Source organism: Mixophyes fleayi, chromosome 9 (genome assembly GCF_038048845.1).
Source record: "Mixophyes fleayi isolate aMixFle1 chromosome 9, aMixFle1.hap1, whole genome shotgun sequence".
Lineage (NCBI taxonomy): Eukaryota > Metazoa > Chordata > Amphibia > Anura > Limnodynastidae > Mixophyes > Mixophyes fleayi.
The window spans coordinates 125,184,094-125,256,182 of NC_134410.1; the positions used below are offsets into that span (position 1 = coordinate 125,184,094).

Below are 72,089 nucleotides of genomic sequence, written 5' to 3' on the forward strand. Positions count from 1 at the left end.
ATTATGAATTAATATTGGATAATTTAATTAATACATGATAGATCCAGGTAAATAACAAAAAATTTAAATGAAGGTCTGTCCCCTCTTCCAGGCAGTGTGTCTGAGAGGTGGGGGGGCTCTCACACCTCTGGTCTTACACCTGCTGTCATTTATGTCCCCGATACAGGAGCCATTTTGTTGAAGCCAGCTACATTGCAATTGGTAGCCACAAAGATGGCGCCCGAAAGCTGCGGCCGTGTAAGGAGGACAATAGCGGGCGGTGAGTGCGGCCTCTAGTGAGCGGCTGAGGGATGAGGTCACGGAGCTGAGGATGACGTGGCAGGTGACGTCATTCCCGGATGTTCTCCGGATGGAGGAGAAGCGGAGGGAGGCTCGGGTCATGGAGGAGGAGGAGGAACGGGAGGTGGTGCGGGTCCGGGTGCGGGTGAGTGGGGGTCCTGTGCCCTGATACCTGCAGAGCATCTCCCCCTCCTGGTGACGTCATCTCACAGTGTTTACAGCCCCCCCCCCTCATATACACCTCCCCCTTATATACACCTGTCTGTTATCTATTCACTTATTGTATGAGCTACCCATTCATTATAGCCCCTTACTCCCATTATATACCCTTACCTCCCAATTCTATAACCCCTTACCTCTATTATATACCCTCACCTCCTCCCAATTCTATAACCCCTTACCTCTATTATATACCCTCCCCTCCTCCCAATTCATTATAACCCCTTACCTCTATTATATACCCTCCCCTCCTCCCAATTCATTATACCCCCCTTACCCCTATTATATACCCTCACCTTCTCCCAATTCATTATACCCCCTTACCCCTATTATATACCCTCACCTTCTCCCAATTCATTATACCCCCTTACCCCTATTATATACCCTCACCTCCTCCCAATTCTATACCCCCTTACCCCTATTATATAGCCTTACCTCCTCCCAATTCTATAGCCTCTTACCCCTATTATATACCCTTGCCTATTTCCAATTCTATATACTCTTACCCCTATTATATACCTTCACATTATCTAAATTCTTTAGCCCCTTACCCCTATTGTATACCTTTACCCCTATTATATATTCTCACATCTTCCAAATACCCCTATTATATACCCTCAGCTCTTCCCATTTCAATAGCCCCCATCTCTATTCTGTACCATCTTTCTGTGTTTGTTTCCCCTTCCACCTATATCCTTCTCCCCGTCATACCATTGGACACCTATATCCTCTTCTCCATATTATAGGACGCTGTCATATCCTTTTGCCCCTTCAGACCCCCTATTCTATCACCACACCCATTATTGCTCCCTGTCCTAGCACAATACAGATAACTTACAAAAGGGTGAAATGCGTGTCTCACGCAGCGCTCCTGAGATATTTGCGCCTATGTTTGTATGGCTAGACTGTTTTTGTGAAGAAGTCCATGGATCCGCTTTATACGGCCAAGCACATTCCCAGAGCATACTTCACCCAATGTCATAAAAACATTCAAACGCAAAATGTGAAGAATGTAATAAGGCTAAAAGACATCTTCAGCCTCCCATAGTTCCCTCTTCTCTATAATATTCTGTCATTCCTGCCTCATGTACCCATGCCCACCCTTCAATTTTCTCTTGCCCACCTCACCCTCTTCTGCTCTTCTTTATTCCTTAGAAATGTGAGGGCATCTTACAGCCAGAATCTCGTTCTTTTGCTGTGGACCCCCAGATCACTTCGTTGGATGTCCTTCAACATATATTGATCCGGGCCTTTGACCTCAATGGGTGAGACACTTCCCTCCCCCCCCCCTCCCCTCCCCCTCCCCTGTACTGTTCTTTCGACACTGGGCCTGATTCACTAAGGAGAGCAAAGCAGCAAAAATAAGGAGTAAATTTGCCCTTTGTCAAAACCATGTTGCATCTGAGGGGGGTGGTAAATTTAAAATGGGGGGGGGGGGGGAGCGCAGATTTATAATTGGGCTTGTCCTAGATCAACTTTTAAGTTTCAGTGCAAAAATAAAGCTATCAAGTATTTGCGCGCTACATAAAAAGCTGCCGTGCAAAATAATAAACTAATTTGCACCCCTTGCATTGTAACATGGTCTGTCCAGGAGAAAATTTACATAGATGTCCGTCCGAACACACGGAGGCCGCAATCGGTCATCTGATGTTCGTTTTTCGTGACAGTGGCCAAAGTTGACTTTCCCTGTCCCATTTACATATGTAACGTCATACCAGACTAGACTGAATTGTAGCACTAAATATAGGGTGGTGAGAAGCTCCAAAATGATTGAATTTTGAATAACCACACTTATTTGGATGTAAAACCTCCAGCTGGCTAGAAAAGGCGTAATTTTCCGTCCTATAAGACCGGCCACCCTTTGATCTCTTATATTGTATACCACTCAATGATTGGTTATTTTAAAGGTTGTTTTCAACTTTCTGCCCCACATTCATCATCATCATCATTTATTTATATAGCGCCAGCAGATTCCGTAGCGCTTTACAATTAGGAACAAACAGTAATAAAACCATACTGGGTAATACATACAGGCAGAGAGGTAAGAGGGCCCTGCTCACAAGCTTACAATCTATGTATGCCTCAAATTACATCGTCTTATAGCAGTCCCCTGCTGTCTTCCTTAATTTTCTGGTTACTGTGGGAAAAACGATTCACCTTTGTCGGTCTCTAAACGTTAAACAAGGAGACTGGTAGTAATTTATATAGAGTAATTACCAATTAAGGTGTAAGTAGCAGAGATCTTTGTTAAAGTGTTTTTTATTTTTTTCCAACTAGAAAATGATTACAAAATATTGGCGTACGATAAGGCTATAAAGAGCTAATCACACCAGCTGTACACCAAATAAGTAGGTTCAAATAACCTTCCGTCCTAAGCTTTTGACTTAAAACACTAACGTAGGTGAAAAACAGTTACTTAATCAACAAAAGTACACAAAACACGTGCTGTGTGTTTTCGTTATCGTTGTAATCTGCTTTCTGATTAGTGTTTGGTTTCCTCCGACCCAGTGATCTGTCATTGTGTGCTCCCCCTGTTGTTACATAGAATACCTCCTGAAAGCCATAATTTGTCTACAGGAAAAACTTTGGCATTAGTTACCTGGGCCGTGATAAGCAGGGACACGAGGTCTACCTGTCCCTGATGTCTGATTGGGACCTGGGAATGGCGTTCGCAAGCGCCTCCAAACCGTACTTGCAGCTGAAGCTGGATATCAAACCGTCTGAAGACAGTAAGCCTCTAGGCCGGGGGAACGGATGTTGCGGAGAGAGAGAAGTGGAGAAGTGTAGCTGGAATTTGCCGGGAAGGGGAGGGGGGTTGTCTGCTAAGGGGTACTGCGTGAGTAACTGGGCTCTGTGTTCCTTCTTTGGGATGACGGGGGATGTGTGTGAACCAGAGTGCGCGTATGTGGCAGACATTTTTGTTGCGGTATTGACGTGGTGGTGTTTTGTACCCCTCCCCTCTACCAGTTCATTCATAAATTGCCTGTCTGATGTGCCCTTATCCACACCGTAGGCCCCCTGCTGGAAGATTGGGATATAATCAGCCCAAAGGATGTCATTGGGACAGACTTATTTCTTGTGGATAAACGGACACTGACCGCAGCTCTACCCTTCACTCAGTCCCTCCTGTCTCAGGTGAGAGATTCCGAGTAATGCTGGAATGAGCTCTATATAGGGGTATCTAATTTAAAGCTTGCCACGAGATCCATACCACATTTACATACAGTCTTCCAGTATAGTTTTGCCTCTACTTTACAGTCATGCTGGTCATTTCTGGCTATATTTTGAAGTTATGGTTTTAAGATCTGGATGTTGTTTGCGCCGCAGGTGGGTCGTACAATTTCCAGGATGCAGCAAGCCCTGAGCTGGACTTACGGAGAGGACATCAAGCCTTTTAAACCCCCGTTGAGTGACGTGGAGTTCCACACCTTCCTGAACCACGAGGGACAGCTGAGCCGTCCCGAGGAGCTCCGTCTGCGCATATACCATGGCGGTGTGGAGCCTTCGCTGAGAAAGGTAAAGACGAGGGCTTTTAAATATATTAATTGTTGTTTTGGAAGAAAGGAATCTCCATACGCATCACAATCTAAACAAATTATGGTAACATTATAAATGTTAGTACTCTTACTATTAGTTATCTCTTAAGTTTTCATTCCTATGCAAAATTAGCACGTAATCATACAAAAGTGTGCAATATTCAGTTATGGCCAGTAGACCTTTTGGAGTCAATAACTTTTCTAGAACTTATAATTTCTGTTTAGATATCAGTATCCGTTCCACTATAGTTCTGAGGGGGTAATGACCCTCGATGTTGGGTGTCACTGTTACCTGAATGTTTATAGATGACAGTGTTTTGATGTAATTCGCCTGACCAGGAGTTACATTTTTTCTTGTTACCAAAAATGTAGTTGGTGAAACCACTTATCTGGTCCTGGTGAGTCCAGAATGAATGGAATGAAGTGACTGGTCGCTGTTCTCCTGTTCTGGGTGAAGGGTGGTAGATAGGCAACATTAGTCCCCATTTTTTGATACTAGATCGGTCTGACAGTCTGGTGACTTGGTGTCTCAGTTACCTTTCCTTTATCACCCTACTCCAATCTCTTCTCTCATCCGCACTTCACACCCTATTCTCTCTCCCTTCTGTTCTTCTTTTCTTCTCTCTTTTCTTCTATCTTTTCTCTTCTTTTCTTCTCTCTTTTCTCTTCTTTTCTTCTCTCTTTTCTTCTCTCTTTTCTCTTCTTTTCTTCTCTCTTTTCTTCTCTCTTTTCTCTTCTTTTCTTCTCTCTTTTCTCCTCTCTTTTCTCTTCTTTTCTCCTCTCTTTTGTCCTCTCTTTTCTTTTCTTCTCTCTTTTCTCCTCTCTTTTCTTTTCTTCTCTCTTTTCTCCTCTCTTTTCTTTTCTTCTCTCTCTTTTCTTTTCTTTTCTTCTCTCTCTTCTCTTTTCTTTTCTTTTCTTCTCTCTCTTCTCCTCCTCTTTTCTTTTCTTTTCTTCTCTCTCTTCTCCTCTTTTCTTTTCTTTTCTTCTCTCTCTTCTCCTCTTTTCTTTTCTTTTCTTCTCTCTCTTCTCCTCTTTTCTTTTCTTTTCTTCTCTCTCTTCTCTTCTTTTCTTTTCTTTTCTTCTCTCTCTTCTCTTCTTTTCTTTTCTTTTCTTCTCTCTCTTCTCTTCTTTTCTTTTCTTTTCTTCTCTCTCTTCTCTTCTTTTCTTTTCTTTTCTTCTCTCTCTTCTCTTCTTTTCTTTTCTTTTCTTCTCTCTCTTCTCTTCTTTTCTTCTCTCTCTTTTCTTCTCTCTCTTTTCTTCTCTCTCTTTTCTTCTCTCTCTTTTCTTCTCTCTCTTCTCTTCTTCTCTCCACTCACTGCTCTTCTCGCTCTAGCAGTTCTTTTCTCTGTCTAACGCCAGCTCCTGATAGGGTAGCAGTTGTTGGTTCACTCCGGTCACATGGTATGGTGCGTGACTCTCAAAACACATGCAGGACATTTACATTCATTATCTTTCAACTCCCAGTGTTAGGTATAATGACCTTCTCTTATTGTCCCTGCTACATATGATGCAGTGAATAACAGAGGCCACCACTGTTTACTATTTACTATGAATATGTGCAATTATGCCTTTTATATTGTATTTACATACACCATCTCTATATCACATCGGCCAAAGGGGTCCTTCATACCGGTATTAATTTTATTTTATAGGGCACTGCAATAATAACCTGTTACAAGTCTCACATGTCCGTCAGCCACCTCTGGTTGTGTGCCGGCCTTGTCCAGCGTTGCCCATTTGTCATGGCTGTCCTTTGACTAGTTAGAGTGACTACGGATAGGTTCTTTGAATGAATGGGTTTTTGTTTCCATAGTGGCGCGAGTTAAGCATTGCAGTGGACTGGTGCACTCACGTGTATTTGAGACGTTTACTCACACTGTTGCTTGTGATATTTTTTGACACATTGAATGTTCGTAAAGCGGCAAATAGAGGGAGACGGACAGGCTTTGCCTCCTCTACTTCCCACATCTAGCAGAATCTGCTAATATCGTGTTTTCCCCAGGCTGCTTCAGCTAAAAACTGTCAGGCATTTTTGTGTAGATGCCACTAAGCATAGAGCAGGATACCTGATTTATGACCCTAGTAAAATTGGAAATCGTTAAAATATATTCTTCTCTTTTGTAATCTCATGGACCCCAAATCCAGTCCAGAGGGAATCCACTCTTACTTGCGTTCTTGTGCTCTCCCACGGACATCGCAGACTGGGTAGTGGAGATGACAAGATCACTCCCTACGAGTATTGACCTTTACAAAGTACCCTTAACATCCTTACCTAATCTATCTAGAGAAATCCAAACTTATGGCAAGTTGTCGGGTTATAAAATGAATTCAGTATTTTCCATAAGGAAACGCAACCGTCTAACGAGAGTTGGCCAATTGGGCGTCCATTAGATCCAAACCTCAGAATGTGCCGGGACTAAGGATATGCCGGGACTCTTCTAGTCTATCTAGAAGAGGTATCGGAGATTTGTGTGCTTCGATGGCGTCCAGGCTGCTTTGGAGAGGGTGCTCTATACGTGATTTATATTTGGTGGCAATGCCATAAAATCTCTGTAGGAAAGACTTTAGATCTTTTATTACACGTGTTACATCTGTGGAAGTACCTAACCATCCAAAACATTTGTTTTATGGGTCCATCTAATTGAACGTATTAATTGGTTTCTTCTCCTGTGTTTTCCCTGCCTTCTATTAGATTTTAATTCCTTTTCCCCTATATCTTCCCTGTATATTTTTTTGTTTTCTACGTACAGGTCGTCTGGAGATATCTGCTGAACGTGTACCCGGATGGTCTAAGCGGACAAGAGCGTATGGACTACATGAAGTGTAAAACCCGGGAGTATTACCAGCTGAAGAGCGAGTGGAGGGAACGATGCAGCCAAGAAGACCTAGAGTTCATCCAGGGCAATGTCATGAAAGATGTCCTGCGTACGGACCGCACCCACCCCTATTACGCAGGCTCCGAAGATAACCCCCACCTGCAGGCTCTGCACGACTTGCTAACCACGTATGCGGTTACCCACCCACAGGTGTCTTACTGTCAGGGTATGAGCGACATTGCCTCTCCCATCCTAGCCGTGATGGACAACGAGGCCCACGCTTTCATCTGTTTCTGCGGAATTATGAAGAGGTTAGAGGGCAACTTCCGCATGGACGGGGAGTGCATGTCCGTGAAGTTCTCACACCTCAAGCTGCTCCTGCGTTATTCCGACCCAGAGTTCAACTCCTATCTAATGTCCCGTGGCGCAGACGATCTCTTCTTCTGCTACCGTTGGCTGCTTCTGGAGCTCAAGAGGGAGTTCGCTTTTGAAGATGCCCTGAGGATGCTGGAGGTGATGTGGAGCTCGCTGCCTCCCGATCCTCCCGAGAAAGAGGTGGAGTTGATTGGACCACCGTGTGCTCCTGGAGAATGTAGAAAAAACACACGGAGGCGGCACATGATGCGTCCAGACCGCGGCCTCAGCCCGGAGGGGGAGGAGGATGGGTGTGAAGGGCAGGAGAGAGATCAACCAGGGATGGAGATGGGAACTCCAGAGCCCGTGGCACAGCGTGGACCAGCCGCCTTAAGGGGTCCATTGTTGAAGCAGGCCAGCTTCGGGGAATTTAAGTGTTACGGAGCAAACAAAGAGGGGTCGAGTTTTGAGTCTGAGGATCAGCCAGTGAGTCCTGTTCTCCAGGTTCTGCAAACCACCGAGGAGGATGATGACGAACAACGGTTCTGGGAAGAGGAGCCACTCATCAAACCTCCTGACTCTTTGGGGGTCTCCAAATCCATATCTGCTCCTTCACTTAGCTTTTGCACTCCCATTTCAGATAGTCCCTCATCTCCAGCTGCAGCAGACCACGTTGAGCCATCCTCCGAGGCTAAGGTTGAAGAGGAGGTCCAACTTGAAGCTGAACAGACTGTAGCCAGTTCCCCAGCCCCTATCAGCCTACCCCCACCTCAAGAGTTTGGACGTGGGAACCCGTTCATGCTGTTTTTATGCCTTTCCATCTTGTTGGAGCACCGTGAGCAGATTATGAAACAAAACATGGGTTATGACGAGTTGGCAATGCACTTTAACCGCCTGGTCAGAAGGCACAACCTAAACCGCGTACTTCATCGCGCCAAAGCTCTGTTTGCCGACTACCTACAGTCTAAGGTGTGGGATTCAGAGGAGGGCGATGAGGCAGCTGCAGAGTCGCCTTCCACCTCTTGACCCTCGCCCGGTCGTCCTCTTCAATTCCGCAGCTGGTCAGACACCCAGGAAAATTGCCGTTAGGTGATGCTTTGCAGTTTGGGAACTTTTTTTGTTTGAAGATCAACATGGAAAAATAAATTCCATAGGCATTGTTATATGACCAAGTGAAATCAGAACAATGAAGTTTAGGGGATGAAATACTCTTGTAGAAGTTGGCTCTAGGGTTCCGACAAGGAGGCCTGCTGGAAGAAAGAGTCACGGTGCACCAGAGCTTCACAGTTAAATGATAAAACACAAACATATATTCCCCAGCTGATAAGATCTGCAGACCTTTTCTATTTATCTTTCTGCCGCCTTATGGTTGAAAAACCAATTAAAGTTGGCTAAAAGTGTAGCCAAAACGTACTTTGTCCTCTCTGTAGCATAGCAATAAAAGTGCGTTCACAAAGCTTCCCAGCGTCAAACTCAAAAGATTGGTCCCCTAGAACCCCACTATTCTACTGCGCTTAAACACTGTAGGCGATATTGAAATTGTTGCCACGTGGAGCAAACATTTTGCCAGAAAGTGCGCACGGGTCCATTTGCCCCTAAGTCCATTAATTGGGCTTTACGAACACGCCTTAAATGTTTAAATGAAAACCTATCTATGGGAGGGGGTGAGATATCGCACCATTATCTTTCCAAATTTGCTGGATACATCTCGGCTGAAATTTCCAGCTCACATGTAGATAGGTTAGAACATCTTTATTATGCTATTTATTTTTCCTCCAGAAGGCAGCAGAAACATTAATAACAATTCAATTTATATTATCATTTGATGGATAAATACAAGAAAACGTGTGGACTTCCCTTTGGACTTTCCCTACGACCAGTAAGGTGTAATATATATAACATAATGTTGCATATTAATAATGGACATTGGTGCTTGTAGCTGTTGACGGCTAGCTTTGCATAGCGATCTTTCAAGACCAGATAAACAGGTACAAGATTGGGGAACGACTGTAGGGTATAGTTTTGCTGTGTAAGATTTGGTAAGGTCTAGGCCCGCAGTGGACCATCTTCGTAACACTAGGTATTGAGAAATTCTGAAAAAACGCGGCTTGCTTCCGTCTCCGCTAGGTATTGTCTGTTTGCGCTGCTGCGTTGTTCACGGATGGAAAGATGGGATTCTATATGTCGTATATATCTGCAGAACAAACTCCTAGTGGAGGCTACATTACATCCAAAGTACGATAAAAATGATATGCTGGTTAGTAGGAGAAAGGAGGTCAGCCGCAGTCCTTGGACATCTGCAAAAAACGTCACTAATGTTGTTCTTTATAGAACACAAAGCCGATAACACTAATATCAAATCGTAGAAGGTTTTGGTCAACGTATTGTGAGCTTTGGAACACTTCAAAAGATGGACACTAGAGGGAGTCAGTGTACAGGTTTCGAGTTTGGGTTGTAGAGCTTAGTCCTGCAACGGAGATCTTGCAATTCTATGTATAGAAGACCACGTAACCTAACATACAGCTTTGTATGATTATACATTCCTTGTATGACATTTCTGCTGATAACATTCACACATACATGTATAAGTTCCCATAACTTCAGATGTTTTGTATTGCATGCACCTTGGCAGTGCAGCAGATTTGCTGAAAGCTGTTGCCCTTTGCTGTGTCTCATGTACAATGGATCTCCTCATAGGTGGATGTATTAGATTCCACCTCTGCTCCTGTGAGGAAATCCAGGCCTAGCCAGCGCTGAGGACAGGTTTGAGACCCAGTGTGCTAAACAGATTTAAACAATACAATTTTTGGTATATTTTATAGAGGAGGGTAAGCTGTTTATATTGTCTTAACTACCCACAAAGTCATTCATATGTTGTTCACAGCACCCTACCATATTTCTCTGATTTCCCTCCCACATCCCTAGTCACTGACATTAAAAAATAAAAATAATCTATTATGCTTTTACATATACCACATATCTTCTTTTGTTTCAGGCTGCTAAATGCAGCTTTTGCATACAGCTGTTATGTGTATATAGTTGTACACATGTAAATAGATTTTTATTTTTTAGCTTGAGACCTCTCAAATTAAGTTTACAAACAGGTGTCATCTTGTTTTTGGTTTAATTCTAGTACCGTTTCTCTAAATTGCTCCTCATGAGTAACAAGTGTGCTAATGAATGACCTCTTATGTTGTATCCTCTGTAAATCAAAACCTACCTAATTGTTGGCAAAGAATTGCAAGATCTTTGAATTGCATGTCAGAGAGAGCATTGGAAGCTGAAGCTTTTAATCGTTCACTTGACAGCAGCTTAGTCATGTTCTCAAGTCTTTTGGCCGGTGGCTTATGGTGCATGTTTTTTAAGCTGCAAAGGTATTAAAATAAGATTAGGTCACTATTAGAGATGACAGATGCACAATACTCCATCGTCTCTTCCTCCAGTCTGTGTCTTTATGGCTACACCAGGTTAGTTGGGGATCTGCCCTGCAGTGGTCTGGTCCGGCCACCTTCGTTAGATGCAGCAGAGTTGGGAGTAACCTCATTGATGGAATGCACTGAACGTGTTCCGCAAAACTCTGCGGCTTAACGCTGGTGATCCCAGATGTCCGTCCGCATTTCAACACGTGCTCCTAGTCGCCCCTCTCGGGAGACGCCTCAGCGAGCTAAAAGGTGAGCTGAGAAGCTGTTTTTTATTACATTGCTAGGATAGCTCCTAAAAATGCTCTTCTCCGAAAAAATGCAACATGAAAGCGCCATATTTCCCCAATAAAAGTAGAACAGGAGTCCCGATCACCGCCAGCTATGAGGTGGTGCAGAATTTAAGTCTTGCAGCCCTAAATCGAAGTGCATTTTTTTTTTGGGGGGGGGGGGGGGGGGGCTTCACTTTTGCGCTTTATAAACGAGGCCCCTATGATTTTCTAGGTTAGTGTCGTGCGTCGAACATTTCCTGTTGAGAGCGAGGCCTAGGGGGCATTTGTGTGTTACATCATCTGAGTTAGGGATCGGTATTTTTGCTTCAAAAGTGTGATCCACTCAAACAGGCCCGGCCAACCTGTGGCTCTCCAGAAGTCTCGGCATATCCTGACGGCTATCGGCTGGCTATCTACTGGCAAAGCATGCTGGGGCTTGTAGTTTCACAACAGCCGGAGGGCCACAGGTTGGGCCAAGCACTGCAATAAAAGCTTAAAAAGTACCTGCGATCATTGGTTAATGCTCTTTTTACCCATGGCCGGGTCGGGCTGGATACTGTACTGAGTTCAGGCCTAGGAGGTGAAGTACGCTCGTAGATCAGGGGACCAGTGGTGTAGGCAGGAACCTTCCCCAGGGTGAAGATAACATAATTTGAAGCCCGACTTGTTGTATTTTATGCTTTCCCCTGGACGAAGCGGCATTACAGTATGTTTGTTGATGTTGTTTTTTTAAACCACGGCGCATAAGGTGCCAAGTAAAATGGGCATTTATGAAAAGTTCTCCTTAAACTGCCAGGTCAACCAATTAAATGGACACGAAGGTTAAAATACAAAGACATTCGCAAGCTCCCGTACCCCCGACTGTGTATCGTTCTTCCTGCAGCGTCCCTCGATACGGCGCGTAAGACAAATGTCCTCTTATCTTGTGTATTATTAGTTCTTAGAAGATTTTGATCTCATTATTAGTTGCAGTGAATGGTTTATAAAACAGTTTGCATTTTATTTTTAGTGGTTCCCTGGACACACGAATTAAATTCGCTGTGTTGGATTTTAGTCCGTGCCTGTAAATACGTGTCTGGGTTTAAGTGGCTGACCTGGCTGTGCAGCGCAGTTCTTTAGACCTCATTGCGAATATTAAATTGTGGCCTAGTACAAAGTTGACTGGTTTTATAAGTTGACTGGTCCGTATGGATGTATTCCTTAACGTAATCTAGGTCAGGCCTGGCCAATCCGTGGCTCTCCCGCTGTTGTGCAACTACAAGCCCCAGCATGCTTCGCCAGTAGATAATCAGCCGATAGCTGTCAGGGCATGCTGGGACGTGTAGTTCAACGACCCCTGGAGGGTTGGTTATAAGCATGGACTAGATTGTACTGATGGATACACGTGACTTCCCGTCAGCCTGGGGCGTTATCGTTCTAGAGTAGATCGGAGGAAGGGGATATATAACCGATAGATCGTGATGATTCACAAGTATTGTATACACTTTATAATATTGTTATAAACTATAACATGATTTTTAGCAACTGTAATATGCCAGTATATTGGACTTGAGTATAAAAGCACATAGAACAAATAGTTTGTGATATAGCCTATAGATCTCTGATGGTGCATAAGAGAGCTCTCGTGACCTTACGAGTTTGTTTTATGAAGAACAATTTGAGTTGTCTGGATACCTCTGCCGTCGTACTCTGGATGAGTATAGAATGAGGGGGAACTATTCATTACCGGGACACAAACATCCTCGAGTACTGTATAAGCCGTAAAACCCTCAGTGACGATCTGACCCCCCTTCCCCCACCACAAAACTTACACTACACGTTACGTTCAACGGGTCGCATACGTTCAAGTGACAACGCAATCCGGCATCTCCGTAGACCTTATGGTGTCCGACAGGTTGTGTATTACCTCCCCAGGTCACCGTTTATTTCATTCCAGCCTTTTATTTGCACAGGGGCTCTGTGCCTCTTATTTATTTTTGTTTTTCTGTATGTTTTTATTTTGTACTTTTTAAGTATATTGTAATGTTTATTATGTTTTATTGGTTGATGCCAAAGAATGCATTCTGGATACACAAGGTGTGGGATTCAGTGAGGCGTTTCGTTAGCTGATGTAAGCACGGTTTAGGTTCCTCTAACGTGCTACATTTTAAGTACATCCCTGTCTGATAACAGGGGTGAGAATATCTGACATACGGACGTTTCCTTAAAAACTGCCTTGTTGACTGACTCGGAGATGATGTTGTCCTGCCAAGCTTCAGCGGATCAAGGGTGCATCTGTTTAATGTATATACGGTTATAGGCAAAGGGTTGGGTCCCCCTGGTCTTACTGCATGTTTCCCTGAATTTCTGAGCGAAAAGTTTACACAACCTCTGCACAATTACTCTTTATTTTCTGACTACCCGATTGAAAACTGTAAAAGCTCCGAATGTGGCATTGACAAGAGTTTGGGCACCCTGCCAGTCAGTACCTCGTTACACCTCCGTTGGCAGATTCCGGAGCTTCTACTTATAACAAGTTTGAGTCTTTTTGTATTCTTCATTTAGGGATTTTCCCAGTCTTCCTTGCAGATATTCCATCGAACTCAGAAATAGGTCATCTTACACGTGCTGCATATATCCGGTTTCCCCACCGATGATCCAAGTCTGCGATGGCCCTTCCGAAACCTTAATCGTTTGTTCCTGTAACTACTTCAAGGTTAATTATAAGTTATGTTTTGGATTGTTGCTACAATAGCCGACCTCTTAACTTTAATTTATTCGCAGAACATTCGATTGTAGGATTTTTCTTTTCAGGGAAACGTGCCATGTAGCCAGGGGTACCCAACCTTTTGTATACAACTGGCTATGCTTTACTTTACCAGTCCGAGCCTGGCGGGACTTCCTGGGTCCACCAATTCCGCGAAAGCGCTTTGTACCAAAAGACATAAATTTGTTGTACATATTGATTTGATTATTACAGTAAATTATTGGATCAACAGCTGTATTCAGCAGGTAACATTAAAAGTATTATTTACATGATATATACAGCAATCAGAGCTTTGGTATCTGAGCACGTTTTCTCTTTTGAGCTTTTAAGTGACACTTGAGTTTTCTCACGGAGCGCAGAGTATTGCATTGTTTATATTGCGGTATTGTAAAGTGTTGGACCGAGTAGTCATTGTGAGGATAAGTAGTTGGTTAATAAACACTGGGTTTGTATTAGCTCTTAAAGGAATACTCCACTCAAAGCCGAGGAAAAAAATAGTTTTGAGAGTTTGAATTTTTATTTTCACACTGCAACAGTCCTGACGCATTTCACTTGAAAGAGAGTGAAATGCGCCTGGAATAAAATGTGGCCAAAGAAACGTCAACCAAAAGCTTTTTGGGCGTAGTTTTCCTTTAATTCTCTCAGGGAGCACTTTCAAAATCGGGAATATCGTACAAGAAGAAGGGTTTATCCGTTGAGCCCATTCAGCGACACATCAAGGCTGATTTTTAACCCTGGGGAACACTCTGCGCTGCAGGAAAATAAGTGTCTATTTAAATATGTCTCAATTGGGCAAACAAGTGTCAGGATCGACAAGATCAGTGTGTACGGTAGTGGTTATATTTACATTTCAGATTTGTTAAACTCACCCACCAAGTTTTGTGTGTAGGGACCGTTCCTGTTTCAACCAACTTTTACTTCCAACCTGTTTAAGAAAATGGAAGAGCCTGGATACTGCGGGACGCTGCACGCCTTACAGGGAAATGCACATGAAATATAAGCTCTGTTTTTGTGATCTTATAATGTAAATAAATCTTATCAAGGCCTAATATGATTTTCTTTTTCTACTTCTGTCATTCTTGTCGTGAAAACAAACTAATGTGTAATGCTACAGATGTCAATTGGTTTGCAGGGTGCCTGTTTCTTTAAATGGTGCTTTAACCCACAGCAAGAATAGACTGCCGATCTCCGGTTGCTATGGGTTACAGTATCTCGGTGCACTTTGAGCCATATTCTGTAATACACCCCTGTCTGTGTAATGCATTTGGCTGGTGGTTCGATGGGCTTTGCAAATCTTCATATAAGCTGTTCAGGGGCAAACGCAGGATTTGTAGAGGGGGGTTTCCACACCACGGCGCCAGTGGGCGTGACCAGCATGCATGAGGGTGTGGCTATAATTTTAGACAGTGCTTGGCTGCTCTCCAACTCTTCCTATCCCCATAATATACATGGGCAATGCTGTGTGCACTACTGTTAGGTGCATGCAGCTCTCCCTTTTCAGGCAGAGCCGTGTGAAGCGGGGGCAGGGTCCAGCCACCTCAATTATACAGTGCCTCAGGCTTGGAGGGGGGTTTCCAGGCACTGGGAACCCACCTTGGTTTGCCTATGCTGTTGTAAGACTTTTGTGTCATTCAAGTGCCTGAAGTGGGGTGCAGATATATTAGGGAGGAGACAAAACGTTCACACAAGCAAGACGAGATGCCATGTTCTTCACGTGTACTGTCCATTCAAGTTTTATAGTCTCTCTTACATGTTCTGCGCTATCTAGTGGCGCACATATGTGTAGTTTTTAATACAAAGATGTTGCTGTGACAGTCATCAGCAAATGATAAAACTATTGAAAACGGACTTTACAAAAGCCCAGGACGTGAAATTAGCTGAATCTGCGTTGGCCCCTACTGTTCATGGTCTATGTTCATCCCCCGTTGCCGCTCACGTCGTAGACAGCCGTGTCATTTGCGTTCCATCGCGATTCGCGCTCATTGGCGTAAGGTCCGTCTGAACACGCACGGATCTATTTTGCACAAGATACGGCACACAAATGGATGGAGATGAATCTGGCGCTTCGTGAGAACGCACGCCATAGAAATCCGCCCACAAGATGACTGCGTGCAAGTGACGGATTAACTCTACTATTTTACATGGACATTCCAGAGGAAAAACAAAACAATATAAGTTTATCAGGGTTCTTCAATGTAGTAAAATCAAACCATTCAGATGCTTCATTATAAAGTTAATTTAATGGAAAATACCTTTAGAGATGAGTGAATATAATGGCGTTTTTTTTTGTTTTGTTTGTTTTTTAAGGTTTAACTTTCTATTGGGGCGATTCAGTCTGGTGGAATAGTTTTATGGTTGCCTTGTGTGATCTTTGGCTGCGCATATTGTAGGATATTGCGGTGCTACTGCCCCAAATATACTTGCATCCGCTCACCCCCTTAATCTCGGCGTATTTTATCATGTGAGAAGTAGCTCAAAATAATGCACAATGATGGACGCATCGCTCTTAATTGAATCTCCCTCTAAAGGGGGTATTCAATTGTTAGCGTTAACACTAAAAAACGAGCGCTCAAAAAATATTACCGTTTATACGGTAATATTGCGTGCGAAAAGCGTTAATACGGTGGTTTACTCGTGGAATTTCAGCTCGCCGCAGCTGAAATTCCGCGAGTAATTTCCGTATTAACGCTAAGATTTTTTGAGCGCTCGTTTGAGAGCGTTAACGCTAACAATTGAATACCCCCCTAAGTGTCATGTAGATAATATGGGATCTAATTAATAAAAAAAAAAATACACATTTCCTTTTATATAATAAATTATTTAGTATCCTGTGCAGCCCCGTGCCTGGGTCTTCTCATCCCGATAGCCCCCCCCCCCCCCTGCCCCCCAAGCTTGGCCGCGCAGACAGGTCTAACCCAGACGTTACAGCCATATAATGTGTCCGCCACTTTCACACCCTGACAGACAAGTGGTTTTACAGGTGGGTAGAGTCAGTGTCAGCCTAACATAACACAGATTGGCAGCCAGACAGGCACATGGTGAATCCATCAGCCAGAGCTTAGGGGTCACGGGGCACAGGTCAGAGGTCATCTTTGCTAGTCTTGCATGGATCCTGTTTCCAGGGCTATATTCTGTTTCTCCCCTTCACATGTGTTAAAGCGATGATAACCGTTTCCTCGTACAGAGACTGACTGCAGCCAATGTACAGATCGAGAACCAAAGTGGTTAAACCGTGGGGCACAGACATAATGGGTGACATTAATGGGCACCAAGTAAATAAAATAATGTCTCCTAACTGGACTGGGTGACGCCTTCTGCTAGTGTAGAACCATACAAAATAGGAAATTCCATGGGGAAATAGAGAAATATCTTTGATTTATTGTTATGGCATTTCATGTAAAACAGATGATGCGCTGATCAGCCACAATATTAAAACCAATGACAAGTGAAGTGAATAACATTGATTATCTGGTTACAATGTCATTTTTCATGGGAAGGATATATTAGGCAGCAAGTGAACACTGTTCTTAAAGTTGATGTGTTGGTAACAGGAGAAATGGGCAAACGTAAGGATCTGAGCGACTTTGACAAGGGCCAAAGTGTGATGTCTAGACGACTGGGTCAGAGCATCTCCAAAATGGCTGGTTGTGTGGGGTGTTCCTGGTATGCAGTGGTTAGTACCTACCAAAGGTCCAAGGAAGGACAACCGGTGAACCGGCAACAGGTGCTTGGGTGCCCAAGGCTCGCTGATGCCGGTGAAGAGCGAAGGCTAGCCCGTCTGGTCCAATCCCACAGAAGAGCTACTGTAGCACAAATTGCTGAAAAACTTAATGCTGGTTATGATAGAAAGGTGTCAGACCACACAATGCACCGCAGCTTGCTGTGTATGGGGCTGCAGACTGGTTAGATGCCCATGCTGACCCCTGAACAAAAGTACTGGACCATGGAGCAATGGAAGAAGGTGGCCTGGTCTGACGAATCACATTTTACCTCATATATAAAGCCGGGTGCGTGTGCGTCATTTACCTTGGGGAAGACATGGCACCAGGATGCACTATGGGAAGAAGGAACGCTGGCGGAGGTAGTGTGATGCTCTGGTCAATGTTCTGCTGGGAAACCTTGGGTCCTGGCATTCATGTGGATGTTACTATGACACGTACCACCTACCTAAACATTACAGCAGACCAAGTACACCCCTTCATGGCAGCGGTATTCCCTGATGGCAGTGGCCTCTTTCAGCAGGATAATGCACCCTGCCACACTGCAAAACATTGTTCAGGAACGGTTTGAGGAACATGACAAAGAGTTCAAGGTGTTGACTTGGCCTCTAAATTTTCCAGATCTCAATCCAATCGTAGCCTCTGATTTTCTGGTAGGAGAAGGTGCCCGGCCAGAAGTATTTATCAAGTGGCGTTTTCTGTCAGATGTGAGGAGAACATGGTGGAGCCGGCTGATGACAGAAGGATCCGCTCTCCGCACCTCACAATCTCCTACACTATAAGGAAGTGAAGCTCACCGATACATTTGAAACCCAAAACAATCAAGTTCTACCTGTCCACAATTATTTCATTGATTGAGATACAAAAATAAAATTTTTCTGATGGCCGCGCAAAGTGACTTGATGGGCGGAGTTGCGCTCAGTGTCATTCTGCCCTCTAGTGGCAGAGGCTGAAGTCTGCACTGACATTTCCTAAGAGAAAGTGATCAATTTGAAAATCATCTTATTTGTCATCATTGGGCACATCACAGTGAGTAGAGATGCTCTGACTAGCTTCGTGACATTTCTAGAACTGTTGTCACCAGACACCTCTCTGACAACTCCCTCCTTGACCCTCTCCAATCCGGCTACCGCCCCCTCCCCTCCACCGAAACAGCCCTGGCTAAAGTTACTAATGATCTCCTATCAGCCAAATCCAAGGGTTACTACTCCATACTCATTCTCCTCGACCTCTCCGCTGCCTTCAACACCGTGGACCACCCCCTCCTGCTGCAAACTCTTCTTTCTCTTGGCCTCTCTGGCTCTGTCCATGCCTGGTTCACCTCATACCTTGCTAACCGCTCCTTCTCTGTATCCACATCTGGTTCTTCCTCCACCCCCTCCCCTCTCTCTGTTGGAGTCCCTCGGGGCTCTGTTCTTGGCTCTTTACTCTTTTCGCTCTATACCTCCTCCCTTGGGGCTCTCATCTCCTCGTTCGGTCTTCAGTATCACCTATATGCTGATGATATTCAACTCTACATTTCTTCTCCTGATCTTTCCTCCTCCCTCCTCTCTCGTGTAACTGACTGCCTCTCAGCCATCTCCTCCTGGATGTCCTCACGCTTTCTTAAAATTAACATCTCCAAAACTGAACTCATTGTCTTTCCCCCACCCAGACTCCCTTCCCACCATGACCTCTCTATCGTTGTTAACAACTCCACTATCTCCTGTCACCCAACTCCGCTGCCTGGGAGTCACTCTTGACTCCTCTCTCTCTTTTGCCCCCCACATTCAATCCCTTACCCAAGCCTGTCGCTTCCAACTCCGTAACATTGCCCGCATCCGTCCCTTCCTCTCTCAAGATGCCACCAAAACTATCATCCATGCTCTCATCATCTCCCGTCTCGACTACTGCAACCTCCTCCTTACTGGCCTCCCCGGCTCCCACCTCGCCCCCCTCCGCTCCATACTCAATGCGGCTGCGAGACTCATCTTCCTCTCATGCCGCTCCTCCTCTGCCTCCCCTCTCTGTCTTGCCTTACACTGGCTCCCCTTCCCCTACAGAATCCTTTTCAAATGCCTCACCACCACTTACAAGGCTCTCTCTCAGTCTACTGCCCCTTATAACTCTCCTCCTCTCTTATCACCTCTTCCCACTCTAGAATCCAAGACTTCTCCCGCGCTGCCCCCCTTCACTGGAACGACCTCCCTCGCTCCATCCGTCTCTCACCCAATCTGTGCTCCTTCAAACGGGCACTTAAAACTCACCTGTTCCTTAAGGCCTACCAACCATCTACTTAACCTCTCATCTCTTCTGTTTCTCCCCTGGCCCCTTTTTTCTCTCCCCTTTGCTTTACTGGCTCCCTTCTGTGCCCGATTTGTTTACCCTCCCTTAGGATGTAAGCTCGTATGAGCAGGGCCCCTCTTCCCTCCTGTCTCCTCACCTGTTCTTCCGCTCCGTCTCTACTGTATCTGCCTGCCCGGAGTCCCTGAAGCACTGGTACTTTTTGTCTATTGTTCTGTACTGTCTTACCCTGTATCGTCCACTGTTCGTACCGTGTACGGCGCTGCGGAAACCTTGTGGCGCCTTACAAATAAAAGATAATAATAATAACTTAAAAAAAAAGTTATTTTTTTATTAAAATTCATTTAAATAGTGTTTAAAAATAAAAATAGTTTTAAATAACAAATTTTAATGCAAATGTGGAAAGCGAGACACAAATTTTGAACCACAAATTCATTGTTATGTGGTGAATGTACCGTGAAAATGGCTGCAGCCGTCAAACTGGTAAAATTCAATTGAATTTCAAAGAGGTTAAACATTTTCCTGCCTCTCTAGTAGTTGAGCATAAACTGTTACACCATTTGGATTCCCCTCCAGCAACGTTCCCTGCGATCTTTCTTGTACCAACCCCCAATGTTCTCTCTGTTCCTTGGGAATTCAGTTGAGCCATCTACCCGCTGTTGCTGAGATTTTAAGCTTTTAACTTCAGGAGCGATTTCCCAGCTGTTCGGAAATATAACCCCCCCCCCCCCACCCAAGGCTCAGACCCAAAACATTTGCTCGACGGCTTCATGCTTTACTGGGAGCCACTAGTGATAGACGTAGAGGTAACGCTATGGACCAGCTGCTGAGAAGATAAGATACTGTTTGCCGATAGGATCTGAATTACAGATGGGAAACAAGTTGGACTGTTTTCTATTTATTGGTAAGAAATTGTGTTTAATTTGTTGGAGTTTTTTTCCCATTAGAAACTTTCAATCCTATCATTCTTAAAATCCATCTCAACCCCTTTGCCCTTCCTGGCAAAGGGGTTGAGATTGAAACCTCAATGACACGATTCATAGCGATTGGCTGCGCCAATCCCCCCTTTGCACTAGTCGCTTGACCTTCCCTCTGAGAAGTTTGATGACAACTATGATGTCACCAGAGACAAATATAGTATGTGTTTGTGCCTTCATTGAACACTTAGATTCAGCCATCCTTTGTAGGAATGATATAAAGCTTTAGGATAATTCGGTATATTGGGGGACTAGATTGAGTTCCAATCAACAAGTTCAGGAATCAGGAAAACGTCTGAGAGTTCTGTCGCCTAAAAGAAAATACCCTTACATGGCCAAATTTATCATTTATTGTCACCAGAAAAACAGATTTAATAGCATTTCATAAAAATAGTTTGCAAAGAGTTCCAAAACCACTAAGACTTGGGGACCACCCCAATTGGATGGATAATGTCTAACCCAGAACGGTCCAGACTTTAGGAATCAACAATCAAGATTTCTACAGCAAAGTCCAGATTCTATGTCTAAAAGATGTAGAGCGTATTGGTTTGGGGTCATGTCCTCAGCACATAATAGGTTTTGGCAGATTGTGGACTGAACAGTGAGGATCGGAGACAGAGCCAAATTATTTCCTCTGTCATTCTGGGAGGTATGCTATAACATCTAAATGGTGTTCAGCACCATTATTGACCTTTCTATGAGCGTACGGCCGACCAAAATAATTTTAAGAGCAATACCTGCATACTCTTTTTGTCGCCTCCGTGATAAGTTAAAATTAGGGTCTTTTGCGTGGTGTAAAACTTCACGCACACTATCTTTTCCCTTGTCAATCATGCCTCCGCCAAGGTTTTTTCTGAAGAGCTGACACTCTCTTAGGAGCCTTCCGTTCTCCCTTTATCTAAACTAATCTCTCACAACTTACTTTAATCAGAGTTATCATCAACCAAATGATCTCCCCTGACCCAGAGTTATCATCAACCAAATAATCTCCCCTGACCCAGAGTTATCATAAACCAAATGATCTCCTCTGTTTCAGCTAAGTAGCTTTTAAAGTCTGACATGTGAATTCGGAAGAACACAGGGACATAACTTATTAAGTGTGATTTAATATGGGAAATTAATCCACAATGCTTACAATGCAAAACAATTAACAAAATGACATACAAAAGTATTATACAATAGTTTCTTGTAAATAAATAGGAGTAAACATCAGAAAAATGGTACACTTATGAATGATCAGATTTCTACCTGCTGGGAGAACATATATTTGTTGGAACACTTCTCAATATGAAATTAAATCCCAAAAGTGAACAACTCTGTTAGATATACAGGACATATTAAACATTCTCACAACTCCTGTAAAGTCAGAGCCAGAAAGTTTGTGTACATGCAAATGAGTTTTACAAACGTCTTTTCGAAACACATTTCACTGGCCTAACTTCTTAACAGAATGTCTTACAAAGATGATATTACCATCACACAACGGGTCATAAATTTTCCTTTATTTTCATGCCAGACATGAGTCCTGTAAATATATTTGATAAAATAACATTTTCTGGTGTTCATATTTCCCTTCATTTAAATGTATCCCAGTTGCTCAGCCTCCTGTCACCCACTTGAGATGACCTGAGATATACAAAACCACAAAGAATGTGAGGAGTTTGTTGCTGGATATTTTTGATGCTATTGATATAAACCTAAAGATCGATTCCAAGAGGTTTTAGCTTTTACGACTTGTGCCATAAATTGGTATTGGGCACTCATCTGGATTTCTCTATCCATAAATACATCATGGGTAAGGCACAAGCATTTATAAAAAGAGATTAAAATAAAAATAAAAGAGATAATGTAATTTAGTTTCCCTTCTTCCCCCTCAAGTTTTAACCCTTGGTTGGACACGGAGTTCCTGTGAGCCACACATGGCTAATTCTGAGAATTAAATCACCAACACCAATTTGCGGTTTTATATGTCTTGTAAGTAGCTTTAATATGAGATTAGAGCTAGTAGATTGGGCACTATGCCTCTCGTATATTTTATAATCTACAATATACAGAATGGTTTGAAAAGACCCCAAGTCAGACAATAACTAAAGACAAATTCACCAGTGGGTGTAACTTGGAAGTACTGAGTCACCCAAGTCATATTAACTTACAGCCTCCCAAAGATATATGGCGATGCTTTATGTATTTTATTTAATTTTTTGGGTTTATTATGTTGAATATTTCTGGATACGTTTTGCCTACCTCTATAATGAAACAGAACTCGTTGCATCCAAAATATTTATATCTGTTCTTCCAAGCAGCTGATGGAAGCAGAAGGTCACAGTTGGCATTTGAAAATAATGTTTATCTGTGAAGAGTTTGTATGTTCTCCCCGTGTTTGCGTGGGTTTCCTCCGGGTGCTCCGGTTTCCTCCCACACTCCATAAACATACTAGTAGGTTAATTGGCTGTCATTAATATTGACTCTAATCACTCTATGCGTGTGTGTGTTAGTTAGGCAATTTAGACTGTAAGCTTCGATGGGGCAGGGACTGATGTGAGTGAGTTCTCTGTACAGTGGTGCTATGTAAATAGCTGTTGATATTGATGCAATCAGTTTGGTTATTATGTGTTGGATATTTATACAACTAACTTTGTTTAACAGTTTCGTTTGGTATTTTCTTGCAAATAGTTTTATGTATGTGATCATTGATCAAAATCTGGCAGAAGTTAGAGTTACATCAAACCAGGGGTATGCTTAACATCCAGACTGGTACGTGCTAGACTTTTTTAATTTACGATCTAGACAGTTTTCCCCCCACTAAACCGTATGGGGACCAATCATTTGTTTAGTTTAATTAGTTGTAAAACTGTATCAGTGCACATATGAAACTTCACAATCAGCCCTGAGAAATTGAAGAATCGTAATTAAGAAGGTGTAGTGTTGCCCGTGCTCGATCTGCATTAACGAGCCACCTTTTCAAATTGATGAACTAATTAACATTGACTGATGGAGAAATGAGGAACGTTCTCTTTTACCAAAAGGAAGGCAAATTGAATAACCTTCTAGCAAGTGGTTTGATGCCAATTACTCCTTTGCTGTTTCTTGTGTTAAGTTCTATGATTCTTCTTCTCCTAATGGCTCAATCTCATCATCATTTAGTTGTACCCGTCAGAAATCATTGAAAGGGAACATTATAAGTCCAAGATTGGTGTTGGACCAACTGATTTGTTTTTTCTTGGAAACTTTCTTTGCTAGGAGGGATTGTGATTAAAAAGGATGACCAATAAAAAACCAAACTAAACATTATTGAAAGTAAAGATAAACACCTTTGTTGAACTCTAGAAATTGTTTATTTATACAGGTAAAGGGGTGATGCGAGGGGGGTTTAGAGAAGAAAGAAATTCACATTCTGCAAACTTCATAATCCTCTTGTCTTAGACAAATCTTCATTCTTCGCTTTCTACTTTCTGTGAAGAAAACCATAAAATCAATATTTTAAAATATTGTTGGAGGACGTCCGGCACTTTGCATATATTTCTGTACTCTCATTTCTTGCTACAAACTCCACTTGTTTCAGTGAATGTCTACCATAGGTATATAGGACTTTATTGTGCATGTATAATAACCTTAATCTGCAACTCTATAACATTGTACTGTACCTTGCTGCTAATATCGCGACTCTTTACTCTCAGTTTGTTCACTTGGGACTCTGCAATATCAGCGCGTTCCTCGGCTTCTTCCAACTCGTGCTGGACTTTCCTAAAGCGAGTCAGGTGGGTGTTAGCCTGTTCCTCCTGGAAGAAGAAAATAAGTTGTGTCATTAACAGATGCAAATCAAGACGGATCTGCAAAGGTTAGAATTGTTTTGTATTGTTTCTCCCTTTCTGTGAGGTTTTATTTCCAACTTACAATATCCTCTGCCTGCCTTTTGTAGGCCTTCACCTTCAGCTGGAGTTTATCTACCAGATCCTGAAGTCTCAAGACATTTTTCTTATCCTCCTCGTTCTGCACAAAAAAAAAAGTCAAAGAAACCAAACAGATTATTAAAGACAATTCAGATACTTGTCTACAATCCTGTTTAGAAAACCTGAAGGACTCTTCACCTGGTAAGACAGTTCCTTCACTCTCCTTTCATATTTGCGGACACCTTTAACAGCTTCCACGCTACGTTTCTGTTCATTTTCAAGCTCGTTCTCTAATTCACGCACCTGTAAATCACATTTATGGATGAGTAGAAATTGATGTTTGCAAAGTGAATTTAAAAACCACTTATTGATTCCTTTGTTTACCCTCGATTCCAGCTTCTGGAGCTGCTTCTTGCCACCTTTCAAAGCCAACTGCTCAGCTTCATCTAGACGATGTTGCAAGTCTTTCACTGTCTGCTCAAGGTTCTTCTTCATCCTCTCCAAGTGGGAGCTGGTGTCCTGCTCCTTCTTCAGCTCCTCTGCCATTAAAGCGGCCTTTAAGAAGAAGTCAAAAGTTCAGAAATTAGAACTTGACTTCAAGTAGGTGGAAACGTTTCTAGAGAGGGATTCGGGTACGTACATCTGTGATGGCCTTCTTGGCTTTTTCTTCAGCGTTTCTGGCCTCTTGGATGGATTCTTCGACTTCATTCTGAAGCTGGCTGGCATCGCTCTCTAACTTCTTCTTTGTGTTGATGAGGTTTGTGTTCTGAGGAGCAAGGGGACGCTTTGTATAACTCTACGTCTGTACAGAACATATCCTGTCGAGACACGTTTCCTAAAACATGATCTTACCTGGGAGTGAAGAAGCTGAACACGTTCGCTGACGTCCAGAAGTTCCTGTTCGGCCACCTTGCGGGACCTCTCGGTCTGTTCCAGAGCTGACCGCATTTCCTCAATTTCCGCCTGTTGCAGGGCATTCCTGCGTTCCACCACCGCCAGCTGCTCTTTCAGATCTTCCTGGCTCCTGAGGGCATCGTCGAGTTGAAGCTGCGAATCCTTGAAGGCAGATAGAGGGCACCAATTAAGAAGATTTAAATAAAAGTCGTATCTTTGGTTTTCTATCACTTTTAGAAATCATTTCTTACTAATACGAAGTTAAATCTGCGTCAATCATTTTTAAATTCTTAAAAACATGTTGTTGATTCCATTGAACATCTAATTATTGTCTGCAGGGACCTTTGTCATTTTCCCCATATAGAATTTCTATATCCTATCAATGTAGCTATGGATAAATCGCTCATTGCTATTGGTGACATTCAATGGAATGGGTGCTATTTGATTCCGTCCTCTACTGGTTGTCTATATAAGTTATTTAGGGTGTTGGCTAAGTACCTTGAGCTGCGCTTGCACGTTTCTCAGTTGTTTCTGTGACTCAGCAGCTTGACGGTTGGCGTGGCTCAGCTGAATCTCCATCTCATTCAAGTCTCCTTCCATCTTTTTCTTCAGTCTCAGGGCATCGTTCCTGCTCCTGATCTCAGCATCTAATGTGGTCTGCATGGTGTCGATAATTCTCTGGCTGTTCCTCTTAAGCTGTTCAAGCTCTTCGTCCTTTTCTGCAATTTTTCTGTCCACCTCAGATTTCACCTGGTTCAGTTCAAGCTGGATTCGGAGGATCTTGGACTCTTCATGTTCCAGAGATGCCTATTTAGGAGGGGAAAAAAGTTAGCGCCTTGTTTGTGACAAAAAAAACCCCAAAATTTAAATTTGGTTTATTTTGCAAAGTGTTTTAGCACCTCGGCTTCCTCTAAGGCAGCTTGCAGGTCAGTCTTTTCCTGTTCCACTTGTTTCCTGGATTTCTCCAACTCATTGATTGACTTTGCCGATTCACCGATTTGTTCGGACAGGTCTGAAATCTCCTCTGCATTAAAATGGGACAATTTAATTATTTCCATATCATACCATTGGATATTTTCTTACACAATAAAGGATAGATCTGTAACTTTTCTTTTTCTGTACGTAAGATTTTAATGTATATAGTCCTAAATTAAAATGTGTACAGTCAAGAATATTAGGGGAAAAAAAATTATGCTCAGTGATTTCTCAAGCGCTTACGTTGCAAGTTCTTATTTTCCCGTTTCAGCGTTTCCAGGTGGTCCAAAGCCTCCTCATAAGCGTTCTTCATCTTGAAGATCTCGGTGCTCAGAGTTCGGGCTTCCTTTTGAGCTGCCTCCAGCTCAGACTGACCCTCTTCGTACTTTTGTTTCCAGTCTGCCAGAACCTGTTTATTTACAGTTGTATGATGTAGATTTTATCTGAATATCAAGAGTATGGAAAGCAAACAGAGTCCGAATATCTCATGTAATAACTGGTCGTACCTTATCGAAGTTCCTCTGTTTCTTATCAAGAGCGGCGGCTGCGCTATTCGCTCTCTCAACGTCAACCATCAGATCCTCAACTTCAGCCTGAAGCCTCTGTTTGGTCTTTTCTAGGGAGGCACATTTGGAATTCACGGCCTCCACTTGTTCCTCGGCATCCTGGAGACGCTGAGCAAGCTTCTTCCTACAGGTGAATAATTAGAGAGTTAGTAATTACATGCATCTGCCTTAGCGTCTATGTACCCTATATTGTGTGAGCATACTTGGCTTCTTCCAGCTCTTCTGTGCGCTGAATGGCATCGGTTTCATATTTGGTTCTCCACTGGGCAACTTCACCGTTTGCCTTGGACAAAGATCTCTGAAACTCTGCCTTTGCTTCCAGTTCCTCCTCATATTGCTCGCGGAGCAAATCACAGTCATGGCGAGCTGATTGCAAGGCGTGAGCAAGAGCGTTCTTGGCCTGTTAATTCAAAGTGTATTCATTTAGTAAGCTCTGGAATGCAATATTAAATACAGAAATATAAAAGTCACTAGAGAGCAGTTCACAAAAAATTAAGCTTGTTCCTAAGGTGGTTACCAAAATGGACTTAGACATGCTAATCCTTTATTTAATCATTATTTGTGAAGTCGACTTTTATGTCCTATACCTTGGTTTCCTCTTCAAGTTGCCTCTTCAGTTCCTCAGTCTGCTGGGTGAAGCCTTGTTTTCCTCGGGTCAGCTGAGAAATGAGAGATTCCTTTTCTTCTAATTGACGGGACAATTCACCTGAAATAATATACAATTTGTACAAAATATATTAAGGGACAGTTAAGTCTTTCAATTCTTATTGTCAAGCAAAAAAAATGGAGCACTTTGAAAAAAAAACATTATTAAATATTTTGGTATAAATGTATTTTTTTTATCTAAGTCTTCAATTAATTTATGTACCATTTTCAGCCTGAAAGCGGGCCCTTTGGGTTGAGAGGTCGTTGATTTGACGTTGTTGCACATCATCTTTAGACTTAATTTCACTGAGCTGATCCTCAAGAACACGGCTCCCTTTTTCAAGGTTGGCCTTCAAGGATAGATAACAAAATTATCAGGTTGGTTTCAGTTATTACAGAAGAAATGTATACTTGCTGCTCCTATGATGCTTCTCATACCTTTGATTTTGAGACAGTCTCCAAGTTGCTGGCCAGGTCATCGATTTCCATCTTGAACTCGCTCTTCTCTTTCTCCAGCTTCTGCTTAACTCTCTGGAGATTATCAATCTGTTCCCCGAGCTCAGCGACACTGTCGGCGTGCTTCTTGCGCAGGGCGGCAGAGACGGCTTCATTTTGAAGGGTGGCCTCTTCCAGGTCGCGTCTCAGTTTCTGGAACTCTGCCTCCCGTTTCTTGTTCAATTCAATCTGTGCTGAGGTGGCACCTCCGGCTTCTTCAAGCCTTTCACTGATCTCCTCAAGTTCCCTGGAGAGGTCTGCTCTCTGCTTTTCAATCTTGGCACGAGCGGCACGCTCAGCTTCTATCTCCTCCTCAAGTTCTTCAATACGGGCCTGATAAAGAACATTTAGTAATTATTAACACAATTTGATTTATTATCAGAAGCAATATTCTTGCCTCTTATCTCTATGACTATACCTGCAGTTCCTTGATCTTTTTCTGCAGTTGAGATCCCAGGGATTGCTCATCCTCAATCTTTCCTTGCAGTTGGCTTAATTCAAAGTCCTTCCTATAATTGCACATTAGGTAATTGTCAGTAAATTGATTTAAAAGACAACATTTTCTTGTAAACCATATAGAGGACCATCACTAACTTCTTTATTTTGTCCTCAGCCTGCTGTTTCTCATTTTCAAGATCCATAACTGTTTCTTGAGAGAGTTTCAGATCACCTTCAAGTTTTCTTTTGGCTCTTTCAAGGTCAAGACGAAGTTTCTTCTCTTGTTCCAGGGAACCTTCCAGCTGATTGGATACAAAATTAGATATAAATTTAGCATAACTGTTAATGAGTTGATTGTCAATGTCCAAACAAATTAATACTATCTGGACTCACATCGTCCACTTGTTGTTCCAGCTTTGTTTTAGCTTTAGATAGAGTGTTGACTTTGTCTTCCTCTGCCTGTAGATCATCTAGAGTTTGTTGGTGAGCCTCTTGGAGAGCTTTCTTCTCTTTGGTAATTTTAGCAATGTTCTCATCCAGTCCTGACAATTCTTCAGTAAGATTTTTAACCTAAAAGCAAAGGAACAATTCCAAGTCAGATCTAACTTTTTGTCAAATTAGAAATCTGTTCTTCAATGAGCACCACACTGCATTCCCACCTTGTTTTCTGTGGCATGCTTTTCCTTCTCGACTTTGGCCAAGGTAAGTTCCAAGTCGTCGATGTCTTTCTTCAACTCAGAGCACTCATCTTCCAGTTTCCTCTTCTTGGCCGTTAACTCGGCGTTGCTTTCCTCCTCATCTTCAAGTCTTTCTGTGAGCTCCTTGATTTTGGCTTCAAGTTGAATTTTGCTCTTAATGAGGCCTTCACATCTCTCCTCTGCGTCAGCCAAGTTTTCTCCTTCCTATTATAAAATGAAAAGCAAGTAACAATTGTTTGTAAAAATAAAACATTTAACATATAAATAACCTATATCTACTCCCCCCGCCCTCCTTACAGATTGCATATGCAGTTGTAGGTCGTTCTTTTCTTGAAGCAGAGCCACCATTTTCTCCTCCAATTCTTTCCTTCTTGCGTCTGACTTTTTCAGTGATTCTTTGGTCTTCTCGAACTCCTCCTTCATGTTGGCCATCTCCTTCTCAGTCTCGGCGCTCTTCAGAAGAGGTTTGATCTTAAAGTACAGCTTCATCCATGGCCAGTGCTTGACGTTCATGAATGACCGGACGTTGTATTGGATGACGAAGATAGCATCTCTGTGGACCGGACGACCACATGAAAAATTATTCATCGGTGTGGACTTAAATGCAACATGACTGGTAACTTTTTTTTTCACTTTTTGTTGCTTCAGATATATTTATTTGTCAGGCGAGTCTAATTTGTTTTTACTTATTGAGCCAATGGACCATAATCAACATTTGCTTAACTTTGGGCTCTTCATGTCAAGCTAATGAGCAAATTTTAATCTATTACTATACATGGGATCATAATTTTAAATTTGAAAAAGTTTGACTTAATTCCTGGATGGGTTCCTTGCGTAAAAATACAATTATAAAAGCAACGTTGACATCAGGATGTGCCAAATGTACCTTCTCTCAACCATCTTTTTGAACTCAACTCTCATCAGGTAGCCTCGGCACTGAGCCTGAGTACGGGTGATCAGTTGGGCCAGTTTGTCATCTCTCATCTCTTCCAGAGTACCCAGAAGACCAGCTTTGAAGAACACCTGGAAAAAAGTACATCAAGTAAAACCACCTTGCCCAAACCATAACGCATCTTATGAACCCCCTTAAAACCAATTTCTTACCTTAGTGTGTCCGAACTTGTACTGGGTGTGATCCACGTCAATGGAGCCAAGGAGCTTCTCGGAAGCCTTTTTGCTGTCAATAAATTGTCCTTCTGGAATCGCGCTAGCGTTGAGGACCTTGTACCTGAAGATGCCCATCGAAACGTTAATTTGACCACCGAGATTACTTTTTCAATGTCAGTCGACTAATTTTAATTGTATGAAGTGTTCAGTGGTGTCAGGACTTTACAGATAGGATGTCACTGAGCTAAACTAAGCATTAATAAAGTAAAAGTGATCATAATAAAGTAAAAACAAAGACCTAAGTTTGGTAAAATATAGGAAAATATATTTTGTTCTTCACAATTAAAATGTTTAAAAAAGTTAAAATGTGTAACAGGCTGAGTTTCTACTTGACTTTTGAAGGAATGAAGAAAACAAAACGAAAAACATGGTCAAATCTTTACCGTTGCTTGAAGTCACCGTAGAGGATTCTGCTGGGGAATCCTTTCCTGCAGATCCTGATACCTTCCAACACACCGTTACATCTCAGCTGGTGGATGATCAGATGGTTCTCCATGATGCCTGGATGAAAGTGATGCAAGATGTTAAAAGCAAATACTAAACGTTAGCCCATAATTTGCGGCGTATTGCGTTACATCATGGACGTCACCTGGAGTTTTTGTCTCATTGGGAATCAGACAACGCACAAAGTGAGGGTGAGTGCTCCTCAGGTTGGTCATGAGCTTGTTCAGATTTTCCTATGGAGAAATATAAATGCACTTGTTACTGTTATTCCGAGTCACAAACAGGGGTCACATACATGGTGGAACCCTATCGCCATCATTGCCAACCATGGTGGAACCCTATCGCCATGGTTGCCAACCATGGTGGAACCCTATCGCCATTGTTGCCAATCATGATGGAACCCTATCGCCATTGTTGCCAATCATGATGGAACCCTATCGCCATCGTTGCTAATCATGATGGAACTCTATTGCCATCGTTGCCAATGATGATGGAACCCTATCGCCATCATTGTCAACCATGATGTAACCCTATCGCCATCGTTGCCAACCATGATGGAACCCTATCGCCATCGTTGCCAATCATGGTGGAACTCTATCGCCATTGTTGCCAACCATGGTTGAACCCTATTACATGAAAATGGCCTGGCAACTGACCAAAGAACAAAGTAAAATAATATAAGAATTTAAAACTATAGAACTAAGTCTTGTAAGAACAGCATAGTGTAGCATCGTCACACCAAAGGAGCTTACTCTGAACAGGGCAGAGACCGTCTGGAAAGATGACCCCTTTTTCTTCTTTCCTTTTGCTCCAGAATCAGCAGCTAAAAAGAACATTTTAATATTTAGTATTTAAGCTAATTACATGAAGCTGTAAAATGCTACATGTATATTTAGCTATGTGCTATATGCCTAGGTATATTCTTAGCACCTACCATCAGATGCAGCGTAGGAAGAGTACAGGAAGGCCAAGAGCTTCACTGGAGATTTCTGGTAGAGCCCAATAACAGTCTCGTTCAGTGGGTCCTTGTTCTTGTCCAACCAGCCGGAGATGTTGTAATCCACAGTACCGGCGTAATGTACCAAGGAGAAATGAGCTTCAGCCTTTCCTTTACAAGGCTTCGGCTTCTCGAAGTTCTTGCACTTGCCCAGATGTTGGTCGTAGAGCTTGTTCTTGAAGGAAGTGTCGGTAGCTTTGGGGAACATGCACTCTTCTTCCAGGATGGAGAAGATACCCATCGGCTGTGAGTACAAGGCAATAGGTCACAAAACTCGGATCCGTTGGAGCTTATGAGCAAATAATATATAAAACCAATACCCACCTTCTCAATAAGCTCAATACAGGCAGCCAGATCCATTCCAAAGTCAATGAACTCCCAATCAATTCCTTCCTTCTTGTACTCCTCTTGTTCCAAGACAAACATGTGGTGGTTGAAGAACTGTTGCAGCTTCTCATTGGTGAAGTTAATGCAGAGTTGCTCCAGACTGTTAAACTAGAAAAGACAATATGGATACGAATTTAGACAATTATGTACATTAAAAAAAACACTACCAGTTGTTTCTATTCTAATTACGTTTCCACTTACATCAAAGATCTCAAATCCAGCAATATCCAGCACACCAATGAAGTACTGTCTTTGTTGCTTGGTGGCCAACTGTTGGTTGATACGGGTGACCATCCACAAGAACAACTTTTCAAAAACAGACTTACTGATAGCACCGACTGAATTATTAACCTATAATAAACAAAGACTTTGTCTCAATATTCATGGTACGCTCATGTCTTATTAATTATTTTGCTCTTTAGTTTTTAATTTATTTGTTTTGGAACATGTATTACCTGTTGAACGGTTTGTCCCTTGGTGACGTATTCATTGCCAACCTTGACCCTGGGGTAGCAAAAAGCCTTCAACAGTTCGGAAGAGTTCAGACCCATCAAGTAGCCGATTTTGTCAGCAACTGCAAAACGAATGTATCAGCATTTTATTCCCGGAAAGAACTTGTGTAAAACAATGGCAAAGCCTTTGTGATTGCAAGAACCTTTTAAAGTAAGGACTTATATTGAAACATGAGGCTGTAAATCTCATTATTTACCTTCTGTGCCATCGGGCTCAGCTTGTTCCTCACGCTGTTTTTGCTTGAATTTCATGTTACCGTGGTGCATGACGGCTCCGGTCATCTTGTAGATGCCATTCTTTTCCTCTGGTGTAAAGCCCAGGATGTCGATGGCTTGCTGCAGAGACAAGAGCATGCATAGACATAAGTTTGTTATTATCCTCTCGCTGTTTAAGTAATTGTTTGAAGAACATAACTTCACATCACGTACATCTGTAGCCATCAACTCCTCCGTGTCATCGATACTCTTGACAGAAATCTCACCCATGCTGATGGTGGCATAGTCGTAGGGGTTTGTAGTTAGGAGAAGACTTTCTAGACACAGAAAGATGATCAAAATAACTAACTGCAGTCTTTATATATTCATACTGTAGCTATTTAAAGACACCAATGTTATGTTATAAGTTGGCAAAGACGTTCTTCCCATTTTTTTCCGTACATACACCCATTAGTCATCTGTACACAAGGCAAATTACAATTCTGTCAAAAGTAAACCAAATATTTGATGGGATATTCTCCTTATTCAGTGCCAGTAAAACTAGTAGTTACCGATAAGTTCTGGTTTTTTGTTTGTCAGGATCTGGTAGAAGATGTGGTAGCTTCTCTCCGCCGACAGCTGGAATGTTACTCTGGATTTTTCCAGCAAGTCTGGAATTAGAGAATATTACATGTTATAGATGCCAAAAAAAAAGTTATCAAAAGACTAAGACGTGAATTTTATCAGATAAATCTTACAGGTCTCAATATCTGCAGAAGACAGTTTTCCTGTGGTCCCGAAATGGATTCTGATGAATTTACCCTAGAGATTGTGGAAAAAAACAGCTTCAATAGAAGGTTTTGGTAAGACTCCACATATAAGTATTTTGAAACAACGATATACTTACAAAACGAGAGGAGTTGTCATTTCTCACAGTTTTGGCGTTACCGAAGGCTTCTAGTAGAGGGTTAGCCTGGATGATTTGATCTTCTAGTGTCCCCTGTTGTTAGAAGTAACATTAGAGAGGTCTTATTTTCATTAGTGTCTGATATTAGAGGTATGTTGAGAGTGTCATAGTGCTTAATTACATACACGTTGGTTTGTAATATAAATTAGTTTGTTTCTACTGTGAAATTATTCATCTTTATTTTCTTAAGCACTTTTTGGTGCTTTTACCATGTAAGTTGTATGACTTTCAGTTATAGTTCCTGCACTGCTGTATATTGTATGACTCTCAGTTATAGTTCCTGCACTGCTGTACATTGTATGACTCTCAGTTATAGTTCCTGCACTGCTGTATATTGTATGACTCTCAGTTATAGTTCCTGCACTGCTGTACATTGTATGACTCTCAGTTATAGTTCCTGCACTGCTGTACATTGTATGACTCTCAGTTATAGTTCCTGCACTGCTGTATATTGTATGACTCTCAGTTATAGTTCCTGCACTGCTGTATATTGTATGACTCTCAGTTATAGTTCCTGCACTGCTGTACATTGTATGACTCTCAGTTATAGTTCCTGCACTGCTGTATATTGTATGACTCTCAGTTATAGTTCCTGCACTGCTGCACATTGTATGACTCTCAGTTATAGTTCCTGAACTGCTGCACATTGTATGACATTCAGTTACAGTTCCTGAACTGCTGCACATTGTATGACTCTCAGTTATAGTTCCTGCACTGCTGTATATTGTATGACTCTCAGTTATAGTTCCTGCACTGCTGTACATTGTATGACTCTCAGTTATAGTTCCTGCACTGCTGTACATTGTATGACTCTCAGTTATAGTTCCTGCACTGCTGTACATTGTATGACATTCAGTTACAGTTCCTGCACTGCTGTACATTGTCTGACTTTCAGTTACAGTTCCTGGGATATTGTATAGGCAGACACAGCTTGAAAATCCAGTAGCTGTACATGTATCTCACCTTTAAACTGTTTACTTGCTCTTTCTTCTTCCCTGGATCACCAACAGCTGCAATTGTTGCAAAGTACTGGATGACACGCTTGGTGTTTACTGTCTTCCCAGCTCCCGACTCCCCACTGGTTGCAAGAGAGAGAAATGCAACTATTAGTCTGCGGCAATGATCACAACCTTTGTCTGGGAGCGATAGACTACTTTACTTACGTAATCAGGATAGACTGGTTTTCACGATCTGAAGAAATAAATAAAAATAAATCCAATATAAGTCATGGTACAGCAATGATTTCATGAATAGATTAATAATTTGAAAAAAAAAAAGCCCATTACCTGTTAACATGAACTGATAAGCGTTATCAGAGATGGAGAAGATGTGTGGGGGGGCTTCCATACGCTTCTTGCCCCTGTACCCATCTACTACTATGGCGTTGTACACTGGCAGCCACTTGTAGGGGTTCACAGTCACGCAGAACAGGCCAGAGTAGGTCTGGAATGAAAACCGTTCATGAATCAGTGAGTGGCAGACTCTGTTTTATAGCCTGGTATCAAAATTAAAATCTATTCTTGATAATAAAGTTTTGTCTTGCGTCTATCAACGGCTAGCACTGAACAGTCATGCTGCTAGCGCCGGTACGGTAACCTAGAACGTTATTATTATCGGCTGTAAATTGTCTGGTTAGCCTTCTAATCAAAGAGTGTAATTACATATATTTTCGCTATGGGATATAGACTAAAAGCAATGAAACAAGTCTTACGTAGATCATCCAGGCTGCGTAACGCTCTTTGAGGTTAAACAGCACGGAGGCCTCGTTCAGGTGAGTCAGCATGGCCATGTCTTCAATTTTATCGAACTTGGGAGGATTCTGGGGGTAAACCTGACTGTCTTTAACAGTTACGTCCTGGAAACAATAGAAGAATTGGTTAAGTTGGCCACTATGGTTTTGGCAGAGATCTGCTGAAGAGTAATTGATGGATTGGTTGACTGAATGTCATGGTTTACCTTGCCATCGTCAGTCTTCACAGTGACTTTGCCACTATCTCGGGCCGTGATGAGACCTTTTACGTAGAGCTCCTTAGTATCGTCAACGAAGCAACTGTTTTTGGCGTCAAACGGTTTGTTTTGAGCCTCTAATCTTTCTTTCTCTGATTTACGGAGGTAGGGGGCGGCTTCACCAAAACATGACAGTTCCCCATCACTAGCCATGGCTGACGGAGTCTGTACAAGATTAAATTGAACACAATTTTTATTTGTTACTGAAGTGAAGGATAAATATTATTTGAATATTAATTTTCCAGACTCAATCAGTCTAGCTAGCGTCTAGCTAGACTCCCTTCGATCATCTGTTGACTACATGTTTGATAAACCTGAGAATATATGAAGATTCCGAATGTTGAACTGCAGAAATTGTGTGATCTCTCACTATGTCTATTGTGCAAATCTGGTGCAAAGAATTATGGTAGAATTAAACACCCCCTTCTTCCGTTTTGACCGTCTCAAGATAAAGATAGCAGAAGATACTCAATGATCAAAATGCTTTATTATCTCAATAAAGCATTTTTTTTATATGAGAATTATTGTGAGGTATATGTTTTACTATTTATGTTATCGTTCTCTTCATATCCCTGGCAAATATTTTACTAATAAACCATGGCAGTAGTTTTTCTATTCCCTGTATTAATAAGAAAAGTCCCATTAGTGGTTGTGCATCAGATATCACAAGCTGCGATGCAGCGCAAGAAACAGCATTGAAAATGTTATAGCGGAAACGCCAAACACAAGTGGGCTCTGTTCACACACAGCTTATAAGGATTGATTATATTTAGCAAATTGTCCTTATGGAATAAACCTTAATATCAGCTCATTAAATAATGGGCCAAACCGTAATATGTGAATAAGCCTTTTTTTCTGTATATTCAAATAATTCAATTGATTATTTTATTTTATTTTTAATTTAATAAATTGTGTTTTTTATTTTTTATGCGCTGTGTTGTATTTTATGTACAATGGGAGATTCTTATTACGTGAAGGAGATAAAATTAAGTTACAAGTAGCTGAAGTTTGCTTATTGTGGTCCCCTTGTCATGTAATGTATGTGTGTTAGCTGTAAGGCTTGTTGCTTCCTCAGTGTGAAGTGAATTATTTTGTATGAGATTGTGTTGATGATGCTCAGACTTACCTCCCGATGCTGCTTTTGATGAAAAAGATCTTCTAATACCCCTTTAATGAGAGATAAAGACAGTGAGATGACAGAGGTAAAGGATGTATCCCGGTGTGTACAGAAGTCACAACTTACCAGGAGATTCTTATTGTAGAACTGTCTGCACGGTTTATATAGAGACCGTTCTGCCCTCTCAGCATAACTCCGCTCCCATTAAGGAATTACTGTAGTGTCTTAAGTGTCCACAGAAACCTAACACTTTCAGTTCTTCATATGTAAAAATAACTGTACAATTCTCAGGCATTGATCGGCCGTCTTGTGTTATCTATTGCTGGCTGACAGCTATGACTGTCACTGTGTTCACTGACTACAAGGAGCATGTATGATTTATCTGCTAGTTGGCTTAAATCTATCTATTTATCTATCGAATATCTATCGAATATCTATCGAATATCTATATATCTCATATCTATCTATCTATCTCATATCTATCTATCTATCTATCTATCTAATATCTATATATCTCATATCTATCTATCTCATATCTATCTATCTATATATCTCATATCTATCTATCTATCTCATATCTATCTATCTATCTCATATCTGTATATCTCATATCTATCTATCTATCTTTCATAGCTTTCTATCTATCTATTTCATATCTATATATCTCATATCTATCTATCTATCTCATATCTATCTATCTCATATCTATCTATCTCATATCTATATATCTCATATCTATCTATCTCATATCTATCTATCTATCTCATATCTATCTATCTCATATCTATATATCTATCTATCTTTCATAGCTTTCTATCTATCTATCTATCTCTATCTATCTATCTATCTATCTATCTATCTATCCATCTATCTTTCATAGCTATCTATCTATCTATCTATCTATCTATCTATATATTTCATATCTATCTATCTATCTATCTATCTATCTATCTATCTATCTATCTATCTATCTTTCATAGCTTTATTTTTATCTATCTATCTATTTCATATTTATCTATTTATCTATCTATCTTTCATAGCTATCTATCTATCTATCTATTATCTATATATCCATCTATCTATTATCTATATATCTATATATCTCATATCTATCTATATATCTCATATCTATCTATCTATCTATCTATCTTTCATAGCTTTCTATCTATCTATCTCATATCTATCTATCTTTCATAGCTTTCTTTTTATCTATCTATCTATCTATCTATCTATCTATCTATCTATATCTTTCATAGCTATCTATCTCATATCTATCTATCTCATATCTATCTATCTATCTATCTATCTATCTATCTATATATTTCATAGCTATCTATCTATCTATCTATCTCATATCTATCTATCTATATATTTCATATCTATCTATCTATCTTTCATAGCTATCTATCTATCTATTATCTATATATCTATCTATATATCTATATATCTCATATCTATCTATCTATCTATCTATCTATCTATCTATCTATCTATCTTTCATAGCTTTCTTTTTATCTATCTATCTATCTATCTATCTATCTATCTCTCTATCTATCTATCTCATATCTATCTATCGATCTATATATTTCATATCTATCTATCTATCTATATATTTCATATCTATCTATCTATCTATATATTTCATATCTATCTATCTATCTATCTATCTATTTCATATCTATCTATCTATCTATCTATCTATCTATCTATCTATCTATCTATCTGTCTCCTTGAGGATTGCAGAACACCCATAAAGAAGCATTGCTGGAGCCAGTTAATTACTCCTAGAATGTGTCAGTTAGTTGGAGCTGAACCAAAGATGGATTTTGCAGAAGGACAATGATCCAAAACTCTCCGGTACATTCACAACAAATTGTCTCAAAGAGATGAAATGGAAAGTTTTGGATTGGCCAAGTCATAAATCATAGAGCCGAGATCTAATATCGTTTAAAATTCTGTTGGCATTGAAAGGGCTTAGAAGGGTCTGTAGATGCCAGAAAGCCTTCAACCTTCGTGTTGTGTAAAGAGTCCCTTCGAGTTGATGTAAGAGAGTAGTTACATCATAGAGATCAGCAGCATTGTTAAAACTGTCCCTGGACTTATTCTACTTTTCCTCAAAATTTCCAGCCCATATAACTGACCATTGTCGCTCCAGCTCCATTCAAAGGCTCTAAATTCAACAAAATGTACAAATATGGTGGTAAATGGCCTTTATCCAGCATGATGAAACCATAATCCTACCCCTGGAACTTCTCATCTCGTCACATTTCCATCCGCTCTGCCGCAAAATTCGATATTAGCAAAGTTCCTCTCCAGCTTCACTCTACATAAAACATGGAGTTATTTCTGCCCCCAGTTATTGAAGCCAGGGGTGTATTACTATTACTGTGGGAGGGAATTTCATGTATGCTTTTTTATGTTTTTTTTGCTGAATATATAATTGCATAGTTTTATGTGTTAAGATAGGCCACTTCCATATATTGATTGTAGTGGACTGAATTTTGAATAGCCATAGGTCTAAATATAAGGAAGACAAAAATTTTAGGGGTGGGGGTAATTCTCTCATCGCTATGCAGTATATACAGTATATTAGACTGTGGATAAAGATGAAACTTATATAAAAGAATTGAAATCAAGATAAATCATGTATCCGCCTTTAATGTGACCTTGGAACCAACACAAGTCAAGTGAAAAACAAATATATATTTTTTAGGAAAAATATGTGAAAAAAACACAAAACTACATATCATCATCATCATCACCATTTATTTATATAACGCCACTGATTCCGCAGCGCTGTACAGAGAACTTATTCACATCAGTCCCTGCCCCATTGGAGCTTACAGTCTAGATTCCCTAATATACACACACACACAAACATATATATATATATGAGAGAGAGAGAGAGAGAGAGAGACACAGACTAGGGTCAATTCTGATAGCAGCCAATTAACCTACCAGTATGTTTTTGGAGTGTGGGAGGAAACAGGAGCACCCGGAGGAAACCCACACAAACACAGACTTGGTTACATTCACATCCCCTAAACTAATACTTCCTGGAATCACCTTTTGCTTTTATTATAATAAGGAGTCTTTCTGAATAAGTCTCTATCAACTTTGCACAATCTAGGAGTAAATGTATTAAACTACGGATTTTGCAAGTCACCCATACTCGGCGACTTAGCAGGGGACATTTAAAACGGCAATGTCTTTACAGGTAGGTTTTGCCTTTAAAGACATGGCCGTTTTAAATTTCCCCCTGCAAAGTCGCCGAATATCTGCAACTTGCAAAAATCCGCAGTTTAATATATTTACCTATTGGACTTTGCAATTCTATCTCAAAGAAGTTGAAGGTTCATCAAACTGTGTCCAGCTTCACGTCACACACACCTGCAATTTCAATATGGGTGTGTAGAGCATTCTTTTGAGCTCAAACAGTATCTAAAACTCTTAGGTAACATCTACAATACTGTTAAGCACAAAATGAAATGTGCAATTTCTCCATGTGACAGCATCTCTCCAAAGTGTCCTAACCTGAGCCTCTTTTCTATGTCCGGTTCACACTCTCTCTGACATTTCAAGCTGTATTTCCAGTTATCAATACCTCAAGAGTTTTTTTTTTCCAGTCTGGTTTTGGGTGATTGTTCTCCTGAGTTTCCTAACATAGTCCAGCAGGGGCTGCCTACCGATCCCTGGAAGGCTTTCCTCAAACTCCAAATTAGACGGGCATTAAGAAATTTCAGTAACTTGAGTAACCATATTCTGGGAACATGCCAAACAAAATGTGCCACTCAACAAAATTTCTATTTCTCCAGTATCACAAAAGCCTCCTATTGAAGATCCTAAAAAAAAAATGCCCTTGTGCAATGCCTTGTTTGGTGTACACAAAGCACTGTCAGTATCTTGTTTAGCCCTGATGCCTGTTCTCTCTTTCCTCTAGGACACACACCCTGCAGACATACATCCGTGAGTATGACTTAGTTTAACTCTATCTCCTATACGTATAATACAATGCTCAGTGTATATTAGTATTTTGTGCTTTTTATTTTTGTGTTTTATGGTAAATCTGACACTGATCCTCTGCAAAGGTACACGTTTAATATATGAAAGAAGTGTGACATTGCAACGGATCCTAGTTGTTTCTCTTTTCACTTTAAAATGTTGGGTGGTGCGTATAATCTACGACTCAGCCGACAGTCAGTTGATCTTTTTGCACTTGGAAAAGCTGGTTGCAATGACGGAGCGAGGACGTTGGCACGGCGGTTGGCGTTGCTGCCACATAGCGCTGGGGTCACCGAATCTGCTCTGACCGTGTAATTATCTGTGCGACGTTTGTATGTTCTCTCCGTGTTTGAGGGATTTTCCTCCCTGGTGCTCCGTATTGGTAGGTTATAGTGATAGAGAATTTAGACTGTAAGCTCAAACGGGGCAGGAGTGATCAAACATTGTCTGTACAGCGCTGTGTAATAGGTTGGTGCTATATAAAGGTATACAGTAAAGGACATAACAGTTGACTGTAATAATTGAAGGGGTCGGTGTGTACAAATGTACGGTCCTTAATGTGTACAGACGAGGCTTACAAATGTCTTCTCAGATGGACCGGTATTAGATGTCTGCATTATAAGACCATTTGTAATGTTTCCTGTTATAGATATCACTGTTCTGTAGCGTCCCTCACCTTATTGTTAGGTAAGGGGCCCTAGACTTTGTACAATAAGACAAGTATAGTCCCTTCACTGGTACAAGGGGGGATTCTTTCAATGTAGAACTATCACATTCCATTCACTGACATTTCCACACCTCCACGTCTAAATTTCCACTTCGTCCACTGACAACTTTATGTTCCTACAAAAAAATTCTTAGAATTAAATAAAATAAAGCACATAACTGAGGAAGTTTAATATGTGTATATTTTTAAACCTTAATTACACCTCTGTGGAAGAAATGCCGATAGTTTTGTACCAAGTTCTTTTATATCATACAAGGGATTTTGGATTTATTTTCAGGTTACACCTTTTCCATTTTTTTTTTTCATTTTTATTGAGTTTTTTCCCTCACGTTTTCTTCTTATACTACACTATGGTGCTATCCATGTCTTTAGTGGGCTGATCATGCCATCCTCTATTGGCTGGCCACGCCGGTTCAGTGGCCCGCTGCCGCTTTATGGCCGGGCACGGGCTATTTCATAGACCTCTAGCACTAAACTCCCACCTCTCCGATGGCCCTTCGTGCCCCAGTCCGACACCGTTCGAGACTTGGAGGACTGAGGTATATTCCACTCAAAGAGGATTTATTTTAATAAATAAAATTCAGATGTATTTTTTATTATTTTGTGGAATAAGTTATAAAGTCATTTATTTTTCACTTTCTGTTTAGATTTTCACATAGGTTTATAAAAACTGACACATGTTAGGACCACAGTACCAATGCCAGGAGTTTTCCAAACCAGACGTCAACAAATAACCTGTATTTCAAATATATTTCTGTGTAAATTCAGTGCATGTGCCATTTCCAAAGTTGCCTCAAAGGTCTGAAAACAACGTTTTATGTCACATCTTGTATAGTAAAAATTCAATCGTGCCCCACCCCTAAGGGTACAAGCTGATTTACTTTTTGAAAATCAATGTTTTGCATATATATCATAGGAATTAAATAATTACTATCATTATATTTTGCTTAAAGAAGACTGTGGGGTTAAATTTATCAACCCGCGGATTTGAAAAAGTGCAGATGTTGCCTATAGCAACCAATCATATTCTAGTTATAATTTATTAAGTGCATTCTACAAAATGACAGCTATAATCTGATTGGTTGCTACAGGCAACATCTCCACTTTTTCAAACCCGCAGCTTGATACATTTACCCCTTTGAGTTAGCATGATCAAACCATTGAGTGTGGGTGTTGCCCATAGCAACCAATCAGAACAGAGCTATCATTGATCTAATACATCCCAGTAAATGATAGCTAGAATCTGATTGGTTGTTATGGGCACCTTCTTTTAGCAAAGGTTTGATAAATCTACCTCTAATTCTTTAGCTTTTGTAATTAGGGTATTTAACTGTTATGGGAATGAGAGAATTATATAACCATAGATTGGTAGCGAGGACCCTACCCACAAGCAGGGCTGTATTTAGTGTTAAATTGTGCGTGATACAACCTATACGCCCTATATAAGTATCTGTGATAATTTCCCTCTATCCAACTATTTTATTATTTTTGCTAAGTAAAAATAGAATTATTAGCAAAAATGAAAATAACATTTATATTACCCCTGAACTGTGATAAGAAATGCACTTTGATAGCCTATAATTTATCTTAAAGTTAGCATTAAGCAGTGATTTTATTTTTCTAGTCCTTTATGTTATACCTGGTACATAATGGAAGATTGCTCCAAATTCCGCCTGCGCTGTAGCGGACACAAATCACATTTTTGATATGTTATTTAATCAATACGCAGAAATAGCTCCTTTGTAGGAGAAGAATGTGTAAGTGCTAAGTCCTGTTCCCTTGCTGGGGAGATTTATTAATAATATGTGGTGACAGCTGTGAATTTGGCTGCTGCAACAGGAGATCTTGACAGGGGCATCGCTATGCGGAGAGACCGCGGGTGTCTTGGGTGTGTGTGTGTTGGGCATATCACACCCACAAGTGGCTGGAGAGGTGGCGCACGGGGGGCCTGAGATTGTGAAATATTTCCTCCCAGATGGTGCAGCTGCTGGTGGAAAACACCAGAGGAAATATAAGCTCTAAATTCAGAAGAGATTATCATTAAGTCTGTAATTCGTCCATTAAAATATTAATGCGCCGTGACAGAAAGGATAGCGGCTTTAGGTAAGACCGTTAAGCTTAGTTGCACGGTAGCATTATTATAGTTCTAACTTTAAGGGGTAGATTTATTAAACATTCTAAAATGGTAAAAGTGGAGGCGTTGCCTATAGCAGCCAATCAGATTCTAGCTGTCAGGGAACGACGCTGCCCTCCGCGAGGTAATTATTTGTCAGGTGTGCTGACTTGGCAGGACAGTCCAGGTGCGCAGACCTCAAAGTGGGCGGGGCTTAAACATTGCGCCGTTTTGCACTAGAGTGGGTAATTCTGGGTGGATCACGGAGGGGTTGGGTTTGGTTTGGGCGCAGCTTATTTTATCCTTATTAAGTAAGTCTAAATGTTGGGAGGTATGGATTATGGATATTGGTGTAGCCCACAAGATGGCTCATCCACTGTGTAGGTGGCAGGTGCTCTGCGAGGTGTATAAAGCATGCTCAGTTTATTATATTCAAATAAAATTCACTCTGCATATATGTTTATACAACTTACTACTGTCCCTCTGGCAGCCTTCTGGTGCATACAGCTTACACTCTATGTGTAAGTTACTCTATGTCATACTTGCCAACTCTCCCTGAATGTCAGGGAGACTCCCTGAAATAGGGGTGATCTCCCTCACTACCTGAAGAGTCTGGCATTCTCCCTGATGCTGAGCCAGTACAAGACGTGGTTGGTTTCGCCATCTGTGGCATGATGACACAGTTCAGAAATGGTGTCCTATGTCCATGTATTGATGCCTATGGAGGTGGCCATTTTCATGGAGACCAAGATTCAATCAAAGACTGACAGGTAAGACGACATGACTTCAGTAATGGAGACAGAAATGTAAAATACACTTCAGTCTCTAGAGATTCATTAGCTGCTTTTTTTTACCGCATAGTTGCCTACTCTCCCGGAATGTCTGGGAGACTCCAGCATTTCTGAGAGACCTCCCGGGCTCCCGGGAGAGCAGGGCAACCTCCCGCAATAGATAAGTGGAAGGCCTCCTGTAGTTAATATATATGTCCCCAAAGAGCACAGGGTCAATATCTCAGCTTCATTTGCGTTTTTTATTATACATAAGCACAGAAACACACACTGACATGTACAGAGGCACTTCAGAGGAAAATGATTACATTTTGCTCACTTCCTCCAGTGACGAGATGATCAGACTTCAATTATTCACTCTCTCCCTTCTGTAGAGGAAACATCATTATGAGACAGATAGATAGATAGATAGATAGATAGATAGATAGGAGATAGATAGATACATAGGAGATAGATAGATAGATATATATGAGATAGATAGATATATATGAGATAGATAGATAGATAGATATGAGATAGATAGATAGATAGGAGATAGATAGATAGGAGATAGATAGATAGATAGATAGATAGATAGGAGATAGATAGATATGAGATAGATAGATAGATAGGAGATAGATAGATAGGAGATAGATAGGAGATAGATAGATAGATAGATAGATAGATAGATATATATGAGATAGATAGATAGATATGAGATAGATAGATAGATAGATAGGAGATAGATAGATAGGAGATAGATAGATAGGAGATAGATAGGAGATATAGACAGATAGATAGGAGATAGATAGATAGATATGGGATAGATAGATATATATGGGATAGATAGATAGATAGATAGATATGAGATAGATAGATATGAGATAGATAGGAGATAGATAGATAGGAGATAGATAGATAGATAGATATGAGATAGATAGATAGATATGAGATAGATAGATAGATATGAGATAGATAGATAGATAGATATGAGATAGATAGATATGAGATAGATAGATAGGAGATAGATAGATAGGAGATAGATAGATAGATAGATAGGAGATAGATAGATAGATAGATAGGAGATAGATATATAGATAGATAGATATGAGATAGATAGATATGAGATAGATAGATAGATAGATAGATAGATAGGAGATAGATAACAGTGATAGATCAGAGATAGATAGATAGGAGATAGATAACAGTGATAGATAGGAGACAGACACAGATAGATAGATACATTTGATATATATATATATATATATATATATATATATATATATATATATATATATATATATATATATATATATATATTTAGATAGATAGATATGAGATAGAAAGATAGATAGATAGATAGATAGGAGACAGACAGATAGATAGATAGATAGTAGGCAGGTAGATAGATAGATAGATAGATAGATAGATAGGAGGCAGATAGATAGATAGATAGATAGGAGGCAGATAGATAGATAGATAGATAGATAGGAGGCAGATAGATCGATAGATAGATAGATAGATACATTTGAGATATATATATATATATATATATATATATATATATATATATATATATATATATATATATATATATATATATTAATATTTAGATAGATATGAGATAGATATTAGTTGATAAGTCAGACAGGTACAGATAGATGGATTATACATAGATAAGTACAGATTTGATGATACTTTGTACCTTGCCACTAATATCGCGGCTCTTTGCTCTGAGTTTGTTGACCTGAGACTCTGCAATATCAGCACGTTCCTCGGCTTCTTCCAGCTCATGTTGGACTTTCCTGAAGCGGGACAGGTGGCCGTTGGCCTGTTCCTCCTGGAAAAATTAATTGCATAAAACATTTCAGTGACGCTGGAAATCTTTCATTTGTCTATTTTTGCTTCAAGAAATCAATCTGTAATTGCTGTATTGTAAAGTTGTGAAACATCTGGTAATAGTAGAAGAGTTCTATTATTTATATATATATATATATATATATATATATATATATATATATATATATATTGCTAACTAATCGCGTGTTGCTTTTATACGTCTTTGGAACGATCCTTTCTGAACGCAGTTGGTCTTAAAGGACCATATCTAGAAGTACCAGTCGGAACATCAGTGTTTTCTAAACACACAATGCTGTTATAGTGACCTGCGTCTTAATATGTATTTATATTGAATCCAGACATATAGCAATGAGACAAGCTTCACTAAGTTAGGATCCTTATGTCATGAAACGCTGGGAAAGTTTAGGAAGACAAGTGTGTGACTAAAGGAATGACTAAAGGAATGCAAGGACATAACCCCCCCCCCCCAATCTGATCAACTTACAGATTCCTCCGCCTGTCTTTTGTAAGCCTTGACCTTCAGTTGAAGTTTGTCTACCAGATCTTGAAGTCTCAAAACATTCTTCTTATCCTCTTCATTCTGATGACAGAATTAGAGTCATGTCATATCCCTATACCGCATTCTAATATTGAGACTAACCCCCCCCAGACCCATATGATTGTACCTGATAGGACAACTCTTTCACTCATCTCTCATACTTGCGGACACCCTTAATGGCATCAGTTCCACGTTTCTGCTCAGCGTCAAGTTCGTTTTCCAACTCACGCACCTTCAAATAAAATGTCATCTTGTTCACCGAATGCATTTTATACAAAATAATCATTGAAAGAATTACAAGAACATGAAAGAGTAACTTAGTATAAATCTACAACTTATATACAAATGTTTACGATAGTGTGCGTAAGTTAGGATAAGCCCGCCAGTTTAGATGCCGCTGTAGGCACCTGAAAATTTTACACGTGGAGAGTGTGTTGTTTTGCTAATAAAATATTCCTAAAGAAAGTTGTTTCACTGACCCTCGATTCCAGCTTCTGGAGCTGCTTCTTGCCACCCTTCAATGCCAACTGCTCAGCTTCATCCAGGCGATGCTGCAAGTCCTTCACTGTCTGCTCAAGGTTCTTCTTCATCCTCTCCAAGTGGGAGCTGGTGTCCTGTTCCTTCTTCAGCTCCTCTGCCATCAAAGCGGCCTTTAAGAAGAAGTCAAAGGTTCAGAAATGAGAACTTGACTTCAAGTAGGTGGAAACGTTTCTAGAGAGGGATTTAAATACGTACATCTGTGATGGCCTTCTTGGCTTTTTCTTCAGCGTTTCTGGCCTCCTGGATGGCTTCCTCGACTTCATTTTGAAGCTGGCTGGCATCGTTCTCTAACTTCTTCTTTGTGTTGATGAGGTTTGTGTTCTGAGGAGCAAGAGGACGCTTTGTACAACTCTACGTCTGTACAGGACATATCCTGTAGAGTCACTTTTCCAAAAAAAGATGACCTTACCTGGGAATGAAGAAGCTGAACGCGTTCGCTGACATCCAGAAGTTCCTGCTCAGCCACCTTGCGGGACCTCTCGGTCTGTTCTAGAGCAGAACGCATTTCCTCAATTTCCGCCTGTTGCAGGGCATTCCTACGTTCCACCACTGCCAGCTGCTCTCTCAGATCTTCTTGGCTCCTGAGGGAATCGTCCAGCTGCAGTTGGGCGTCCTAAAATATAAAACATATATTCTGTATTTAATTACGTAAATGTTAGCTAACCAAAAATTAAAAGTAATAATAATAATAATTTTCTATTATTATCTTATGTCCTTATCACCTTGAGTTGCGCTTGCACGTTTCTGAGCTGTTTCTGTGTCTCAACAGCTTGACGGTTGGCGTGGCTCAGCTGAATCTCCATCTCATTCAAGTCTCCTTCCATCTTTTTCTTCAGTCTCAGGGCATCGTTCCTGCTCCTGATCTCAGCATCTAATGTGGTCTGCATGGTGTCGATAACTCTCTGACTGTTCCTCTTAAGCTGTTCAAGCTCCTCATCTTTTTCTGCAATTTTTCTGTCCACCTCAGATTTCACCTGGTTCAACTCAAGCTGGAGGCGAAGGATCTTGGACTCTTCATGTTCCAAAGATCCCTATTTAAGAAAGACACAGTTAGTAAACAATTGTTATACGAATAGTACAGTTGTGTGTTGTCTACATAAAATGCCTTTATACCTCAGCTTCCTCCAAAGCTGCTTGTAGTTCTGTCTTTTCCTGTTCCACCAGCTTTTTGGCCTTCTCTAATTCGTGTACAGTTTTTCCGATCTCTCCAATCTGTTCAGTTAGATCTGAGATCTCCTCTGATTAAGGATAGATAATGTGGTTAATTTCTAATATTTACAAGTTCAACAATAAAGTACAGAAGCTTCTGATTGTAGTTTTCCAATCTTACGTTGCAAGTTCTTATTTTCCCGTTTCAGCGTTTCCAGGTGGTCCAAAGCCTCCTCATAAGCGTTCTTCATCTTGAAGATCTCGGTGCTCAGAGTTCGGGCTTCCTTTTGAGCTGCCTCCAGCTCAGACTGACCCTCTTCGTACTTTTGTTTCCAGTCTGCCAGAACCTGTTCATTTACAGTTGTATGATGTAGATTTTATCTGAATATCAACAGTATGGAAAGCAAACAGAGTCTGAATATCTCATGTAATAACTGGTCGTACCTTATCGAAGTTCCTCTGCTTCTTATCAAGAGCGGCGGCTGCGCTATTCGCTCTCTCAACGTCAACCATCAGATCCTCAACTTCAGCCTGAAGCCTCTGTTTGGTCTTTTCTAGGGAGGCACATTTGGAATTCACGGCCTCCACTTGTTCCTCGGCTTCCTGGAGACGCTGAGCAAGCTTCTTCCTACAGGTGAATAGTTGGAAAGTTAGTAATTACAAGAATCTCTTTTTTAGCGACTATGTAACCTATGTTTTAAGCACATACTTGGCCTCTTCCAGCTCTTCTGTTCGCTGAATGGCATCGGTTTCATACTTGGTTCTCCATTGGGCGACTTCACCGTTTGCCTTGGACAAAGCCCTCTGAAACTCGGCCTTTGCTTCCTGTTCCTCCTCATATTGCTCACGGAGCAAATCGCAGTCATGGCGCGATGATTGCAAGGCGTGAGCAAGAGCGTTCTTGGCCTGTTAATGCAAAGTATGTATTCATTTACTAAGCTCTAACTGCAATATAGAATACAGCAATATAAAAGTCACTAGACGTAAATATCAACAGAAGGTGACTAGTTCACTGAAGACTTAGAGTCAAGATGCTTTATAAGGTGGTTACCAAAATGGACTTAGATATGGTTTACTTAATTTAAGGCCATGTTGTATTTCATATACCTTGGTTTCTTCCTCCAACATTCTCCTTAGTTCTTCAGTTTGCTGGTTGAAAGCTTGTTTTCCTCTGGTCAGTTGGGAAATCAGAGATTCCTTTTCTTCAAGTTGACGGGACAGTTCACCTTGGAGACATCATCATATTTAGTTATTGTTTTTTACGTTGGTATCCTATTTTTTAAGCCTGGTTTATTAGAACTTATCTTAGTCAATCTACTCTATAATCCTGTACTGTAATAGGAAATTGTACTGGATCATATCGTAGATCAAGATGATCTCTCGTCTCACTGTAATCTTTTATGTTTAAAAATAGGCTTTCTATTTTATAGATTATTTTAAGTACCATTTTCGGTCTGGAACCGGGCCCTTTGGGTTGAGAGTTCGTTGATGAGGCGTTGGTGCTCATCGTCCTTAGTCTTAAACTCACTGACCTGGTCTTCAAGAACACGGCTCACTTTTTCAAGGTTGGCCTTCAAGGATAGATAACAAAATTATCAGGTTGGTTTCAGTTATTACAGAAGAAATGTATACTTGCTGTTCCTATGATGCTTCTCATACCTTTGATTTTGAGACAGTCTCCAAGTTGCTGGCCAGGTCATCGATTTCCATCTTGAACTCACTCTTCTCTTTCTCCAGCTTCTGCTTAACTCTCTGGAGATTATCAATCTGTTCCCCGAGCTCAGCGACACTGTCGGCGTGCTTCTTGCGCAGGGTGGCCGACACAGCTTCATTTTGAAGGGTGGCCTCTTCCAGGTCTCGTCTCAGTTTCTGGAACTCTGCCTCCCGTTTCTTGTTCAATTCAATCTGTGCTGAGGTGGCACCTCCGGCTTCTTCAAGCCTTTCACTGATCTCCTCAAGTTCCCTGGAGAGGTCTGCTCTCTGCTTTTCAATCTTGGCACGAGTGGCACGCTCAGCTTCTATCTCCTCCTCGAGTTCTTCAATACGGGCCTGATAAAGAACATTTAGTAATTATTAACACAGTTTGATTTATTATCAGAAGCAATATTCTTGCCTCTGATCTCTATGACTATACCTGCAGTTCCTTGATCTTTTTCTGCAGTTGAGACCCCAGGGATTGCTCATCCTCAATCTTTCCTTGCAGTTGGCTTAATTCAAAGTCCTTCCTATAATTGCACATTAGGTAATTGTCAATAAATTGATTTACAAGGCAATATGTTCTAGTAAACCATATAGAGGATCATCACTAACTTCTTTATTTTGTCCTCAGCTTGCTGTTTCTCATTTTCAAGATCCATAACTGTTTCTTGAGAAAGCTTCAGATCACCTTCAAGTTTTCGTTTGGCTCTTTCAAGGTCAAGACGAAGTTTCTTCTCTTGTTCCAGGGAACCTTCCAGCTGATTGGACACAAAATTAGATACAAACTTAGCATAACTGTTAATGAGTTGATTGTCAATGTCCAAACAAATTAATACTATCTGGACTCACATCGTCCACTTGTTGTTCCAGCTTGGTTTTAGCTTTAGATAGAGTGTTGACTTTGTCCTCCTCTGCCTGTAGATCATCTAGAGTTTGTTGGTGAGCCTCTTGGAGAGCTTTCTTTTCTTTGGAAAGCTTTGCGATGCTCTCATCCAGTCCTGCCATTTCCTCAGTAAGGTTTTTAACCTAAACAATAAAGAAGTTTAGCAAATTTATTTTGCTGTTTGTAAGGTAACGGTGCATTAGTCGGAAGGCACCATAAATGTCTCCCACCTTGTTTTCTGTGGCATGCTTTTCCTTCTCGACTTTGGCCAAGGTAAGTTCCAAGTCATCGATGTCTTTCTTCAACTCGGAGCACTCATCTTCCAGTTTCCTCTTCTTGGCCGTTAACTCGGCGTTGCTTTCCTCCTCATCTTCAAGTCTTTCTGTGAGTTCCTTGATCTTGGCTTCCAAATTAATTTTATTTTTTATCAGACCCTCACACCTCTCCTCTGCATCAATCAGGCTTTCCCCTTCCTATTTGAAAATGAAAAGCAAGTATTGCGTTTGAAAATAGCTGGTTTTTATTTTAAATGTAAATATTAGATTTTGCGTGTTTTTGCCCATCTTACCGATTGCACTTGTAGCAGCAGGTCGTTCTTTTCTTGCAGCAGACTAACCATTTTCTCCTCCAATTCTTTCCTTCTTGCATCTGACTTTTTCAGTGATTCCTTGGTCTTCTCGAACTCCTCTTTCATGTTGGCCATCTCCTTCTCAGTCTCGGCGCTCTTTAGAAGAGGTTTAATCTTAAAGTACAACTTCATCCATGGCCAGTGCTTGACGTTCATGAATGACCGGACATTATACTGGATGACGAAGATAGCATCTCTGTTTGAAATACAATATAACCGATAGTTCTATTTAATATCACTTCCTGTGTGATCATGTTCGCCTACTACCAATTGTCACATCCTCATTACCGTCTCTCCACCATCTTCTTGAACTCGATTCTCATCAAGTAGCCTCTGCACCGAGCTTGAGTACGTGTGATGAGTTGGGCCAACTTCTCGTCTCTCATCTCTTCTAGAACACCCAAAAGACCAGCTTTAAAGAAGACCTGTAGGGAAGAAACTTTTTAGTTGATGTACTTCAGCTGGAGTCATTGGACCCTCTCATTCAACTAATGTCTTCTGCTCATACCTTTGTGTGCCCAAATCTGTATTGGGTATGATCAATATCAATGGAGCCCAGGAGTTTCTCGGAGGCCTTCTTACTGTCAATAAACTCCCCCGCTGGGATTGCGCTGGCATTCAGTAACTTGTACCTTAGTTGCAAAATGAACGTACATTCTGAGTAAGACTTGGTTATATTTTAGGGGTATGTTTTGGCTAAAATTTCATTGACAGCTGTTTACCGTTGCTTGAAGTCACCGTAGAGGATTCTGCTGGGGAATCCCTTCCTGCAGATTCTGATACCTTCCAACACACCGTTACATCTCAGCTGGTGGATGATCAGATGGTTCTCCATGATGCCTGGGTGACAGTGATACAAGATGTTAAAAGCAAATACTAAACGTTAGACCATAATTTGCGGCGTATTGCAGTATATCATGGACATCACCTGGAGTTTTTGTCTCGTTTGGAATCAGACAACGCACAAAGTGAGGGTGAGTGCTCCTCAGGTTGGTCATAAGCTTGTTGAGATTTTCCTACGGAGGAATGTAAATGTACTTGTTACTGTTATTCTGAGTCACAAACAGGGGTCACGTACATAGTGGAACCATTGTTGACAACCATGGTGGAACCCTATCGCCATCGTTGCCAACCATGGTGGAACCCTATCGCCATCGTTGCCAACCATGGTGGAACCCTATCGCCATCATTGCCAACCATGGTGGAACCCTATTACATGGAAATTGCGTGGTAACCGGTCAAAGAACAAAGCAATGTGATAAAAGAATTTCAGACTATAGAACTAAGTCTTGTAAGAACAGCATAGTGTAGCATCGTCACACCAAAGGAGCTTACTCTAAACAGGGCAGAGACTGTCTGGAAAGATGACCCCTTCTTCTTCTTTCCTTTGGCTCCAGAATCAGGAGCTGAAAAGAACATTTTAATATTTAAGCTAATTGCATGGAACTGTAAAATGCTACATGTATATTTAGCTATGTGCTATATGCCTAGGTATATTTTTCGCAGAAGACCTACCATCAGCTGCAGCGTAGGAAGAGTACAGGAAGGCCAAGAGCTTCACTGGAGATTTCTGGTAGAGCCCAATAACAGTCTCGTTCAGTGGGTCCTTGTTCTTGTCCAACCAGCCGGTGATGTTGTAATCCACAGTACCAGCGTAATGTACCAAGGAGAAATGAGCTTCAGCCTTTCCTTTACAAGGCTTCGGCTTCTCGAAGTTCTTGCACTTGCCCAGATGTTGGTCGTAGAGCTTGTTCTTGAAGGAAGTGTCGGTAGCTTTGGGGAACATGCACTCTTCTTCCAGGATGGAGAAGATACCCATCGGCTGTGAGTACAAGGCAATAGGTCACAAAACTCGGATCCGTTGGAGCTTATGAGCAAATAATATATAAAACCAATACCCACCTTCTCAATAAGCTCAATACAGGCAGCCAGATCCATTCCAAAGTCAATGAACTCCCAATCAATTCCTTCCTTCTTGTACTCCTCTTGTTCCAGGACAAACATGTGGTGGTTGAAGAATTGTTGCAGCTTCTCATTGGTGAAGTTAATGCAGAGTTGCTCCAGACTGTTGTACTAGAGTAGAGAATAGAAAGCTTGTGAATGTGCATTGCATAGATAATATAAAGGCTTCTGCCCGCCATAATCAACTTTCAGCTTACATCAAAGATCTCAAACCCAGCAATATCCAGCACACCAATGAAGTACTGTCTGGGCAGCTTGGTTTCCAACTGTTGGTTGATACGGATGACCATCCACAAGAACAGTTTCTCATAAATGGACTTGCTGAGGGCACCGATGGCGTTATAGACCTACGGAGAATGACATCTGGTTACTTCATTTCCTATCAACACTTTCTAGAGGAAAGAAAATCCACAGCTCATTATATTCAAAATATATTACCTGTTGAACGGTTTGCCCCTTGGTGACATATTCATTGCCAACCTTGACCCTGGGGTAGCATAAAGCCTTTAACAGGTCGGCTGGGTTCAGACCCATCAAGTAGCCGATTTTATCAGCAGCTGCAAAGCAAGTGTACAAAAAATTTACTGCCTGAAAAACCTAGTCGAGAACTATCAACGCTACTTGGTTAGTGATGATAGGTATGTCAGGCTGGTATTTTTTTTTTTGAGGCACTGGGCAATGGCTTCCATGTAGATTTGTAGGCATGAAGTTTGACTTACCTTCTGTGTTATCGGGCTCAGCCTGTTCCTCACGCTGTTTTTGCTTGAATTTCATGTTGCCGTGGTGCATGACGGCTCCCGTCATCTTGTAGATGCCAACCTTTTCCTCCGGTGAGAAGCCCAGGATGTCAATGGCTTGCTGCAGATACAAGGACATGTGTTACTTCACACTCAATGTTTAGGTTGGTTCTTAGCAGAAACAACTTTTTACTCCGTACATCTGTAGCCAACAACTCCTCTTCATCATCGATGCTCTTCACGGAAATTTCACCCTGGCTGGTGAAGGGGTAGTCGTATGGATTTGTAGTGACGAGAAGCATGTCTGGAGATGGAGGATAACAGAAGGTCCAAAGCCGAGTGAGACGGCAGAACATAGCCAGCCCCAAAATATAATTTTACAAATAATTTCAGACAAATTACCAACGATCTCTGGTTTTTTGTTTGTCAAGATCTGGTAGAAGATGTGGTAGCTTCTCTCCGCCGAAAGCTGGAATGTTACTCTGGATTTTTCCAGCAGGTCTGTCATTGAGAAATTGTAGATATTACAGACGAGAAGCAAAAACTGATAGAAAGAAAGATAAATTCATTTATCTGTTCAATCTTACAAGTCTCGATATCTGCGGAAGATAGTTTTCCTGTGGTCCCGAAATGGATTCTGATGAACTTGCCCTAAAGATTGCAAACATAGGAATTCAATAAAACATAGATCATTGACATTGGGCATGTACGTTTTTAGAAATGATTGTTTCGCTTACAAAACGGGAGGAGTTGTCATTTCTCACGGTTTTGGCGTTACCAAAGGCCTCTAGTAGAGGGTTAGCCTGGATGATTTGATCTTCCAGTGTTCCCTGGGATCCGAAAAACATACAAGTCGGTCATTACAGGATGGTGTCTTTTCGTACAGGCACAAACATTTAGACTGTGCAGACTGACGTCTGTATTGTAATGCAATCAATTTTTTTTATTAGTGATTATCGGATTTGTAGGGACGGTTTACCTGCAGTTTGTTACCAGAATCTTTTTTCTTGTGTGGGTCCCCAATAGCTGCAATTGTTGCAAAGTACTGGATGACACGCTTGGTATTCACAGTCTTCCCTGCTCCGGATTCTCCGCTAATGTGAACGAGACACAGAAATCAGGGGGGGCTTATAGTTCTCCCCAAACACAAGAGCTAACGTTTCATAAGTCGTTAAGCAACTTACGTAATCAGGATAGACTGGTTTTCACGATCTACAAAATAGAAGATACATTGAGTGATTTCTGTTCTTGTCTGTGCGCAGCTTAAATAACATCTAAAAAGAAAACCTCCCTAGCTGGCCTTTGTGCTTTCCAGCAAGGTCTTTTATATAATCAGGCCGAGTTGTTAACTTCCATTGCCCCTGGGATGCTGCACATCTCCGCTGTGCTCTGCGTCGGGTCCAACTGCATCCAGGAGGAAGCAGTTCTGTGTTGTATCTCTGCCTGATGATATATAGACATGGCTGGAAAGCACAGAAGGAGGCCAGAAACATTCACTAAATATAGGAAATATTGACTCTAAGTTACTACAAGAGTTGTGCTACTATATTCTACTATTAGAGTATGGGAAATCCTTATTTAAAAAAACAACCTCCTGTTTAGTACATCAGTATTATAGGATTAAGGCGAGAGACATAGAAAATGATATATGGCTAATTACTAATGTAGAGCTAGAAGATCTTACCTGTTAACATAAACTGATAGGCGTTATCAGAGATGGAGAAGATGTGTGGTGGGGCTTCCATACGCTTCTTGCCCCTGTACCCCCCAACCACTTCGGGGTTGTACACTGGCAGCCACTTGTAGGGGTTCACAGTCACACAGAACAGGCCAGAGTAGGTCTGGAGTAAAAAGAAAGTAATAGTAAGTTTGTGGCCAGTTCTATGTGTAACACCGAAATTGGTTCTTCAACTGCCCCCTTCTTTCTCTCTCTTCTGTCCCTATTTTTCTTCTTATCAGTGTCCCTCGTCGTGTTGGGCCATGAAGAAAACTAAAAAGTTGTTTTTTTAAAAAAATGTGGTATGTTTTGGAGGAGAGGGAATCCTGCATTTAGAACAGGTGTTTGGTCAGAAAAAAATAATAATTCAGATGTTGACCCCGAATGCTTTTTTTTTTTGTATAATAGTCCATCCCACGGCCCAATGATCTGACCTGGATCAATAAATGTAGTGTCCTGTAACCAGCATGGATATGACACTACGTGTATGGATTGCTGCTATCCCACTAGGGTAGAGTATCTTAGCTTGAAGGAAAGGAGTCTTACGTAGATCATCCAGGCTGCGTAACGCTCTTTGAGGTTAAACAGCACGGAGGCCTCGTTCAGGTGAGTCAGCATCGCCATGTCTTCAATTTTATCGAACTTGGGAGGATTTTGGGGGTTGACTTGTTCTTCCTTAACTGTTACAGTCTGAAAGAGAAAGAGACGATATTCAGTGGAGAAGATTTATCTTACACATGGTGAGTACCCTAAGGATGGTGAGTACCCTAAGGTTGGTGAGTACCCTAAGGTTGGTGAGTACCCTAAGGATGGTGAGTACCCTAGGGATGGTGAGTACCCTAGGAATGGTGAGTACCCTAGGAATGGTGAGTAGACATAGGATGGTGAGTACCCTAGGAATAGTGAGTACCATAAGGATGGTGAGTAGACCAAGGAATGGTGGGTAGATTAAGGATGGTGAGTACTCTAAGAATAGTGAGTACACTAGGGATGGTGAGTACCCTGAGGATGGTAAGTACCCTAGGAATGGTGAGTAGATTAAGGATGGTGAGTACACTAGGGATGGTGAGTAGACTAAGGATGGTGAGTACCCTAGAAATGGTGAGTACCCTAAGGATGGTGAGTACCCTAGAAATGGTGAGTACCCTAAGGATGGTGTGTATCCTAGGAATAGTGAGTAGACTAAGGATGGTGAGTACCCTAAGGATGGTGAGTACACTAGGGATGGTGAGTACCCTAAGGGTGGTCAGTACCCAAGCAATGGTGAGTACACTAGGGATCCATTTCCGCTTCTTACCTTCCCATCATCCGTCTTTGCGGTCACTTTGCCCCCTTCGCGTGAAATGATTGTGGCTTTCACGTAAAGCTCCTTGTCGTCGTGCACAAAGCACGAACTCTTGGCATCAAACGGCTTGTTCTGGGCCTCCAATCTTTCTTTCTCAGATTTCCGCAGGTAGGGGGCGGCCTCCCCGAAAACTGACATTTCCTGGTCTCCCATGGCTGCAGCTCACTCTGAGAGAGAGGAATTGTATTTTCCGCATTGCAAAATAAATAACTTAATAGCAACATACATATTAGGACTAAGTAACAAAACGTCTGCAGACCTTTTGTAGATCAGAGATTAATGGGAAGGAAATTACAAGCGCTGTCACAATATTACTGGACTGGTTGATGCCCCGTTATGTGAGGCTGTTCTAGAGCAGTATTAGTAAAGATTAAGGGGCAGATTTATCAAACCTTCTAAAAAGAAAACGTGGAAGCATTAAGTGTGTTATTATTTTCATATATCATTTGCCAGAATCTAAATCCCAGCAGATGATCAGTTTGCTAATTAAATCTGTTGTTTTGTCTACAGGATCTACAGAATCTATTTCCGTGTCCGAGCAGCGTGAATAAACTATTATGACGACACAGCATCCAATGTTTCCCGACCTTTTTCTGATGGTCTTCAAATAACGAAGTTCCACTCCGAGCTATAAGAGAAGCCACAGCGCAATGTCATTATTTCTCTATAAATCTTGTTCATTGCCACAGAACTATTCAAGAAAAGTCACAATAATTATGAATTACTGGTAATTAATTATAGTTGTATGTAAGATGTCAATAGGCAGAAATTGTACTAAATGTTTCACCTCACTCCTATGCACCACCCCAGCCTGGAAACTCCCCCCCCAATTCAATCTACAGAGGTGACCCCTCCCTAATCTCCTGTCCCCTTCTTCATACTCCCCCATTTTCTCCCCCGTCATTTCACAAAACCTGACCCCAATATCACCCCTCCCCCATCAGAGTGTCTCTATATAGGACTTGCCCAAATTAAGTTTGTTATATAACTTATTACACTTAATGTTTAGACACTCAATTTGTATCACTGGCTGTAATGCATCTGCATTGTCGAACCTACCCCCCCCCTTTTTTTTGTACCCCCCCCCCCTTTATTTTTCCCTCTATCTCATCCATCTCCACTCCCTCTCTATGCAAAAAAATTAAAATAAAATAAAAAGTGTTTTTTATGGGAAAAAAAAATTGTACTCAATGTACTGAATGCTTCTTATGTTGCGGTTATCCCAAGTAGGGTCACGGTTAAAAATTAAGGGGGCCAGAGAGATCACTCAGAACCCACGGTATATATTAATATACTGGATAGTATAATAATACTAAGGCAAAAATCAGCTTGCAGGGTCCCAATGGATCTAGGAAAATCCTGCCATGTCTTGGCGTCACAGAATACACGTGACGATACCGTACATGACAGTCAGCTCTGTAGCCCTTTGTCAAAATACAGTGTTTAAAATTCAACGGCCAATTCTTGGCCGTTTTTTCACCACTATAGATATATTCTGGATAAATGCTGGGTTAGTTGTGCAACAAAAGTTATTTTTCCTTTATAGCAAACATCTGGGGAAAAAAAATAAAATTTAAACAGCTGGATAATAATCCTCTCTTTAAACACGGTTTATAAGGTGGCAGAACTTACCGGGTCTGCTTTGCCTCCTTGCCAGTCTGGAGACAGAGAGATCCTTTTATATTAAAAGGTGGATACAAAGTATTGCAGTTATTTTTCTATGTATGGAAAGTGTATGTTTGAAGGCGGTGCATTGTCATTTCAAGGGATTGTTATTTTTACTGGCTATAATAGCTATTAATATCTCGACTTTCTCACTTGGTGTGTGAATACAAGAAAAGAAACATTTGTGACTACATTCTTGGAGCGCACGCCTGTCAGATATGGTAAAGGCATGCTGTAAGACGTCTCAAGGAGATTACTGATAGACTGCCTGCAGCCTGGAGACAGACTGGATGGGCTCAAACTGACCAATAATACAGAACAATACATTTATAAACATATAAACATTGTGATTTCTACCCTAATGATGCTTCCTGATTCTCTGCACGGTCACTGTGCCTGTGATACACTATTAATCGATAAACTATAGGCTAGGTTTACAACTATGATTAAGCCCATGATGCAAATAGTCTTTTAGTAAGGCAGTAAAAGTCATTGTTGGGGCAGTGAACAAAATGCAGGTAATGCAGTAAAAATGCTAAATTTAGTGTGATAATAAAGTTTATCTTAATGTTTATTGGAAGATTTAATGATCATTACAGTGTGAATATTTCTCGCTTGTAGTTTATATAACTTGTATGCAAATATACATGGCAGATTGTGCAAAAGATGAGGAGACACAAATACATTGCATCTGATTCCTCAGCATTATTGCATTAGACCACCGAGGGCACAGACAATGTAGGGATCATTAGGGTACCTTGTACTGAGACAAGGAATCGCAGTGCAGGTAGCCACTCAGGGAAAGGAGGGGGGCGAGATAGGTGGCTGGACAAGGTAGGGTATTTAAAGGAGAAGGGGAAGGAAGTTTATTATACATAGTTTTTCAACCTGCGCCCCCGAAACTGGAAAGGCCGTTGTTACAATGGAAAGAGGTCTCTCTTATTGATTTACAGTACAAACCAGACTTTATAAAATAACTAGGGGTCAACATAGTCAAATACTATGTGCAACTCTATAAAGCAAATTATCCAACATTACCTACTTACGAAATTGTTCAGGATGTATCAGATTGTGCGAAGCATCACATATCCTGGGTAGGTGGAATTAATGTAATAAAAATGGATTTACTTCCAAGAGTCCTATACTTATATCAGACTCTACAAGTTAGACTACCGAGCCGGGTTATTAGCAATGTCCAAACAAGCTGTAATAAACTGAACAACAACAAAAAAAGAGGTTTAAAGAAAGCAATATTGTCTGGAGGAGTCTGTCACGGGTGAGGGATTACGGTTCGTCCTTCTCTGAAGACACCCTCATCATCATCACCATTTATTTATATAACGCCACTGATTCCGCAGCGCTGTACAGAGAACTCACTCACATCAGTCCCTGCCCCCATTGGAGTTTACAGTCTAAATTCCCTAACACACACACACACACACATACACACACACAGACACATATATATTAGGGTCGTTTTCATCATATTATAGGCGGCTCTGACCCGTTATCATTTGCAGAAGTTTGAGAGACGTTCTCAACCCTAACACAAAGTTCCGTCGGTGCCTCCGAATACGACACTTCATCCACACAGGTCTCTAAGCCGTTCCGTGAAGGAACCTCTCACGGATAGAGGGCCCAACAAACAAGGTGCAATCTCCAATTTATACAACACATTCTGGTCCAGGAGATGTCAAATGCTTGAGGCTCAAGAGCCAGCTTGGAAAGTGGACATAGGAGCACCCCTTGAAGATTTAAGGGACAGAATTCGCACTTCAGTGTAGAGATTAGAGAGAACTCATAAGAAATACAAAAGGTGGAACTTAGCCCTGGGGAGACTCCTCCAAATGTACCCACAAGCCACTGCCGGAGACAGTGTGGGCAACGTGTCCGTTAACTACACTTGTTGGTCCTGTCCAAATATATTACGTGTCATCAAAACAATATCTTATTGTTAACCTCCAATATCACAGTGTTATCTCAACACCTAATCCTTCCAACCTGACTACTTTGTATAAGTACAAACTTATAATACAAATATGCAGGGCAGGAAGACTCCAGGGGCCTGATTCATTAAAGATCTTAACTTAAGATCCTTCTTATTTCAGTCTCCTGGACAAAACCATGTTACAATGCAAGGGGTGCAAATTAGTATTGTGTTTTGCACATAAGTTAAATGCTGACTGTTTTTTCATGTCACACACAAATACTTGATAGTTTATTTGTACACTGAAATTTAAAGTTGATATTTGTGTTCTACATGAAAAAACAGTCAGTATTTAACTTATGTGCAAAACACAATACTAATTTGCACCCCTTGCATTGTAACATGGTTTTGTCCAGGAGACTGAAATAAGAAGCTTCTTAAGTTAAGATCCTTAATGAATCAGGCCCCAGGTTTGACGAAATTGGAAAAGAAACTAGACCCTCGCCCCCCTTGCAACAGGAAATAATTAGCTGCATTTGATTCATGTCCAACATGGAATATATAACCAGTTTACAAAATAATACCTTAAAAAAACATTAAAAAAAAAGTGGGACCCCCTTGTACACTTATAAGACACAGAAGCCGGGCACCATATAGCAATAAGGAACAGTTGTCACCATGGAGGTCAATGGTTTAGTTATTTTTTTCTGTAAAATCTTAAATAAATGCATTTCAACAATTACAATGTGTACAGAATTGGGTTGCAAAGAGACAGAGGCGGGCGGCAGATGAATGATAGGAAATTTACACAGGTATCCATTTTTTGTAATACAGTAGTATGATTTAAGCTAATGCGACCTTAATTTTGGTATTTACTGGAGAATTGAAGAGAACTACATTGTAGCTGCATTTCTTAAAGGGTAACTTCTACTAGAAACTACTAATCTCCCCTCCGCCATAGTCTATATAATTCATTATTATTATCAAAATAATTGTGCCCCCATTCTTACCTATCTACCCTATAGAGCGCTGGTTGTGATGTGTCATAGCAGAGTAGTGAACGCACACTGCCATACTGCTCTATACTGTAGTGTGCAAGGGCGTGCCAAGCTGGAGTGCACGCAGCAGCGTCCGATTCAAACTTTGGGCATCTCTCAGGTACGTGATTTTCTGTCGCATCACTTGCACCAGCTACAGGTCGGGTGTAAGTGCCGATTACTAGTTATGACGGCTGTGTATACAGCTATAACATGTGTTTGTATTTAGGAGCAACTGTAAAAATGCATTTTATGCAGGGTAAACATTAATTAAATCCTAATAAATGTATTTTATTTTATGACTATATTATTAACAGATGACAATCATTGACTAATTTTATTTCCTGTGTGTCCTTTTGTGACTTTATATCCCACTTAAGTATTGGATGTATCCTGCAGTGTATTGTCTGTTAGAGCAGAGCGGACCTAGACCCGTATTTATCACCAGACGTATCTTCATATCTGCTCCTTGTTGCATACGGACGAGCGTATGTCCAGCATATGTGTTTGTTGTGCATTCCTTGATGAATGAGGCCCATGTATTATAGTCCTAATGAGCACCACACACCTGTTGGATTATTATCACTGCGTCCACGTTATTTCCAGGTCTGAAGTGTGAATTCGGGACTTTGCCTTGTGCTGACTAGCACTGGACAGCAACTGTTTTGCAAACTACAGACAGTACAAGGGGATATTTAAACCAAGGAGTGTTTTTAGGTGCCGATACTGACACATTTGCATTCTGAAGGCCATTAAGGCACGCATACTGAGCGCAAAGCACTTTTGTTCCAGAACGCCCGTAAGTCCGATATCCATACGCCCAACGTCATTCAGGAACGGATCAGAAAATACATGCGGTGATGAATAGTTCTGCTGTGTTCTACTAGACCAGACACTGCAGGGTACGTACAATACCTATGTGGAATATAAACTCACAAAAGAACGCAGAGGAAAAAAAACCTATTCTATTAATTAGGCTGTTCTTAATGTGTACTGTACATAACACACGTTTTTACAGTTACTCCTGATTGCAAACACATGTTATAGCATGCATACACAGCCGTCATAACTAATATTCCGGACATAGACTAGCCCTGTAGCTGGGGCAAGAGATGAGAAAACCAGCGTACTTCTGTGGGCGCCAGAGGTTGACTTGGATGTTGCTGCAGGGGATAGTTCTCGCTGTACATTGACTACGTGCATCCACCCATTCCCCTCCTCAGTACTTCCATGAAATCGTACGGTGTAGTAAGTGGCCTGTGCGTTCCAAGACGACTTGGACGCGGCTGCGCTCCTTGGCATATAGTTCGGTTCTGGGCGTCTGCAGAATGAATGTGTGGACCATACGGACAAAATTGTCTGATACGCTTACGATATTTTAAAATCAGTGAAAGCAATGTCAAAGGATATATCTTTATATAGTTCTACGTTCATTGAAGACGCCATTGACACACAGTCTTCCTGAACATGCATCAATGGTTGCTTAATTCCCCCCCCGGAATTGTCCCTGAAATGTTTGTTGTTGACAATGTTCCTATTTTTCAAAACAATGAAGCTAACTAGGGGGTCAATGTATCAAGCTGAGAGTTTCCTGCAGGCTTGGAAATTGCAGATGTTGCCTATAGCAACCAATCAGATTCTAGTTATTTATTTAGTACATTCTACAAAATGACAGCTAGAATCTGATTGGTTGCTATAGGCAACATCTCCCCCGGAAACTCTAAGCTTGATACATTTACCCCTTAGTATCAGTTGTGTGTTTTCTGTGTTATTATTCAATAAATGGAGTCTATACAATTATCATTGTTTATTTATTGTATTATTTATCTTCTTGCGTAGCCACAGTGTTGCCAGATACAGTAAAATTACATTATGACAATGCTCAGTAGCCGAGTCATTCGTCTATAAGGCTTGTGTTGATTATCGTCAATAATGGAGATTTTAATTCTAAAATAGGGTATGATAATGATGCTCAGTATTACTGCTTTAAATGTGGAAATTGGGCTGATTAGTTGTCATCTATGCTAATAGTTGATGAAATGTAATGACGAGGGCAGACGCAGGTGTGCATATTAAGAACAGAGGTGGCACCCACTGACACATTTTAATACGGTTGGCACAGATCAACGAAAGGGGTTATTTTTATTGAAATGATCAGCATTAATCTGCTACCAAGAACCTGTCAATCAAAGGAAACGTTAAGAGGTTTACAGAGACTTTAATTCCTGTATAAACATTTACTGCGGTCTGTCACATTGTGGACCCCCGGCACGTGGCTGCTTATGTGGCACTGGGGGGGCAATCGATGGGATCAGCATGGCATGTATCCTATATCACCGCTCGGACGGGCATCTCGCTGTGTATAAACCCTGTATTTTCTGCCTCTTGGCAGCATCGACTTCCCTTAATAGTGTGATCCGCAGGACGCTCCCATCTAACTCTTACCAGGAAACTAAACACATCCTGTGAAGATGACTTTGTCCTTGGTCTTGAAGGCGAGACGGACAGTTTTAGATCTCCTTGAAATTCAATCTGCAACTTGTTGGCTTCTGTTCCCTCCTGGCCGTGACATTAAATAAATGAAAACAATCTTAAGCCGTCACCCGATACCTGCCACCCCCCCAGTGACATTTGGGCGCTATTCTTGGCTTGGCACGTCTTGGAAAGAATTAAGGGAAAATATTTAGACACCTCCTTAGTAAGTCTGATCTTATAATGCACCATCTTAAAATTAATCACATGAGAGATTTATGTGGCTGATCAGAGTCTCACGTAGATATTAGGGACCTTCTTAATCGTCTTGTTTCCTCCTCGCAGGCTCCTGAGAGATGAGGAACATCTGACACCTGTAATGGGTGAAAGCAGCGAATCCTGAAGCTGAACAAACTCATTCATTAGGATTTAATAACTGACAGACGTCTGCTGTGGTACCAGCCATTAACTCAATGAAGATCACCCACTTTGTAGCAATGGGGTGAGAGTTTTGTAACCTCAGCGTTGCAAATATATGGAAGAGAAATCAGCCTGACGTCCCACAGGTAAAGGTAAGTGGTAACAATGCAGGTTTCTTGTAATTTTGCTCTGTTTTTTTTTTGTTTTTACAGGAATGAGACTCTAACAAGAAATATTCACATGAAGGTCCATGGTTCATTCAGATGATACTTTCTGGTAGGTTGTTGTTTGTGGGCGGAAATGTATTCACTACTGTGTTTGTAGTGTACTCATAGCTTGTGCTAGTGTGTATGTCACGAGATGTATGTATGTCCACCTACTAACTTATGTACATTTAGTGTGATAGTTGTGATCTCTATGGGGTATATTGACTAAACTGCGGGTTTGAAAAAGTGGAGATGTTGCCTATAGCAACCAATCAGATTCTAGCTGTCATTTTGTAGAATGTACTAAATAAATGAGAACTAGAATTGGATTGGTTGCTATAGGCAACATCCCCACATTTTCAAACCCGCAGTTTAGCAAATATACCCCTATGTCTTGTGTGCAGAGCTCACTATACAGACATAGGACACTACACCCCCAACATGACCTGACCACTGGACATGATCATAATACAATTCTATTACACTGTATACAGACATAGGACACTACACCTCCAACATGACCTGACCCCTGGACATGATCATAATACAATTCTATTACACTCTATACAGACATAGGACACTACACCTCTAACATGACCTGACCACTGGGCATGATCATAATACAATTCTATTACACTCTATACAGACATAGGACACTACACCTCCAACATGACCTGACCACTGGACATGATCATAATACTATTCTATTACACTGTATACAGACATAGGACACTACACCCCCAACATGACCTGACCACTGGACATGATCATAATACAATTCTATTACACTCTATACAGACATAGGACACTACACCTCCAACATGACCTGACCACTGGGCATGATCATAATACAATTCTATTACACTCTATACAGACATAGGACACTACACCCCCAACATGACCTGACCACTGGACATGATCATAATACAATTCTATTACACTGTATACAGACATAGGACACTACACCTCCAACATGTCCTGACCACTGGACATGATCATAATACAATTCTATTACACTGTATACAGACATAGGACACTACACCTCCAACATGACCTGACCACTGGGCATGATCATAATACAATTCTATTACACTCTATACAGACATAGGACACTACACCTCCAACATGACCTGACCACTGGACATGATCATAATACTATTCTATTACACTGTATACAGACATAGGACACTACACCCCCAACATGACCTGACCACTGGACATGATCATAATACAATTCTATTACACTCTATACAGACATAGGACACTACACCTCCAACATGACCTGACCACTGGGCATGATCATAATACAATTCTATTACACTCTATACAGACATAGGACACTACACCCCCAACATGACCTGACCACTGGACATGATCATAATACAATTCTATTACACTGTATACAGACATAGGACACTACACCTCCAACATGTCCTGACCACTGGACATGATCATAATACAATTCTATTACACTGTATACAGACATAGGACACTACACCCCAACATGACCTGACCACTGGACATGATCATAATACAATTCTATTACACTGTATACAGACATAGGACACTACACCTCCAACATGACCTGACCACTGGACATGATCATAATACAATTCTATTACACTGTATACAGACATAGGACACTACACCCCCAACATGACCTGACCACTGGACATGATCATAATACAATTCTATTACACTGTATACAGACATAGGACACTACACCCCAACATGACCTGACCACTGGACATGATCATAATACAATTCTATTACACTGTATACAGACATAGGACACTACACCCCCAACATGACCTGACCACTGGACATGATCATAATACAATTCTATTACACTCTATACAGACATAGGACACTACACCCCCAACATGACCTGACCACTGGACATGATCATAATACAATTCTATTACACTCTATACAGACATAGGACACTACAGTCTGTTTACCACTGTTTAGTGGGGACTGCTGTGTGTGGGAGGGCCATTAACGTTATGTGGGGTTTTTAGGTGGCTTTTATGTTATGCATTAGCTCTTTATTAAGTGCTATTCATTTAATATTGGGGCTCTCTGAGGGAAGAAGACCTAGATTGTTCACTCGTTGCTCGCCTTTCAGGGATGTGAATAATACCTCCAGTTTCTCCCAACAGGGACCCAACTTTCCAGGATGCGCCCAGCAGCAACTGAGTGTTTCATAGCGCAGGTAGCGAAAGCTGCTCAACCATCAGGGATGTAACTCTCTCTGTGCAATGTGCAGGTTGTTAATATCACCCTATATTGTCCTGGTTTGTAACCTCTCTGTATAATGTCATGATTGTTTATTTATCTCTATAACGGTGGCTCAGTGGTTAGCACTTCTGCCTCACAGCACTGGGGTCATGAGTTCAATTACCAACCATGGCCTTATCTGTGTGGAGTTTGTATGTTCTCCCCCTGTTTGCGTGGGTTTCCTCCGGGTGCTCCGGTTTCCTCCCCACACTCCAAAAACATACTGGTAGGTTAATTGGCTGCTATCAAAAATGACCGTAGTCTCTCTCTCTATCTGGGTGTGTATATTAGGGGAATTAGACTGTAAGCTCCAATGGGGCAGGGACTGATGTGAGTGAGTTCTCTGTACAGCGCTGCGGAATCAGTGGCGCTATATAAATAAATGGTGATGATGATAATATCAGTAATTTAAATCTCTCAACAATATCCCTCTTCTCTATACAGGTTTTTAACTCCTTTCTCTCTATAATGTCCAGATTGTTCATTTTTCTTTAATGTCTGGGATGTTAATCTCTCTATAATATCTGACTTGTTAACCTTTATCTCTGTATAATATCCAGGTTGTTAATCTCTTTTCTCTCTATAATGTCCTGTTACTCTGTGTTCTATAAGGTCCACGTTGTTAATCTACCTCTGTGATTTAGGTGATGTTGCCGTCTATCACTGGTTATAATGCCCTGTGTGTGTAATCTCTCCGTATAATGTCACCGTCTCATGAACCTACAGATTTCCTCCTAGCGGGACCTGACACATATTGTGACTGAGACGCTGGGGACGAGGGACAGAAATAGATATGAGATCTTGACAGCCCCGATGTCTGGAAGGAATGAGAGGTCGGCTCCTGGGTCACACTCCTGAGGATACGTCTCTTGGGTGTGTGACAGGTGTCACATTTTCATTTTTGTAACACGTCTCCGGCGGAGCGAGGGTCATCACAACAGACGGTTACATCTGACAGCCCGGGCGCTAATTTCACTCTCCAAGGTCAAGTTGTTGTTCACCTGCGGCGACCTTGTAAACGCTGCACATGAATTATGTCTGTCCCTAAATACAGGATCCCCAGGTCCTACCCGAACTGTCAACAGGGAGATAATACTGTGATGTGTGAGTGTGTGTGTGTGTGTGTGTGTGTGTGTGTGTGCATGTGTGCGTGTGTGCGTGTGTGTGATGTGTGTGTATGTATGTGTGTGTGTGTGTGTGTGCGTGTGTGATGTGTGTGTGTGGTGTGAGTGTGTGCATGTGTGCGTGTGTGTAATGTGTGTGTGTGTGTGTGTGTGTGTGTGGTGTGAGTGTGTGCATGTGTGCGTGTGTGTGATGTGTGTGTATGTATGTGTGTGTGTGTGTGTGTGTGTGCATGTGTGTGTGTGTATGTATGTGTGTGAGTGTGTGTGTGCATGTGTGTGAGTGTTGTGTGTGTGAGTGTGTGTGTGAGTGTGTGTGTGTGTGTGTGTGTGTGTATGTTAGTGTGTGTGAGTGAGTGAGTGTGTGTGAGTGTGTGTATTTTAGTGTGTGTGTGAGTGTGTGTGTGTGTGTGTGTGTATATGTTAGTGAGTGTGTGTATGTTAGTGTGTGTGTGTGAGTGTGTGTATGTTAGTGTGTGTGTGAGTGTGTGCATGTGTGTGTGAGTGTGATGTGTGTGTGTGTGAGTGTGTATGTTAGTGTGTGTGTTAGTGTGTGTGTGAGAGTGTGTGTGTGTATGTTAGTGTGTGTGAGTGAGTGTGTGTGAGTGTGTGTATGTTAGTGTGTGTGAGTGTGTGTATGTTAGTGTGTGTGTGTGTATGTTAGTGTGTGTGAGTGTGTGTGAGTGTGAGTGTGTGTGTATGTTAGTGTGTGTGTGAGTGTGTGTATGTTAGTGTGTTTGTGTATGTTAGTGTGTGTGAGTATGTGTGTTTGTGTGTTAGAGCATTTAGACTGTAAGCTCCGGTGGGGCAGGGACTGATGTGAATTGCGTAACATGGTGGCACTATACAATTAAACAATAATAGGATGTACACATATTTTTCTCTGGTGTGTTGCTTTGGCTTCTACATTTATTTTTGGGTAAATGTTGGATTGGAAAAAATAAAAAATGTATAAATACTCTATGCCTGCATATTCTGTATTACATATGTTACATTAACAAGACGTGCGGCTCTATCACCATTACAGGCCGAATAATCCCAGAATTGCTGCCATATAAAGTGAAAATCCCTTTAATAAAAAAGTGCACTACTAAATAAAGTCATTATATATATATATATACTGTTTATATGCACACACACGTATTATTTATATGACTGCATATTACATAGCTGTGGAGAATAAATTTCCCTCCCACAGGTAACACTCACACGTTTAATCTGCTTCAACCACTGTGAGTGAATAAGCTTTAAACGAGTGATTGTGCTCCTCATAGTCATGCCTTCCCCCCTCCAACACCCCCTCCTCTGTTATTATAACTATGGAAATAGGGGGTTTGTTGGGAACACTTAACAGACTGGAAAGAAAACAAAACCAGTTGTATACTGCCCCCTACTGGCCTGGCCTAGACATAGACCAAGTCAGCCATATGGCGAATACAGCTCTAGTACAGCCCAGGACCTGTACATACACTGAGCCTGAACAGCCAGGGAATCAGCAGAGATTACAGTAGTGAAGCAAAAAAATTAGTAACTTTGCACCTGGGCAAAACCATGTTGCATTGGAGGGGGAGGTAAATTTAAAATATGATGGCAGATTTATAATTGGGGGTAGGGCATGTCCTAGATCAACTTTAAATTTCAGTGTAAAAATAAAGCTATCAAGTATTTGTGTGCTAGATGGGAAAAAAAACGGTATTTAACTTATCTGCAAAATAATAAATTAATTTGCACCCTTTGTATTGTAACATGGTTTGTTCAGGAGCAAATTTACTCCTTTTTTTGCCTTACTCTCCTTAATGACTAAGGAGCGTTATTTACAGTCTAAATTCCCTAACACATACACAGAGACCGAGAGAGACTGAGGTTGCTAACCATGCTACCCAATATATATATAGTATATAAATATATATATATATATATATGTATATATATATATATATATATATATATATATATATATATATATATATTATACACTATAGTATACAGTCAAGTCCATAAATATTGGGACATCAACACTATTCTCATATTTTGGGCTTTATACACCACCACAATGGAATTGAAATGAAACTAACAAGATGTGCTTTAACTGCAGACTTTCAGCTTTAATTTGAGGGAATTTACATCCAAATCAGGTGAACGGTGTAGGAATTACTACGGTTTCTATATGTGCCTCCCACTTTTTAAGGGACCAAAAGTAATGGGACAATCCACTCCAAAGCTATTTCATGGACATGTGTGAGCTATTCCCTCGTTATTTCATCATCAATTAAGCAGGTAAAAGGTCTGGAGTTGATTCTAGGTGTGACATTTGCATTTGGAATCTGTTGCTGTCAATATGAGATTCAAAGAGCTGTCACTATCAGTGAAACAAGCCATCATTAGGCTGAAAAATCAAAACAAACCCATCAGAGAGATAGCAAAAACATTAGGTGTGGCCAAATCAACTGTTTGGAACATTCTTAAAAAGAAAGAACGCACCGGAGAGCTCAGCAACACCAAAGACCCGGAAGACCACGGAAAACAACTGTGGTGGATGACAGAAGAATTTTTTCCCTGGTGAAGAAAACCCCTTCACAACGATTGGCCAAATCAAGAACAATCTCCAGGAGGTAGGTGTGTATGTGTCATAGTCAACAATCAAGAGAAGACTGATGTGCCGTGGATCAATTCCTTCAATTCAGTATTATGGGCTTTTTTTGTTATACGTTCTTAATATATATAGTAGATAGACAGACAGACAGATAAATAAATAATTATAGGATAGATAAGTCATAGATAGATATGAAATCGATATAGATAGATATGAAATAGATATAGATAGATAGATATGAGATAGATATAGATAGATAGATAGATAGATAGATAGATAGATAGATAGATAAACAGACAGATAGATATGAAATAGATATAGATAGATAAACAGACAGATAGATATGAGATAGATAAATATAGATAGATACATAAATGAATATGGGATAGATAAGTCATAGATAGATAGATAGATATGAGTTAGATATAGACAGATAGATAAACAGACAGATAGATATGAGAGATAGATAGATAGATAGATAATATGAGAGAGATAGATATATATGATATAGATAGATAGGAGATAGATAGATAGATAGATAGATATGAGAGATAGATAGATAGATAGATAGATATGAGATAGATAGATAGATAGATATGAGATAGATAGGAGATAGATAGATATGAGAGATAGATAGATATGAGATAGATAATATGAGATAGATAAACAGATAGATAGATATGAGAGA

The 72,089-nt window shown here is 41.0% G+C and overlaps 3 protein-coding genes across 4 annotated transcripts; 1 reads left to right on the forward strand and 2 right to left on the reverse strand.

The window, feature by feature from the left end:
- Positions 1-228: 228 nt before the first annotated feature.
- TBC1D25 (TBC1 domain family member 25) lies at positions 229-11,058 on the forward strand. 2 transcript variants are annotated; one of them, XM_075185568.1, is made up of 6 exons: positions 230-424; positions 1,654-1,763; positions 3,076-3,227; positions 3,512-3,633; positions 3,826-4,014; positions 6,785-11,058. In XM_075185568.1, exons 1-6 carry the CDS (start codon positions 311-313, stop codon positions 8,228-8,230), a joined length of 2,133 nt encoding a protein of 710 aa, XP_075041669.1. In that variant the 5' UTR covers positions 230-310; the 3' UTR covers positions 8,231-11,058. The 2 variants fall into 2 exon arrangements, with proteins under 2 accessions (XP_075041670.1, XP_075041669.1); XM_075185569.1 differs by lacking the exon at positions 1,654-1,763 and having other exon boundaries at positions 229-424.
- Positions 11,059-23,949: 12,891 nt separating this feature from the next.
- LOC142101904 (myosin-4-like) lies at positions 23,950-54,920 on the reverse strand. Its single transcript, XM_075186335.1, has 31 exons — positions 54,819-54,920; positions 54,601-54,739; positions 54,320-54,438; positions 54,079-54,228; positions 53,822-53,992; positions 53,435-53,741; positions 53,255-53,325; positions 52,848-52,935; positions 52,642-52,759; positions 52,428-52,551; positions 52,208-52,344; positions 51,860-52,115; positions 51,522-51,764; positions 51,258-51,434; positions 51,021-51,166; positions 50,845-50,935; positions 50,370-50,759; positions 50,155-50,281; positions 49,818-49,936; positions 49,420-49,616; positions 49,155-49,338; positions 48,892-49,057; positions 48,675-48,799; positions 48,284-48,592; positions 25,363-25,566; positions 25,151-25,276; positions 24,895-25,065; positions 24,709-24,813; positions 24,515-24,610; positions 24,265-24,399; positions 23,950-24,072 (listed from the first exon to the last, which is right to left on the reverse strand). The coding sequence occupies exons 1-31, from the start codon at positions 54,918-54,920 to the stop codon at positions 24,052-24,054; spliced, it is 4,914 nt and encodes a 1,637-aa protein (XP_075042436.1). The 3' UTR covers positions 23,950-24,051.
- LOC142101420 (myosin-4-like) lies at positions 26,957-48,066 on the reverse strand. The gene is made up of 33 exons (XM_075185879.1): positions 47,971-48,066; positions 47,757-47,882; positions 47,501-47,671; positions 46,968-47,063; positions 46,329-46,463; positions 35,847-36,062; positions 35,602-35,745; positions 35,177-35,333; positions 35,054-35,081; positions 34,854-34,968; positions 33,831-33,923; positions 33,682-33,745; positions 33,496-33,594; positions 33,158-33,261; positions 32,926-33,064; positions 32,672-32,790; positions 32,418-32,567; positions 32,154-32,324; positions 31,767-32,073; positions 31,585-31,655; positions 30,978-31,065; positions 30,772-30,889; positions 30,326-30,449; positions 30,108-30,244; positions 29,519-29,774; positions 29,183-29,425; positions 28,917-29,093; positions 28,680-28,825; positions 28,504-28,594; positions 28,029-28,418; positions 27,814-27,940; positions 27,533-27,651; positions 26,957-27,345 (listed from the first exon to the last, which is right to left on the reverse strand). Exons 1-33 carry the CDS (start codon positions 48,064-48,066, stop codon positions 27,130-27,132), a joined length of 4,833 nt encoding a protein of 1,610 aa, XP_075041980.1. The 3' UTR covers positions 26,957-27,129.
- Positions 54,921-72,089: the final 17,169 nt, after the last annotated feature.

Coding starts and splice junctions, on each gene's coding strand:
- LOC142101904 (XM_075186335.1), bottom strand. CDS start 54,920: ATGCTTCTCGTCACTACAAATCCATACGACTACCCCTTCACCAGCCAG. Junction 49,617..49,817: donor TGTTGGAGGAAGAAACCAAG/GTATATGAAATA, acceptor TTGCATTAACAG/GCCAAGAACGCTCTTGCTCA. Junction 25,066..25,150: donor CCAAGAAGGCCATCACAGAT/GTACGTACCCGA, acceptor TTCTTCTTAAAG/GCCGCTTTAATGGCAGAGGA.
- TBC1D25 (XM_075185568.1), top strand. CDS start 311: ATGACGTGGCAGGTGACGTCATTCCCGGATGTTCTCCGGATGGAGGAG. Junction 1,764..3,075: donor CGGGCCTTTGACCTCAATGG/GTGAGACACTTC, acceptor ATTTGTCTACAG/GAAAAACTTTGGCATTAGTT. Junction 3,228..3,511: donor TATCAAACCGTCTGAAGACA/GTAAGCCTCTAG, acceptor TCCACACCGTAG/GCCCCCTGCTGGAAGATTGG.
- LOC142101420 (XM_075185879.1), bottom strand. CDS start 48,066: ATGCGTTCTGCTCTAGAACAGACCGAGAGGTCCCGCAAGGTGGCTGAG. Junction 29,426..29,518: donor TACAACTGCATATGCAATCT/GTAAGGAGGGCG, acceptor ATTTTATAATAG/GAAGGAGAAAACTTGGCTGA. Junction 28,826..28,916: donor TGGAACAACAAGTGGACGAT/GTGAGTCCAGAT, acceptor GTATCCAATCAG/CTGGAAGGTTCCCTGGAACA.